This window comes from Pezoporus wallicus, unplaced genomic scaffold (genome assembly GCF_028554395.1).
Source record: "Pezoporus wallicus isolate ANWC-B61680 ecotype Strahan unplaced genomic scaffold, APGP_CSIRO_Pwel_v1 contig_2492, whole genome shotgun sequence".
Taxonomy (NCBI): Eukaryota; Metazoa; Chordata; class Aves; order Psittaciformes; family Psittacidae; genus Pezoporus; species Pezoporus wallicus.
This window is the reverse complement of record NW_026637796.1, coordinates 1,227,372-1,299,200: the sequence shown is the minus strand read 5'-3', so window position 1 is coordinate 1,299,200 and position 71,829 is coordinate 1,227,372. Positions and strand designations below refer to the sequence as shown.

Genomic DNA, 71,829 nt, shown 5'->3' with positions numbered 1-71,829 from the left:
AAAGACCTTGCATAATAGCATTTTTGAAGCTGGCAGTGTGGTGAGGGTGGTTTGTGTAGAACTATTTCTACAAAAGATCTTACTATATTTGCTTGTAGTGTATAAAGGAGCTCTGTGGTTCTGAGGTAGACTACCTATTGTTCATGTTAGCAACATTATATGAGTCAAGTATCAGAGAACACTTGAAGCTATGATTTGTTTCTGTTCAAAGTTGGAGGCAGGCTTTCAGTTTATTGCAGAAGGGAAGAATGTTCAGTGTATGCAAATATTAGGATATCAACTTCTGTGGGGTTGTTTTTTTTTCTTTTAATGTAGCAATTTCTGATGGCTAACAAGTTGGATACAGCAATGTGGATTTCCCGCTTGTTCACAGTTTACTGCTCAGCTTTATTTGTCCTGCCTCTTCTAGGGTATGTATTGTAATGTTATAAAATTGCATTAATAATTTACGAAGTAACTGCACCTCCTTTTTATAGAGTTATTTTTAATGTAAGGGTAAATTTCTATTGTTCAGCTTACTTGGATACTTTTTGTCAGAGTTTATATTGGTTTAAACCACTTTTAGATGCGTTTGGAAAATGTGTTGATCAGCTGTAAAGTAGTGAGTGGCAAATGGATGTCTTCATGTGTAATGATGAAGTAATATATTGAATTGTTTTACCTGTGGCACTTACAGTAAGTCAGTGTTATCAGTTTTTGAGTTGTATTTTGGTAACAGTGCTTATATACAATAATAGAAATACTTCAGGTATTATGCGATTGTGATGCAATTCTCAAGAGTGGAAGACTTCTGAGCTGGGGCTTGGTTTATATGGTAACATCTCCTCTGATGATTTGCAGGTTGCATGAAGCAGCAAGCTTTTATCAGCGTGCCTTGCTGGCAAATGCTCTCACTAGTGCCCTCCGACTACACCAAAGGCTACCCCATTTTCAGCTTAGCAGGGCGTTTCTGGCCCAGGCTTTGCTGGAGGACAGCTGCCACTACCTGTTGTACTCTCTTATCTTTGTGAATTCCTACCCTGTTACAAGTATCCTTTGTGTCATCCTGGTAATGTTTTTAAACATCTTAAACTTGATTCTCTTCATTACTTGTGCCATGATTTGAAAAACTAGTTTGAACTAGAATGTGTTTGCTATTCATAGAACATACTCTATGTAAAATGGGAGAGGCTTATGTTAATTGATCCATGTTCAGATTAATCACCTCTAACTAGTGCAATGCAGTCTCTGGCTACTTAGGTATTTTTTTTTTTTCCTGAGACTTCAATTTGGTGGATTTTATGACCAGCCTCAAGTGATACTTTGAGAAGTTGGCAACTTTATCTTTTATTACCAGTACAGGGTTTATGCACGATTCCTCGGTGTAAGTAGGACATGCATTATGTAGAGAGGAATTATTAAGCAGTAGTTTTTTCAGATAAGTTATTAAACAGGGTCTGCAAAAAAGGATTCTGTGGCTTGTCAAAGGTCATATGCAAAAACTGATTTTTCTTTGTGCCACTCTTAAAAATGTCCTACTTTTAATGTCTCTGGCAGAGGAATGTCTGTGTTCTTGCTCTCTATAATCTGGATGTCTGTCAACTGCATTTTCTTTGGTAAAGAAATGCATTTCTTAATAATACTATGACAACTTGTATTTGTTAGATTTTAAGTAATAACCTCCTTTGTGTCTTTCATGCAGAAAGAATGCATTTCAGTAGAAATGCGCTCGTGTATGTTGTACTTTCGCATACACACATGTTTTGAAGTTAATAAAGTGTAGCTAAGAGGTGTAAGAAGCAAAAGGGAAGAGTTATAAATAATAGGTATTAGACACATGCATGTCTTAACACAGTATAGGTCATTCCAGCCAACCTGTTGTGAAGGGCCATCAAGATACGGCTTGTGTGTTAGCATAATGTGACAGAGAAATTAAGTGCTTGTGCAGCCTATAATTTTCCTTATTGCTTGCTTCAGTGAGTATTTTTCCAGTTCTGCTGTTCTCTTTGCTTCATGCTGCTACATATACAAAGAAGGTTCTTGATGTAAGTATGATATAATGTATGATACAATTCATACTGCTGATACTCTTGGGGTTTAAAAGTGGGTTTGAGTTGCAGCTGTCGTTTCCTTTAGCTACACTAGGGGAGTTAGAGTGAGACTGTAGTATGGAATCTCAGCACAGAGAATCTGAGAAATCTTTTCTGTTGCCCTTCCTACCCCCTCCTTCTGTTACAACTCAGTGATATGTTGACACTAATTATTTTTTTCAAATGCTGTTCTTTGAAGGGAACAGAAGCAGTTTAACAGTTAAGTTGAAACTTAAGACATGTCTTTTCGAGCTAAAACATAGTCTGTGAAATTTAATGTTCTATTTCAGTAGTAAAATAACAAACTGCAGGGTGAGGATAGCAAGCAAAGTACTTGCCAGTTGGCCTTTCTGCTGAATGAACTGCTTTGTGCAGTTAATGTAACTCCCAGCTTCTTGTGTTCCTAGCTAGGCTATCTTGCTACCATAGGTACTTCCTCCTGGTGGGCAGAGCAAGGCTCGTGGCCTTCTCTATGCAGTTAAATCTAAAATGGGTGGGTGAGGGAATTGCAACACCTCATGTTTTTCATTGAACTCTATATAATTATGGGGCTCCAAGTTTATGGTAGTTTTCTTTGGGATACTAATCTCAATACCTTTAAAGGATCTAGTCTTAAACTGTTGAAATGAGTTGTAAATTATAATTGTTAATATTTTGATTTCTTTGTGCTAGAGTAGATAGATGTAACTTGTGTGTTTTCTGGCATTAATTTTTTTTTGTCTTTAAAGGCACGAAGTTCAAGCAGCCTGCCCTTTCTGAGAAATATTTTGGAGAAACTGAATGCTAATCAACAGAATATTCTGAAATTCATTGCTTGCAATGAAATTTTCCTAATGCCAGCTACAGTTTTTATGCTGTTCAGGTAAGAATGACCATAAATATTGTCAGGATTAGAAACTTTCTACACGTGATTACTTTTTGAAGTTGAGTTTTCTGTGGGTCACAGATCTCCATTTGTATGGTTCTGGCTGACCGAAGCTTGAATTTAAGTTGTTTGATTCCTAGACTTTTCAAGTTGGTGAATCATGAAATCAAAAGTGTTCACTCTGATATAACTCGGCACCAAAAAAACCATTTCCTTTCATAGCCTGGGTGACATTGTTGTGTCAAATCGGAGTTTTTCAGGCCTGTAACTTGTGTTCTTCTGCATTGTTTGGTAAGTTTAATTTTGGTCAGTGTAATGGAATATTAAGATCTTCAATAAAAGTGAAGTCTTAATTTTGACTATCAGATTCTAGAAATTTAAGTGGCATGGTATTTAATTCTGCTAAAAGTGTGCAAGCAAGAGTAGGTTATGTCCTTTCCTGTGTTACTTCTGACCAGTGAACCTTGTTTCTATTTTTGATTCCATTTGGTTTTACCCGCTCTGCAGCATGTTGAATTCATTTTGGGGATCTTGAGCATATGCGTGTTGGAATCCTTCTGAAGTCATATAGGCATAATGATCTGTCTTTTAATATTTGGAAGGGGAGTATGCTTCTTGGAAGTTGATAGAATGCGTAATTTGTCTTTATCTTTTGATAAGTCTGCTGAACACTTCAATGCTTCAGCCTGGAAGTACTCAATTTCATTTAAGGTCACTTAACTGAAAGATACACTTTGTATCCAGTGTCTGAAACTTTCAAGTGCTTTAAGCTTCTCTTTAGGAGCACATTTTTTTATTCCCTCCCTCGCTCTCTGGAGAATTTAGTATGTGAAGTATTACTACTTGATAGGTCATCTAGTAGATACTGAAGCTTATAAAAGATCATATACCAAATTTGAAGATCATAAAATCGTTAAATGCAGCTATTGTGAGAATTTGTTCTTTAAACTGGTTTAACATAGTAAATTGCTTGTAGATACTCTACAGGTGCAGTATTTCCTTTCTCCCCTCGTGTAGCTGGCTTCTGTTACTTTTTTTTTCCCCCTGGTTAAAGACACTGCTCATACTTGAAGGAGCTCTAGTTACTTGAACTGTCATGTTCAACTTCATAGCTTTTTATACTGTATTATGTAAAGAAACTTCGGTCATTAAAATTAAACTCACGGTACTTTTGTGCTTTGCTGTGTATGATTTGTATGCTACTATTTTACAGCACTGTCACATGAAACAGCAGCTTTGTGAAATACCAAAACCTAATTTCAGTGCAGCTGAAGTAGTCGGGTATCAGCTTGCCATTAATGTCTCAGTACATCTGTAATAGTCTCCTGCCTGTTCTGAGATGTTCTGCAAAAGATACTACAAATATGGTTCAGATATTCAAAGCACTATGAATAGAGCTGACAAAAGTTGCTGTAACTGTACTATTTATGTCCACCAGTTTCTATCCTTGACCAGCAAGCTTTTCTTAATACTTAACAGTCACCACACTTCTGTAATCCTTTGCCCACTGCCAGAAATGAAACATATACAAAACTTCTTAAATGTAAAATCCATACAAGAACAGCACTTTTTTAAACTGCTTCTTTGAGCAGTTTTATTCTATAATGTAAGTTTCTGTCTTTGTAAGTGTATGGTTACGTGCTTTTTCTTGTCAGTTACATGTAACCTGAACCAATGTGACTCAATCTAGCTAAAGCCCTGTTTTGTTTGTTGTTGCGTTTGTTTTTTTTTTTGTTGTTGGGTTGGTTTTGTTTGTTTGTTTTTTTTTTTTTTGGTCAGTATTAAGCTCTACTTCTGTATTCTCTTTCAGTGGGCAAGGGAGTCTGCTCCAGCCATTCATTTACTACAGATTTCTTACATTACGCTACTCTTCTCGGCGAAATCCATACTGTCGGTAAGCACTAAACTGATTTTGGAAGTTCATGTTTAACTGCATAGTGTTTAGGCATTCAGAAATTTTTAATTCTAAAATGAATGCATACTTCATAATACTAAGTCTCTACAATTACAGTGTGGAATACACCTGGATGCTGGTTCAGGGTTCCATTTATTTTGTGTAACTGAACGTTTTTCCCATCCTTGAATGGGAGCTTACAGAACATGCTTGTGTAATTAAAACTATGCTTTGGAGAACAAAATCTTTCAGTTGTTCTGCAGCCATTTACCAGAAAGATATCCTTATTTTTAGATGGCAGGCCTATCTAAGGGTTAGTCTATACATTGACAGGAACTTAAGAACTTGTGTTACATTGACAGGAAAAAAACCACCAAACTGTGGATGATCTTAAACAGGTTCATTACCTCCTTTAGGTAATGAACATAATTCATTAGTAACCTTAATTGTAAGGTAATTCATGAGTCAGGTTTACTGTGCTTGAAATAGAGCCTTATTGATTTTGTTTGAAAGTTGGTCAGGCCAATACTATTGCTTTGAACTCTGAAACCATATATATTTCTATGAGGATTTACTCAAGTTAGTGCTTTCTTGGAATCTTTCTTATTACAAGTGTTGCATAGCATAAAGTTTTGTGAACATACTTTCCGGTCTGATCACTATTCTATTAGAAAATGGTTTGCTACAGTAACCAATAAAGTGTTTTCTGCTGCCATGGTATGCAAAGACGGGTCTGAGAATCATAAACTTCATCACCTCCTATTCCCTACTGTTTTGTAAGAAACTATTTGTTCCATCTTGGTTCATGTATTCTTTTTAACAACAACAAAAAAATCTATAAGGGTGCTTTATTACTTCGGTATCTAAAAATAATTTAAATTGTACAATAATAGAACTAGCTTTCAATAGAGCTAGTTTACCCAAAATTCTGCTGGCATTTATGTAGTTTTAAGGGGAACTGGTGTTGTGGATTGTATATCTCATGTCTGTCTTCTAATGCTTTTAGAGTGCAGAGTTCTTGCATTTTGGCAACAAGCAGCACAAACACACAATCACCTCCCAGCTCCTTACACTCTTTTTGATAAAGCATTACCCTATTTTTTTTTTTTTTTTTTAATAATATGAGGGGGGTGGTGTGCCTTGTGTGCTTTTTGTTGGGTTTTTTTTTTTTTTTTGGTTGGTTGGCTGGTTTTTTTTTCCTTGAAGGTGGAACTTTTCTGTTTCTTTGTAAGCAGCTGGAAGCCAATGAACTAAAGTTAATTAAAATGTTAATGTTTAAAGGACAGTAATTCTGAAGCTCTTGCAAGATACAGTAACACTTGAGTTGATCTGAAGAACTTGCTAACTAGAGTGTGTGTTGGGGTTGAGAAAAGAAGTGAATTAAAGATTTAAATGACACTTACTTCTGATAAATTCTGTAGGATTTTTAAAACTCTTTAAATCTGATTTTTCAGGACTCTCTTCACCGAGCTGAGGATTGTTGTTGAACACTTAATAATGAAGCCCTCGTGCCCTGTTTTTGTAAGAAGACTATGCCTCAGCAGCATTTCCTTCATAAGCAGATTGGCACCAACTGTTGCATAGCCAAATTTCAGGCACTTGTGTCTTGTGAACATTATGAGCAGCTAGCACTTCTGCTGATGATTAAAAATTCCTGGTTTTACACTGATCTCACTCCAGGCTGTATAAAAATGTGTATATGCTTTTCTGGAGATAATATGAAATTTAGCATATCAAAAGCAAGTAATGGAAACTTAAAATTACTGTGCTGTATTGCTAATTGGTGAAAAAAGTAGCTGCATCCTATCTAAAACATGCCCAGTCATACAGAATTAGTTTTTTTTTAGGAATCGACAGTTGTTTGAGGCTGATTAAATCTTTAAGGTCTGTACTCAGTAGGTTTATATTAGTTGGAACTATAGCTGCTATAGGATGTCTCCAGTGGATAGCAGTTGGTATACATAACTATGCAGTACATTTTGGACAGTATTCTTCCGCTTCCTAAATTTATCTGTAGAACCATTTCATCTAAATTACTATACTCAGTGTAAATTTATGACCCACTTTGAATTTAACAAAAAGGATTAAAATCTATGAAGCTGACATAGTTAATACCTTTTCTGAAGGAGAGGTTATTTTTATTAATACTACTTAGAACTTTTCCAAGTTTCTACCTTGTGACATAGTCTTACATTATGTTGTTGGAAGAAGTCTCAAGACTGATCACAGAAAACTCTGCAGTTGTCTTGTCATAACAAAATGTTTTACCAAGCCAAATTGCTGACCTGTAGGCTTTTCAGACAAAGATGCAATGCTTAAACTTTTAGCCATCTCTTACATGTACTAATCAATGTAAACGAAGTAACTTTTGAAGAATCATTGCATATTTGTCCTTGTGTCTACACAAATGTGAGACTGCAGTAATTCGAGCATGTCAGCTTTTTAGAAAATTAATCTGTAGCTAGCTCTATATAAATGGTTATTCCAGTTTCTGAGACTCTCATTGTGATGGGAAATTTGCATAAAGGATTGCACCTGTTTAGGCAGCTTCTGAAACAAATGAGTGTAGGATTTCTTGGCATAAATCCATCCGATGACTGATCCTAAGCCAGTGTCATGACTACAGACGTGAATATTAACTTGAGTGCTGATTATGCATTCATCCAGCAGCTGAAAGGTAGGTAGTGGGGTGGGGGTGGGGGGGGAATAAAATCTATCTGACCACAACTTCTTTCCATAAATTCAGGGCAAAGCATTTGCTGACTCTTGTGTAGTTAATGTAGTATTCTAATTGCATAAAATTAAATGGGTTTCATTGGCCTTTTGTAAACTTCTAGAGCACTGTACTTAACTACTCTTCCTTGTTCAGAGAAGTTTTATGTAAAACAGTTTTGAAAACAGGCAAAGTATTTTTCTGTAACTATTGAATTATCTTGTTTTTGCTGTGGTTATTATTCAGACTTTCCAGTTGTATTAGTTTGTTAGATCAGAGCCATGCATTTATAGACTTCTTTGGTTTTTGCTCAACCTCTTGGTACTGACAAAACAGTTGGTAATTGAATGTGATATTCTTTGACTACTTGTCTTGCTCTCTGAACATGATTAGCTATTTGTAGAACACTTGCACACTGCAGAAGCAACTGCATGCAGTAATGCTCTACGGCTGCTAAAGACTTGCAATGAGATTCACTATATGTATATCCTGTAATTTGAGAATTTTATAAAAACTAAAATTTCTACTGCAATAAAAGGAGTGTTAAATGTAATTTGTCAAGCTCTTCAAGCTTATTTTCTCTCTAACAGAATATACTGATGCTTGAACCTGGAAGTTGAGCAGAATGCTGTCCTGTGTGTATGTGTGCATGTTCTTATGTTCCCACTGCTGCTTCTGTATTGGGACACAATGTCTTGTGCATTTTAAAATTATTTTATAGGGAATTTTGCCTTCTAAAGTGCAAAAATTTGTGACCTTTTCCTTCAAAATTTAACTGGAGAATAAGCACAGCAACAATGGTGTCTAGTCAGAGCAGAAATCTAGACCTACTTAATACTTTCAATTCTTCAGCACTTTCTAGACCTTCTTTGTGTTACACAGTAGATTTTTTTTGAGTGGTGATGTCAGACTGTTCAGTTTTTTTGCACCACTGTGATTTAAAAATTAATTTGATCATCTAAATTGGTCCCCTCTACTGGGAGTGGAAGGCAAATAAATACTTCTGTAATGAAAGCAAATCATGTTATTTCTGAGCAAATTTTTGTGGTCTAAGACTGCTGTTAAGGATACAGTCAACTGTTTCTTTAATTGTATGCTGTTATTAAATGAGAGGAGTCTAAATTGGATCTGATGTATTGCAACTGTAACTGAAGGATGCTAAGTCTGAGATCCAACTCTATGAATTCACAAGGAGGATTAAAAGGAATATGTGAATGAGATTTCAGTAAGTAGAGAGTTGGAAGACAGTGCCATGAAGTAAAACTTGCATGTGGATACTGAATTTCTTGCTAACTCTTTCTATTAAGTCTTAAAAATGGGTCAAGTGGAGAAAGTGAGATTTGATTTGACTACTAGTGTATTTTTGGCTTTGCATGGAGTTCCTTGACAAATAAGGCCTGGATTTTACTTGTGGCCTCGTAAAACTTAACTCTCATGTGCCAAGAAAACATGGAACAAAGGGATAAGAGTAACTTCCAAGCAAAATAAATAGGGCAACTGACCTGCACTCTTCATCAGCTTTGATTTTTACTGCAGCCTTTAGGCTGCCTAAGTGATAACACCAAGTTTTATCAGTGCTGGCAAAAACATTCTGTCCTTGTGCCTGCTTTCTTACCACAGTTTGACTGTTTCTGTACTAACAAATCAAACACCTGAAATTCTGTTTGTGTCCTGATAACTTGAGATTTTTCTGGGGAAAAGAACTGTATATATGTTCATGCTGCTGTGCTGTCAACACCTAACAGTGATGCAGAGGCTGTAACAGAAGTCTCTGGTAGTAGAGATACTTGGCAACTGACCAGAAAATGCCTCCCAACCCCAAATGTGAAGCAGAAGAGTTTTTGTCCTACTGAAAGATTACCTACCCAATGTGGCAACTGTTTCCAGTTGGTAATTGTTTTTTGTCTAAGTTTTCTTAGGTTAAAGTGCTTTTGCAGAGATCCTGTGGGTAGACCTACCCTTTGCTGTGCACAAGCTTGCCATAGGAGTGATGCTTCAGTGTAAGACTTGTCTGTTCTCCCTTGCAGATAAATAAAGTATCAGGACCCACTGGGGTTGTTGGAGCAGCTAATGCCAGTTGGGATTGCTTACACACAAAGCAATTCGCTAATGCATCCATCCTTTATTGCCTTTTATTTAATTTTATACTTCTGTTGTCATTTTTATGCTGTCAGTTTTATGTTTTGCTCCCTTTGATGGGTGTTCAAGGGGAGCACTGTCCACTAATGTTTTAATTTGCATGTTTTAAGGATTTTTAATATATTATAATCATGAGCCACTATGTCTTCCAACAGTTTCTGAGCTGCTAACTATATATGTGATAGTATTATCCAAACAAATGCAGCTGTTTATTTTGTACAATCTGCATTGAACCTTTTTGTTGTTAGGCACCTGTATTGCAACATTTGTTGTACAGACCCCTTGTTAACTAAGGAAGTACAGTTCTTGCCCGTTTTACAGGCTGGAACTGAGACATGGAAGGGAAGAGCATAGCTGGAGGTGCTGCAAGAGCTCTGGCAGAGCAGGAAATCAAAAGGAGTTGGACAAGCATCTGGGGGAACTGTGATTTGTTTTTACACCATGTAGGACTTCCTGGTTCTGTTTCCAAAAATTATACTAACTGCTCCTTAAATAGTTTCATAAAGTACTGTACCTTATAGTGCTAAGATTAATGGTAGCAAAGACCATTAAGCTAGAATAGCATGTTCTGTTAAAGCTGTGTCAAAATTTGATTTCCATGTGCAAAAGTAGGTATGGCCCCTAGTGTCATCATCTTCCTGGTGAGGAGAAATAACACCATAAAGCAAGATCGCAAGCCCTTACGTGCTTGATGTTAGTAGGTTACGCTGATCTGTGATAATTGTCTGTAACTTTTAACTGCTGAGGTGCAAGTATTGGTGGTTAAACTATATATACTGAAATTGGTTAGTGTATCTTTGTAGTGTAACGTCTATTGTGCTATATTTTTCTTAAAATCACAGGGAGAGTCAGGCCTTGCTGGTTTATATTGCCTTTTAAGGATAGAAACTTAAGAAGTCCATTATTTAAAAAATTAATTATCAATATGATAATAAAATGATTCTAGTATTCTAATATGATTCTATGATTCTAATTGAGTAATAGAATTGAATTTAAATGTGGATTCAAAAATACTTTTTTCATAAAATGTCAGCATTACTTATTTTCTGCAGAAGCTAGCTCTGTGATAATAGCAGATACTGTGCAGGTAAGGAAGTTTCATTGCTTGGTTCTGTGCCATCCAGATGGTACAAACTTCTAAAATAAATTGAAAAATTCATCTTTTACTTGTATTCAAGGACTGAGGCACAAAATGCTAATGTAAGGGCTCAGAGGGGAAATACAGTTCTCCTACATATTTGAGAAAATGTGAAGCCCTTTCAGGAAAATCTAATAAACATAATCACAGGCTGCTGACACTAAGGAAAAAGCACCTCATTCGCTCTTTCTTTTATGTAGCAATTTAGTGGTCCCTACTGATTTTTAAATTGGATCACTGCAGTAAATTATCCGTACCAGTACCTGTGAAAGAAAGCTCTGGGATCCATATTTGTTTAGTGCTGTGCTTAAATCAGCAAGAATGATAAATTTGATGCCATGAAATTGGGAATATCAAGGGCTTTTCTCGGTGAATGAGCAAGTATCTCCATTTGTAATTTACTGTGACCCTTTTTCACTGTATGTGCTTTGTATGTCAGATATTTATTTTGAAACAAATTAAATTGTTTTCTGTATTGATACAGCTATGGTTTTGTTGGTGTTCTTGAAATCGAATTGCATAGTTTTTTCTGGATTTAAAATATTACCAATGTTGTGTTGCAAAACAGCACTTGTTTAAGTTCTAATCTTTGAGTTACTGACTTCCCATGCTAACTGGTATAGGCTTTTCGTTTTGGTTTGTTTTGTGTGTTTAAGAATAGTGCAGGATGCAGTAAGCTGCTGTGGCTTCTCATTTGTTTTTTCTTGAGAAATAGGAAGATTAAGCTGTATATCAAACAGAAAAAAAAAAAGCTGTCTTTACTGGAGCTGTTCTGCTTGGTAACACAAAGTCCTTTGAAAAAAGTTACCTACCTGCTCAGTTTACTGGCATATTTTCAGTGCAGGTGTTAATAGAGGAAAGTTGACTGTACATCTGTGTTTTGGCAGGAGTCCTGTCCCTTTAATTTTAAAATAGGTTACTTTGTGACTATGATTACATCCTACTACCTAAGTACCACTGCTGAACTGAAAATGAGTCACAGTGCTTGATCATTTGGAATTTCTATCAGTATAATAATGATTTGTTTTGCAAATAGTAGGCAAAATTGTGAAGCAGTGTTAGCATGTGACCCTGTGTTACCCTCTTCTTGTGGGTTAAACTTGGCTCATTTGTGACGGCATGTTAAATGGCTGACTTCTATTCAGCCCCAGTGCTAACCAGATGGGCTTTATTCTACACAGCTGGCTACCACCATACAGCTGTGGCTTTGTAGAAGCAGTAGTATGGATTGTATTCTGAGGAACTATGACAGACTTTGCTCTTGAGTTGAGTTCATCTCTCTTTATCCTTGTTTCCATGTGCCTGACTGTGGTACCTTGCTTATGAGGGAAATGAAGTGTTGCAGCAGTCCAGACTACTGCCTGGGGTGAGGAAACCGGTTTCCTGAGATCAAGTGCAGATCATAGTATTCTCATTTGCTGTGTGTGTTCCTACAAATGTTCACTCATGCGCCTCTGCCAAGGTGAAGAGCAAGAATTTCTTGGATAAAGATGGTGCATCAGCTAATTAAGGCATTTCACAGAAAAATTAACCTGAAAATCAAACTGTAAAGGTGCAGGTCTAGATTTTCTGCAAGGGTTATAGCAATGTCAACTGCAGTTTTGACAAAGGTAGAAATGTAATAGAAGGAGAAGGAAGAAGAATGAGGGGAAAAACAGAATGCAGAATGCTCAGATAAAAAGAGGTCTGAAAATCCTATGGGGTACTGTGTTGCTTTCACAAACTCCTATTTTCCATTCATGGTTTTATACCATCGGCACCCTCTGGATAGTACTTCAGTTTTCTGGCTGTAAATTATTTCTAATTTAGCCTCTATTAAAATACTATTGGGATAGTGTGTTCAGATGCTGCCTCATTGTACAAGAGCAGACAGACTGATTTTGGTTTACTTAAAATGGAAAACTGCTGCAGTGGAATTATGTGTTCTTATCCATTATGTTTGAAGCTCCTGTAGTGGAAAAGTAGAAAAATAAACACTTACTATGGTTTATGTTGCTAATAGGCTTCTTGGCTGCTTTTTATTACTATTTTTTAAGCATTTCTCTGTCCATATTGCTTTACTATAGTTTTATATTGGAAATCTAGGGGAAGATGCAGTATGTGCTGCTATGCGGTGTTTTGTCCTGATGTATGTTTGCTTCTGTGGGCAAAGACATGTAGAATGTGATCATTTTAGCATTTTTTTCATTTAATTTTTTTTTAATCTAGAAAATCTGACCAAACTGTTTTGAGATGACACATATTTGCCTATTACAATTCCTTTCAACATACTTCCTGCTATAGTAACTTCAGTTAGGTTCTGACTAAAGCACAACAAAAAAATTGTGAATCCTTTCAGTTATATAAAGCCCTTTATTATCAAGTCTTTTTGTAACGGCAGATGGAAATCTGAAGTTGACTTTCTGAATTCGCATCAGCATGTGTTTATTGAGCATCCAGTGGTTTTATTCACATTTTTAATTCTCTCAATTTTTTTATCACTCTGGGGCAGAGGTAAGCAAGACATTTGGTAAGCAAGACATATGCATGAGTGCATATGTGCTGTGGATCAGTGGTGTGTATGTATACTTACAGCAGCAGATAAATGACTAAGAACAGATTATATTTTGAGGAGTTTTTGCCAGTTGGATATGTTAATACACTTTTTTATGATTAAAAAAGCCTCTTCCTGCACTCTGCCAGCCTTTTTTCTTTGCAGAGTTTTACATATTTGGAAGGGAAATAATTTTTAAAAAAGATTCTTGTACTGCAGAGGTGCTTCTAATATCCTGCCTTTATACACTTCCAAAGTACAAGGCAAGTTTATTTCACATTCTTAAAAATCAAGCTGCTTTTAAGCTGGTCCTTGCTTTGTTTGTGTAAAAGATTGGTGGAGTAGCTGGAGACTGGATGATGTGGGAAGCTTCCTGCAGTCCTGTGTGCTGATGCATGCCTCCATATTACTCAAGAGTGTAAGAATGGTTGTTTCAATATATCATGTATTATGTACCTAGTATTGTTTTTAAGTATTTTAAGCTAGATTTCTGCTACAGGAGGAAGAAAACTGCTGCTAACCTTAAGAATTCTTTCTCCTTACTCAAAAGCTAGAAATTATATTTGACAACATAATTTGGTCATTTGAAATGGAATTTTTGTTACATGTGCTAATTTTATTCCAAACCACTGACCTCTAGTGGCTGGTTTGCAGCTATGAAGCAAAACATTTTAGTAATTCAGTCTGCTCCTCCTGTGTCTATTGGCTACAGGAGAGTAGGAGAATAATGTGGTTCCATGGTTTATTGTACTTTGGCTTCACAAGTACCTATCTGCCTTACGCATTAGAAAGGAGATAAAAGAAAACCAGATTTATAGTTAAGGTTTCTTCAAAGAAGTAACTACTCACAAGCCCAAATGTTTGTTGTGATTGTTGGGAAGATAAAAAATCCTATGATCTGCGAGAGCATCCCAGTAATAAAGGTCTTAAAACATACATTGTAAAATCCTTGTAGTAGTAGCAGAATCCTGATTCTTTTTTGCTCAGGATGTTGCTGCTTTACAATTGTAGTCTTTCTTACATGGGTGGGTGTGGGATTATTGGTCCAGGAACTAATATTTTCATCTTTTGCCTGCATAACCATGAAGTGCATATTTCTGGATATACGTTGTATAAATCTTTCCCTTTTCCCCAGTTTGACTGTAGCTGCATATGTCCCAGTATAACTCCCACTGATTTTTATTATGATGCTTTCTGTCCTCACAGCTTTTCCCTTCTTTACCTGTCCTATCTCATTCTGTTGTCTGCTCTTGTGAAACCCTTTCTGTTTTCTGGAATTACCTCTTCCCACTTCAACTGATTCTGCAGTAGTGATCTCAGCTCTGCCTCCCAGATCTAGTGTGAGTCACCAGGTTCCCAGGGAAAAGGATGTGGTTGCCAGTCTGTGCTGCGAGGACTGTGAGCTGCTGCAGCAGCAGGTCATTAGCTGCTGGGGTCAAAAGGGCTGGCCAAGCACTGCTGCACACAGTTCCAGAAACTGAAGATGACTTTGCTGGTGTTGGGGTGAATGAACTGCATGTTAATAATTGAAAACACATATCCACATGTTGGAAATGAAAGGTATTTGCTTCTAGTTTATCTCTGACCCAGCGACCAGGATATAACTTAACAGACCTATGTGACTCAGTGGTGTTACATGGACTTCTGAAGATACAACATTTTGTGTTTCAGAAGAGTCATACCCCTCATGTACCTGCTTGTCACAAAATAGTTTTTCTGTTTAAATATTTTACCTGGAAAGCTTAAAGGCTGTTTGGGATCACTGAATACTTTATATGTATTCATACTTTTATTTTTTTAACTATCAGTATGAATTTTCTTGCTGTCAACAATATATCTGTAGAATCATAAAAGGTACAAAATCATACAGCTATGCTGTATGAAAGACATAAGGCTGGATATTATGGGATTCTCAGAGTAACTTAAACTATATTAAGTCCTTACCTCAGCTCTTGCTGCTGATCTGGGGACATTGCAAGTCTCTGCTGTATGAATTTGAAATCTTTAATGAATTTCAGATTATAAAATATTTAAATTAGCTTTACATCACATAATTTTTTGTACAAGGAACACTAAAATCCTTCACCATATATTAGCCTTTATGTATCACAGATTTCTTGCAAGGCAGTAACATTAAAGAATTCCATCATGATGTACTGTTTGTAGCTCAAGTAATCCAGTCAGTTACTTGTTTCTTTTAAAAAAACAGGAACGAGGAATAAAGTCTCCAAAGATCTATGTTTCAATCCAGCTGCCTGTCTTTCTTGATCTGTAAGTAGTTTTAAGCAAACTTTCCAAGTGTCTCTGTAAAACAGGTTCTAAATCTTAAAAGGCTGCACCTACACAGTCCCTGTTTTTCCTGAAGACCTGGTAAAGCAACTGAATCTTCTAAGTTTTTACTGGCTAATATGCTTTTGTCTTGGTTTAAGGTTCTCGAGCTTTTTGCAAAAGGCTGCCTGAGGAAATGACCCTGATATGGTAGACAGCCTCCCTCTTCTTGTGAGCAATATATGCAGATTTTCACATGATAGGTATACAAGCAACCTCCCTCCCCCAGCCAGAGGTACAAATAGCACAGAAATCACTGTACAAGCATGGTGTATATAAATATTTTTTTTAATTGGCTAAGAGCTTGGCAACTTGATTGTGAATGCGGTTTTATTGTATTATTTTCTTTAAACTGTCTTGATTTTGTGCAATATGGCCTTAAAATAGCTGTTAAGTAACAATTATTCACAATTAAACCTTAGGGTGCAACTCCCAACTATATTAAATGAAAATGTTGTCATTCAATGAGCACCACAATCTCCCCTATTCACTATGGCTATATAATACAGCAGTCTTTGCCATAGGCAAAAAGTTGTTTAATATAGTTTGGATATGCTGAAATACGTAAACAGGTCCCTACCATTTAGTGCATTTCTCCATTCACTGCTAGTGATTGATAACTAATGGTTGTGATGCTTCATAAATAAGGTTTTGAGAATTTTGTCTTAAAATGCTACAGCTACATGCCATGAGGCATGGTAATTCACTATCAATTGCTTCACATGCCTAGCTTTCCCACACTGAATAGGTTGTTACTGATGCTCTTTTGCTTGTTTCTTTGTCTTCTTTCCCAAATTTCAGAGTTTATCATTAAAAAGGTTTATGCAGAGCCCTTGGTCATGTAGATCCTGGTTGATCACCACAATGGTAGTATCTATTAAATCTGTTTATGCTATTCCAGCTTTATTATTTTACTTCCTGTTTCAGATTTACAGCAACAAAACCAGACAAGGCAAATTCAGTTACTCAGATGGATAAAAGAATATGAAATAGTTTAGTAAATCCATTTGGTTTGGGTAGGAAATTATAAACCTAAGTATTTTTAGAAGTACTGCAACAGTTAGCATCTCTTCTAGCATATAGCAGAGGTTCTTCAGGAATTACAAATGTTTCAAGAATTTATACATTCTTTCAAACCTCTTTACTAAATAAAAAGGAAAAGAAAGGAAACTCCACTAACTTCATGTTTCTTTTTACTGTTAGGCTCTTGCCAGAATAACAAGCAGCCTGCAAACCATGCATCAGCTGCATGCTAGACCCCAACTAAAACTGGTGAATTGACCTCACATTTGCCACTTTACAGCTTGCAGTGAATTTAGTGTTTAACTCCCTTGCTGTACATCTGGTACTAATGACACAGCATCTGCTGCAATACTCCCAATTCACTTGATATGGCTGCAATTGCACTACTGGGAAGACGGGTGTTAATTATTTTATGCAAGTATTTTACTTCAATCTGCCTCCACCAGGCTTCTAGGAAAACTCCTATTGTCAATGCTAATCACTAGCTGGCTGGTAAAGAAGTTATGTGCCAGCAAGCCTTGCTCAAGATCTAATTGGGTACATTAAAGACAGTTACTGTACTAATTCTCCTTGCTGATCAAATGCTTTGTGGATCATCAGGTGCATTAATTATCCACATTCCCTGCCAAGCTAACTTCTGGTGAGCTCCCATGTTCCTCCCAGTACGCAGATGAAGACAAGGAAGCCAAAGACATTTTGTCAGTCATGTAAACTAGTATCAAAGCTATTCTGGAAAAGCTTTTTTTATAACAAAGGTCTGTAATCTGCTCCCAGTGGGGCTAATTACATGCACGGTCCTGAGCCAGACTGTGGGTGAGAAAGGCCAGGGTGAGTACAAGAAAAGATCACAACCCTCTGACTGCAGAATCAAGCGCAGGGCACTCGCTCGCTGGAGAAAGAAGTCTTCCCGTGTTGGATCTTCTGTCATGGTTTAAGCCCAGCCGGTAACTCGGAACCACGCCACCGCTCACTCACTTTCCCCTTTACCCCCTCACCTGCCTCCCGGAGGGATGGGGAGGAGAATCGAAAGAATGTCACTCCCACGGGTTGGGAGAACAGTCCAGTAACTAAGGTATAACACAAATCACTGCTGCTACCACTAATAATAATGGTAAGGGAAATAACAAGGGGAGAGAAACCCAGACATCCGGTTTTATCAGCACTGACCCGGGAAGCACGTTTTAGCGTATGGGAGCGCACACATAAAAATCTTGCAAACAGATTTGGCATACGAGTCTTATTACTGCCCGTGCTAGCAAATCTAGCACACACACGCACACACGTTACCTGCTCTTTACGAGCAGCAACTGAGTGGTTCCCGACCAGGAGGCGCTCTCGATGCGCATTTCAGATGCAGACCCGCTGCAGGCGAGGCGGGGGCGCTGAGGACCGAGCCGATCTTAACCGCCAGCCCGATACCGTCTAGTCCGGGACGGGACTCAGGGTCAGACGAGCACCGCCCAGCACCACCGCGAGCACGACCCTGAGGTAAGGCCGACTGAAGCGAAGCGACTGCTCCGCACATGCGCAGCGCGAGGAGCGGGTGAGTCAGCGGCGGCCCAGTGGCCGTCGCGTCAGCCCGGCGGCCCGAGGTCCCTTCGCACATCCGGGTGCCCTAGCACCGCCCACCGCTGGCCTCCCAGCTGCCATCGCCGCTCGGGGTCTCCTGGAGCTCCGCTGCAGCCGCGCCGGGCTTCTCCGATGCGAATCGCCGCCCGCTCGCCGCCCGCTGGCATACGGCGGCGGCGAGCGGTCGGGCTCCGCGCGCGATCTCCACCATGATGCCGGCCCTGGCCGCTCAGCGGCGGGGCTGCCGCGGCCTCTACCGCCTGTACCTGCGCTGCCGGACGGTGCCGCTCCCGCGCGCTTGCCACGGTGAGTCCCTCAGGGCCCGGCCCGCTGCTCTGCGCCGGCGGACTGCCGGGACGCTCCCCGGGGAGAGCAGGGCCGGCGGACCCTCGCCTTCCTCGGTGAAGTCTCGTAAAAAAGCTGTAATCAAGCTGGGTGCTTGTGCGGGGAACAACGAGTGCCCGGGCTTGTGGGCGGCTGGTGGCAGCCGGCTTCGGGCGCCGGCAGGGCCGCAAGGGATTCCTACGGGCATCTCCAAGCCGTCGGGAGCACAGCCCGCGTGGTGGGTATCAGTGTTTAAAAGGGCGATGTTCAGATCGTAACTGCCTCGGTAGGCGAGGCGTGCCCTGACGAGGGTAACACCGCATCGCGGGTGTTTTTACGGCCGCTGTAGGCCGCTTGCCCTATCGGCTGCCGTCTGGAGTAAAACCCATACGTCAAGTCCGAGTTGGGGCTGAAGTTTGCTGTAATTGTATAAAATAAAGCGCAGCGTTACAGGGTTTGTGTTGGTCTGAGGAATGAGCCCAGGCTTTTTCTTTAGGCCGCAGGTCCTATGGAGTTTAAATTCCGACCTGTTTTGGCCCTCTCCGTATAATCACCTATGCTTAAATTACAACAGTACCCGTTTTCTTTAATGATTCCTTGTGTGTCTGTGGGTTAGTAGGAAGAACGTCCTCTAAACATGCCGACTTAAGTTTCCCTTTTTCAGTTGGCCTAGTATCACCAAAGCTTAGGAAACAACACTGCTCATCTCATGCCATGTATTTATTGTAGCGTTATGTAAAGCGACAGTAAGTTCACTGGGCTGTATTGATTCTTCTGGGCTTTTGTCACATCAGCAGCATCTAATAATTGGAGTTTATCTGAATTTTTTTTTTAGTGAAATTGTTTTTCTGTAAGGTTCAAATTAGTCTATGCACACGTGCAGATGCTTCAGTACCATAGAGGATTAAAATGAAATGAAAACTGTTGAGACTTTTTGATGGAATAAAGTTTTATAAAATATTTATAAAATATTGCCATTTTGTGGGAGGTGCATTGTTCATATATGATTAGTCATACTTTGCATGACTCGAGTTACTAGCACTGCTTACTTTTTTTTTTTTACTCTATTCTTTTAATGAGTGCTTTCCAGAGCAGCCAGTTTGCCTGTTGCATTTCTTGTTGGAGGAGTCATTTGCTCTCTCAGTAGAAGTATTTGTGCTGCCTAAAAGAAACTCATTGCTAATACAGGTTGGCCTGTACTACATACAGTTCTCCTTCTGGCTAGTCTTTTGAAATCAAAGATTGCCTTCCCAGGGTGATTTCTCAGTGGGGATCTTGCATGTTTATCTTGTAATATGTCTGTTGCAACTGTTGGAGAACTTTAAATTCTTCTACGTAAATGTTTTCTGCAGTGCTGTGTGCTTTTCTACGTAATTTCTATACCAAGTTGCTTTTAATGTGTAATGCACGCAGTTCAATTTTTCTTAATTGTTAAGGTGTGGTTTATACACAGTGTACACAGGGTGAAATGAAATGGCAACACTAGCTGGTAGTTCTGAAGTGCTCTGTATTTGCTTTTGTATCAATATTTGTTTTTTAAAAAACTTGAGGCAGTAGGACTAGAACAGGGCTTAATTTATCAACCAGTCTTACCAAATAGCTTTGTATCTTTTAAAAAGCCTCTAATGCTAGAATGAACTTTAAAAGTGGGTGCTTGAAGGGAGGCAGTGAAAACATGCTGTCTGCTGCTGTTTGATATTCCTAACCGTGGGTAAAAGAAGCGCAAATTTTAAAAGTTAAATTCCTGTAACTTAGGCGGGTATAGCTGTACCACCTTCCCTTCTTTTCCCTTACAAAATGGTTGCCTGAAATACCTTTTTTTCCCTCCTCCTGTTAGGATGGCAAGCTCCAGTGAAAAGTGGGAGTCTGTCTTGTTTTCTGCCATGCCATCGTCTGCCTGTGCAGTTGATGAGTCAAGTGAGAGTTTATACCTCCAATGGTCAAAAAAAAGATCTTGGATCAGAAGATACAAAAGGGTCAATCCCTGAAGAAACCCTGCATAAAGCTGGAACAGGTAGTACTAAGCTAAAATAAAGAGTATTTCTATAAGTGTAAAAAACTGTAGGTATTTAATGATTAATTTTTTTTTCCCCAGTTGTGTGATGTTAGGGTTGCAGAATTCTTAGTATTTTTTGCTTATGGGCATCTGTATATAAACTTCAAATGCATAAACAGGGAGGAATGCTGAAATTTATGTCTTTGTCAGTCTGGTATTTAAAGGATTTAAGTTTAGAGTAATCAGATTTAAAAGTGGTGATGATAAAGCGTGGATGTCAGAAGGGATTAAGTAATCTAAGAGATAAGAAATGGGATGTATTGGTTACTTTTCACGATTTTGCTTGCTTACTTTAATTCTTTTTGTAGTATTTCAGGTTGTGTGAAATTTACTAGTGATAAAGATTGAATGAGTAAGAATACCAGCCACTGTGACTTCTCCACATCAGGCTATAGGTGACTTGTAAAGAAGGTTGAGCTGTTTCATCTGCTGCAGCTTTCTAATCTGATGGTTGTCAGAACTGCAGCATGCATGTTTAAAGTGATAACATGAACATAACCTGACCCTCCTTCCCGTTCAGTTTGATTCTCAATCTTGTGCTAGTTAGGTGCTTGTAAACTTCAGATCTGTCCTGTCCTTGCTCCATCATAGCGTCCTCTATTTTTGCCTCTTGTTAAGTGGGAGACTGCTGTTTCCCAAAGAGATACAAATGCTTTTTAAAAAGAAAGCTCTCTTTGTGCTTTTTTCTAAAACTAGGTGATCTACTAAGGAAAATTTCCTTTCTTTATTGTCAGGTTACTAGGTATTCATTCTTTCTTTAGTAACTTGTAAATTCCTGAGGCTTGCAGCAGTCTTTAAAAATTAGTAGCTTGAGCCAGCTAAAGTATTAATTTTCTGATGCTTGGATAATGTAAGTGGCTCTTATATATTGTTCTAAGTGTAACAATTTGGTACTATTTCTTAAGTCTGTGATTGGATTTTAGAAGAGGATAATATTTAAGACCGTTTATGTTTCTTGGAAAGTCTTGAGTTGAAGGTGGTTGCTAGAGGGTGAGATCCTTGCAGAAGAATGCCTGAATACAATGAAAGATTGTAGAGCCAGTTATAGTTGTTGGTATTTTCTGGGTTCCTAATGTGAGGTTACCGGTGTTAAAAATCAGACGTGAAAATAGCCTAGCACTATTGCTTTCATATTGTTCACTATCATCAGAAGGGATGTTCCCACCATCTTCCACCGCTGTCTGATTAGTCCCCCTTTTGTGCTGGCATTAATTGACGTTTAGGCCTGTTTTGTGAAAAATTGCTTTCTTGTTTTGCAGAGCTAGGGTACAGGTAGGATCAGTAACCTGATCCTGTTCATTGTCTCTAAAACGGCTGTGGAGGTGCAGCCCTTTAGTGGCAGCACAGCCCTGAGCCGTGTAAACGTCTAGTGTAACTGTGTCGCATGGGCACCGTGAGGCTTGCTTTTTGTTGAGAATGGGGGCTGACATGTGCAGCCTAGAGATATTGTGCACAGTCACTCTGGAGTTTATTCTGGAATGCATATTGCTATCTGCATGCTTCATATAAGGGGTGTTTTCTGGGGTCTAGGGGATAGAAAGTTTTAACGTTTTTTAATGGCATCACAGACATATTAGTACTGTTTATTTTAAAAATGCATGATAGTTTGATAAAATTCTGAAAAGTAATATACTATTTGTAAAGATTTCTACACTTTTCCAGTAATTTATGCGTTTAGCAAATAATGGATCTCTTTTGCACCTCCATTCCTTTATCAGTAAACTTGGGAAATGCTTTTTCTGTTAATGTGATATTTAGAATATTAATGTAGTCATCTTGAAAGTTCTATGAACCTCTGCTTGTCTGAAAAATAGTAATTGCAAATTGAAGCAAAATCTTATAACCCAATCTTCTGTTAAGTAGTGGCAGTGATATTTCTTTTAGTGACATAAATGGTTGCACGCAATTTTAGAAAAGAAGCTACTACTCAGTTTTTGTTAAGCAATCTTAGCTGAAGTGTTTTATCGTGAATACTGATAGATCAGCTGCCTGGTTTTTGAAATGAGGTAAGAAAAAAAAGCAACAGCAAAGGGTTTTTTGCTTTTGTTTTCAGGTTAAACAATAACTGATGGGGTGATTGTATTAGGAATGCTAGCTATATATGGTCCAGCCTTTTTTGTTGTGTAGTAAAATCAGTTTCATGAATTTACGTTATTATTTTTCAAAGAAAGTGTACTATCATTAGCCTTAGTCCTCAGTTGCTGTTAGGGCAATAAGTAATTACCTCATGGAAAGATAGTTACGTAGTCCAAACTTCAAGAAAATCTGACCTTTCAGTAATTTGAGTAGCATGTTAAGCTAGGATCATCTCATTAATTAACACAAACGTGCTTGAGAATTCTCTTTTTTTTTTTTTTTGGTCTATCACTTTCAATAATGTAAGTTTTAATTTTGTTAATGACTGTGGATGTGTAGCAAACCTAGCAAACCTGCAGTGTTAGGGCACAAAAGAGTGGTTTGACGTGTTAGAATCATAAGGTTTTTGTTCTGAAAGTTATGTCAAGATGTATCAGACAAGGATGCAGTATTTGTATTGTCAAGTAGAACTTCTGATTTCTAAGTAGAAATCTCACTGATATTAATGGAATTTATTATTTTCCAAATATTAAGTTTCACTTTACTGTAAATTATATTTCACTGGCTTTTTATTGAGCATATCCTCAAATTTCAAAGCCAGTGGAACACTTTGTCCAGTTTATGACCCAGGAGTTGGGGGTTTTAATTTAAAAGTTGTGTATTTTAAGGAGCGAGCTTTTTTTAAGGGAAAAAGCTTCAGTTGCTTAAAACTGAATTGCAGCTTGGAAGCTTTGTGAGACTCTAGTAATCCGCAGCCATAAACTGTATCAAATTAACTATATCTACTGGTCTAAAACTCTGCATGAAACTTGTCCCAGACTAAACGTATACTGTTAAAATGCTTTTCAGAATTTCAGGATACTTTCTGAAGTATTGTTGCAACTTGGTGCTCTTCTGCAAGCTGCTGGGAGTTTATTGATCAATGTCTTATTTTGTTATTTATTTTTTTTACTGTTGCTGTGTTTTTATGTTGAGAGTTTTAAATCTTAGAAATCTAGCAAAAATGTTTTTTAGTTGTCAGGGTGGAAAGCAATATTAAGAGACATTCCTGTTTTATGTCAACTAAACTCTTTACTAAAAGGTAGGCACTTCCATGCTTACAGTGAGCTTTGTCTTTATTTCACAGGACAAGATAAGACCAATGCAGGCCAAAAGCAGTCTGTCCTTAAAGAGCCAATCCAAGTAAAAGGTAAAGAAGTACTTGTATTAAAACTTTGCTGCTGTCTGTGAGTAGTTAAAAAGAGTGTAAGGAAACCATGGTTCCTCTTCAATTGTGTAACAAGTTTATGTGAATAACATTTTAAAACACACTTGTATGTCAGCTTTGTTTGGTACCCAGTTGTTTGAAATTGACTCCTGGAAAATCAAATACAGCAGTATGCCTTCTAACTACTCACTGTTCTGTGCAGTTTTTAATGGTTTTATTTGAGCTGATGAGTTTGTCAGGAAAAGACTTAGTTGTTTTCTTACCTGTTATCACAGTCTCTCCTCCTTTCATGTTTTTAGGCATGTCCATTCACCATTGCAGACCTAATGTGGCTAAGCTGAATGCTTGATCTTCCTCTGTTCCTTCTTATTGCTAAGTTAATCTAATCAGTGTTGCTTCTAAATATATTTTGACCACATGAAGTACCTAATCTGAGTCATGTAATGTTCCCAGTTGTGTCTGTAGTAATGTAGTGAGTTGACCTGGCTGGATACCTGGTGCCCACCGATTCTTCTCTATCACTCCCCTTCCTCATCTAAACACAGGAGAGAAAATCTAATGAAAGGCTTGTGGGTCAAGATCAGGACAGCAATTACTGTCACAGTCAAAACAGACTCGACTTGGGGAAAATGAGTTTTATTTATTACCAATCAAATCAGAATAGGGTAATGAGAAACAAAAAAATAAATCTTAAAACACTTTCCCTTCTTCCTGGATTTAAATTTGCACCCAGTTTTCTCAACCTCCTCCCCTTGCTGGAGAGCAGTAGTTGTGGTCAGTTCTCTTGTGCTCCTTCCTCCTCGGGGTACGACTTCTCACACTCTTCTGCTCCAGTGTTGGGAACAGGTGAAGGCGTGTCTCTCATGGCAGATAGTCCTTCATGAACTTCTCCAACATGGGCCCTTCCCATAGGATGCCATTTTTCACAAAGTTCTCCAGTGCGAGTCCCTTCCATGGAATGCAGTCCTTCAGGAGCAGACTGCTTCAGCGTGGGTCCCCTGGGGGGTCGCAAGTCCTATAGCAAACCTGCTCCAGCATGGGCTTCTCTCTGTACAAGGCCACAGATCCTGCCAGGAGCCTGTTGCAGTGCAGGATTCCCGTGGGGTCACAGCCTCCTTTGGGCATCTCCTTGCTCTGGCATGGGGTCCTCCATGGGCTGCAGGTGTATTTCTGCTCCACTGTGGACATTCGTGGGCTGCAGGGGCACCATGACTCACCATGGTCTGTACCACAAGGTTCAGGGGAATCTGTTCCAGTGCCTGGAACACATCCTCGCTTCCCTCTGCACTGACCTTGGTGACTGTAGAGCTGTTCCTCTCACACATTCTCACTCCGTTCTTTGGCTGAGGTTGCTCCTGAGCAGTAACCTTTTCCCCATCTTAAATACATTATCCCAGAGGTGCTACCACTGTGGCTGATGGGCTCAGCCTTGGCCAGTGGTGGGTCTGTCTTAGAGCTGGCTGACATTGGCTCTGTTTGACATGAGGGAAGCTTCTAGCAGCATCTCACAGAAGCCACCACTGTAGCCCCTCTGCTACCAAAACCTTGCCATGTAAACTCCATACAAGTAAATACATGCTTTTGTCATTAGTTACATTATTTAAAAACGGAAGTAGATAAAATAAGTGCTTAACTTTCTCTTATGATTTCATGTTCTTAATTTATCATAAGCTGTTTTCACTCCATCTTCACTCTGATAGTTTCTGTGATGCTATTGTGAGAATTATGCTATTAAAAACTCCTGTGCTTTTGATCACTTCTGGCCTTCTCTGTATGGAAAGAACTTTATCAAAATAGAAATTGCCATTTCTCTTTAAACTCTCTAAAAAAAAATATCTCTGGAGTGAAAGTGACTCAGCAGACCATAAACTCTATGAAAATGTCTTCATGTCTTTTCCCAAATTTAAAGAAACATGAAATTGTAATACTTGTTGGTAACAAGGTGAGATCAGGATCTCTGGATGTATGCTTTCTGCAAGCTTTTGTCTACATCTTTTATGTCAGTTTCTTCGGGTCTGTTGTCATTTAGTGTATGCCTGCATGGGGAGCATGCAAGGTAGATAGGAGAAATAAGAGAGACTGAGAAATAATTGTAAAAAGAGATGTATCTCTCAGTGGAAAGAGTTTTGCTTCTAGATTATAGGCAAGCAAGACTGTTAAAGATTTTGATAGTGTTTAGAAAGTGGAATTCTAGCCTTCAGATGCTATTGCAACTTAGAAACTTACTGATACAAGTGTTACTAAGACAATAACATTTTAAAAGGATCACTGATCTTAACAATTTTTTGCAATTTAAAGTGTTTTATTTACATCATCTATTATTTGGCTTTATCTTGGAAATATCGAATTGGTTTTTCCCCCTCTGTATTTATCGCCTATTTTGTACAGTTAATTGAACTAGGGGTAGGCTCATTGAGATATTCTGCGGTGTACAATTGGTTATAGTATTTTCTTTTAGTGAAATTTATCTGTGCTTCTGGAAGATGGATTAGTAAGTATTTGATAAATCCATGACTCATTTTTTACTAAGATTAATATGCTTTGAATATATATGTGGAGAAAAGATGGCATTCTTCTTGTTTAAAAATATTTGCCCTGTTCTAACCTTAGTAAATGGTGGACTGTTTTTTGGAGTTTTTTTTTTTTTTTTTAAATTTGTCACCTTTGCTCAGGAGCACTGTGGGATGAATGTGAGTGCTCAAGTACTTAAAAAATTGTGTAAGATCAAACTGGATGACAGAAATCTGATTATTATGATAAATATTGTTACCTGTATTGTTAGTGCATTGCTGAGTGTCAAGCAATGTATTTTGCCTTCAGGATTTCAAAACTCAGAAATAAGACAGTGTAGAACTTTGGGAAGTAGTAGCTTTCTGCAAGTATCCTATGACTTAAGGAGTAGTTCTGGACTAACTTCAGAAATCTTATAGTCAATCTTGTGACGCACAGGAAATTTATGTGTGCTCGTAAGTCTTCTCACCTGCAGAATTTGAGCTTTTTGTTTTCAGTTGTGTTCTTTAATGTTATATCCTTCAGCAATTGTTGACATTTCTTCCAGTAAATATAATGTTTGTAATGGAAATGAACATATAGTGACTTCCATTTGAAAGTAAGTTGAAGTTATGTATGTATATAGAAGCAGGAAATAATGGTATAAATTTAAAATTCCATTTATCCTTTTTCTGAATATTTTTCCTTGTGCATGAAAATCTGATGTGGTAAGAGTACATCTTCTAGACAGAAAGCATTATAAAATTATATTTTTAATTGCTATTAATGCCTAATATTAAGTATGCTAATTTTGAAAATAATAGTTGAGAAAAATGACATACACAGTCTTAGTTCTCTGCAAGCTCCGCAGAAGCTCTTGTACTCTGTAAGCTCTTACCTGCAGAAGGTGGAATTGCTTGAATACTGGAAAAAATCAACTGGATCTCTGTGTGGCTGTTTCATTTGCTAAAGCAAGTGTTTCTGAATTGCCATATTTGAATGCTATCCTAGTAGTCAAATACTATCTCTGACATGAAAGTTGGAGAGGTAGCTGGCAGTGGCAGTTCAGTGGATGTTTGAGAGCCCTGAACTACAATTTAGCATGTAGGTAAATTGTAATTTTTGGAGGTAAATTATTCTACTGTATGCATTTCCACAATGAAGAATGTTCCTTTCTCTTCACTGTAAGTTTTTGATCTTGCTGATAAAGCATTGTTTTCAGGTCTGTACTTAGAGGTATTGTGATATGACACTAGATTGAACTCTGAATTTTGAAATATCTGCTGTAGTCTCCATGAGTGACTTAACTTGCTTATCTGTTTCTGTTTTGAAGTGAAAGCAGTCCTTAAAAAAAGAGAGTATGGACCAAAATACACAAAGAATAACTTCATCACTGGAGTAAGAGCAATAAATGAATTTTGTCTTAAATCCAGGTATGATGGGGCTGAGTTGAGATTTAAATTGTAAATATTTGTTTGTTCATATGTGATTCAAATATAATTACAGTTTTAGGGTGATTTTTGTATAGCAACTTTCTAAATGCTGTTGTGGTTTATGTAATTATAAGTGGCTGAGGTTAGTTCTTGTTTACATAGTGTAGGAACTTGCACTTAGTTTGTATGTTTACGTAGCTGCTGCTTAAAGGAATTTATTTGTACTGATATGACCCTAAATCTACTTGGGGGGTGTTTTGGAGTCAGCAGCTAGTTATAAGGGGGAATGGCAAATAATTCTTCAGCGTTTTGGGTCGTGATGGTTTGATGTTAACATCTGTGAAAGATGAGTGAAAACTTCATAATGTGAGTTCTATTATTTGGAATAAAATATAATCTGGTTAATTGCAATTTTAACTGTTGTTACTTGATTCATATTTACTACCTTTTACTGTGTGCTGTGCCAGCAGGTCTTACTAAGTATTGCTGTAGTTGAGGTGTCTGTTGGATTTTATGCATTATGTGTGTGCCCCATATTAAATCTAAAGGCTTAACAGCTTTGTTTATAACTTTTTATGCTGTCACTGTTGCTCCCTAGTTTTTTTCATATAGTATATGTCACCAGAATATAGAGAATCCAGTGGCAAATTATTTTTAGTCCTCAGCTTTATTTTTGTCATAACTACCTTGTTGTGCAGAGAAATACCTAGCTCAAGTTTTGCTGGATTGACCAAAAGGGGTAGCAGGGGAAATGAAAATAGGACTAGATAACTGATTGGGCTAAAAATGAAATGTTCTGTTGTATTAAAAAAAATAAAAAAAATATAAATCCCTGATGCGTCTCAATGTAGATGCTCCAATATGTAGCTCAGCACAGTACATTTATCTGTTTCCCCAAGTAACTTTGTTATCTCTAACCTTTTGCAGCTTGTGCTGGGTGTGTAGGTTTTGAGGTTACATTTCTTAACTTTTCATGTCATTTCACTTACGATTTCCATTTCAAGATGTTAAGCCATGAGCCCCCTTGTTTGACACTGGTACACATTATCAGTTACATGCAGATTCATTGGATGTCATAGTATACAATGTTTTATTACTTTCTTTCATGTATAGTATTTCATAGTTTGAGGACATGATTTGAACTTTTGAGTGTGGAGGAAAACACAGTTGTTTTCAGTAGTATCCTAGAGATTGGTTGCTTCATGTTTTGTATCTGTTCTGTTTGGTGCAAGTAAACAGCTTCAGGTTTTTGGTCTGCAAAATAATAACATCAAAGTTGAGGAAGATCACCCAAGCATAAAAGTAAAAGTAAAATAATATGAACTTTTTCTTGTACTGAACTGTTTGTCCACTTTCCTTAGTGATTTAGACCAGCTGAGGAAAATTAAACGACGAAGCCCCCATGATGATACTGAGACTTTCACTGTGTATCTGAGATCGGATGTAGAGGCAAAGTAAGAACATTTGTATGAAAAAAATGTTTGCATCATTTAAAATGTATTATATGAGAGAGGACCCCTCCCCACCTTTTTTTAGAAGTCAGGTTTACAATGTGAAAGGGCAATAATATTTTCCATTTTCTATCGGAACACATTTTATACCCTTATTATTGCAATAATTACATGGGTATATACAGTTGGAGTGTCTGTTTCATGTGTCTAAAGATGAAGTGCTTGTCCTCAGCCCCTTCTTGCCCCTTACTGAGTAGTCTGCATGGCTTCCTATGAGAAAGAATGATACGATGATCTGCTTTTAGGAAAGGCATTTGTAATGTAGCCAAACAGAAAAGAAGTTGCATAATAGAACCATTGCTAAGTTACTTTCACTCTGTGCAGGTCTCTTGAAGTTTGGGGTAGTCCAGAGGCTCTTGCAAGAGAAAGAAAACGGCGTAAAGAGGCAGAGATCAAATACAGAGAAAGTGAGTACAGAGTGTTCAAATAACTTAAAATGAAAACAACAAAGTACGATTTTTTTTAATTTTTTTTTTTTTAGAAATCATCTCACTGAGAACATACACATGTGGAATGAGCAATTGCTGATACGATTTCATAGCATAATGTAGAGTAACACATTAGTATCTAAGCGGAAGTAGTCTGTTACTATCTTGCAATTTGCTTGTCGTACGCCAAGGAATGCATTCAGTTGATACCTATAGCTATGCTTCATCTTTTTAGGAGGGGCTTTCAATTTTTATCTAGTATTACCAGACACTTTGACACACTTTGTCACGGATCTGAAATCACTGTGTCACAGATCCGAAATCAGTGAATGGAGTCATCACACCAAAGGGTTTAGAGCCACACGTACTTTATGTGGACATATGAACACCTTATTAAAGGGGGATCCCCAGGAGTTGAGTGAACAATTATGGTAGTTTGCGACTAGTGACTACTGTGATTTTTTTTTTTTTTTTTTTTTTAGATTAGAATATTCAAAAATTTTGTTGGTTTTTTTTTTGTTTTGTTTGGGTTTTTTTGTGTTTTTTTTTTTTTAATTTTTAAAAGACTTAAACCCAGTCCAAATCTTTATACCGTACCGTTACTCATATATGTTTCTTCTGAAATGAATTCAGCTTACCTTTGTGCTTCAGAAGGTGGGGAAAACACCCCCGCATCATTGTTTAAAATAATTGTCATCCTTGCTGGTATTGTCAGTAACAGATAAGATATTGTCAGATAAGTAGTTTGTAATGGATTTTGATTTATCTAGCCACTTAAAGTCACAGAAGAGGCAATATTGCTTCAAGGTACTTAATTATGCACCTTAAAGTTAGTGGTCTTGTAAATTACTATTATTAGTTTTTTTAAACAGTTTTGCCATTGGAACACCCTTGTAGTAAAAAGGCTAGAGCTGCAGGCACTTGTTAAGGCACCTGTAAGCGTTTGTACGGAGCGTGCAGCTTGTACTCTACTGGCTGTTTTAGGCTATTTAAGTTATTCTGTATAATGTACTTTGGATAGCTCTATAGGGAAGAATCTAGCACTACAGCTTCTAGACACTGTAATATACTAATGTTTATTTTCAAGTTACATCATTAGTGGATGCAAAAATACTGATGTTAAAAGACTTAGCTTGTAACATCTTTTTCCTTCTCTTCTGTGGTTAAAGGGTGAGAAGGGGGTGCTAGAAGGTCTGGATGTGGTGCAGTGTATTTGGAGTTTTCTGCCTCTGTGTATCGTCCTTTGTTGGTAGAAATGGCAACAGTGTATAGGATAATAGGTTGTATTTGGCATTTTGCATGTGTATATAACAATAGGTTTCTGATTAGCAATACCAGGAGAGGAGTTTATCACAAGGAAAGATAGACCATGTAGCCCTTTCTAGGAGGAGATACCTGCAGCATAAAAAAAATCCAGAAAATACTGGTTCCTATTATGTATTTGTGGTGGTAATTTTGTATTGCAGAACTATTTCGAAACCAAAGGCTGTTGTGGGAATACAAGGAGTTCTTTGGCAATACTAAGGTAAGAGATGTTTTAAAGATTTTTTTTTTTTTTTTTTTGTCTGGAAAAGTGCTATGAGCTGTACTATGACACCTTTAGAAGAGAACAGTTGTTAAATGGTTGCATAAGCTTAACTAGCTGAATGTTATTGGAACATTTATTTGCACCATAATGTACAAGATCTGTCTCTGGTTGTAGTGCAGTGGTAAATATTATGATGCCGGTTTAAATGAGTTCCTATTGTGGCAGTGTAATCCACTTAATTACACTTAAGTGTAATGTTATTGTGGCCAGTAAGGTGTTCTGTTTACTCAGTTGTTGTCTTATTCACAAATACAGCTGCAATTTTATTTCATGTATAGAAGCAAAGTATGCTTCTTAATGAAAAAAACCCAAAACATTAACACTTTGCTCTATACCCTACTGACCCTTCCTCTCTGTTTAAGCCAACCCATTCCCTAGATCCAGGTGCTCTTCTATGGTAGAATGATGTCTTAATCTTTCTGCTGTGCAGCTGGCTCCTGTCCTTATGTTTGCAGTGTCTCCTGCTGGAGGCTTTGTTGGTGATTCATCGTTTTTATAGCCATCCGTTTGTAGAAATGTGTAAGGCTCAAATGCAGTTTGGGTGAGCATTAAGGCTTCAAGGCCTGTAGCTTCACTCTCGCAAAGCAGGGCAATGCAAAGTTTTTATTAAATAATCTGTATGGTAGGACCTTCATGACGTAAAGATTTGGTGATTTTATTTTAATAATCTCTTATTTCTTTATTTAGCCACGCTCCAGTGCAGCAGCTATGTTTTTCAAGGGACCAGGGAAGGTGGTAATGGTAGCTATTTGCATGTAAGTTAAAAAAGTTTTGTTTAAGCAAGAGAAAATTATTTATTTTTATTATCCTGGAAATGAGAACAGTCTGTATTCAAGTTAAAGATACCTGTGTCTCTGTAACTGATGTTAATAATTTGTTTATTTGTTGGTGGTGGGACAGAGTTTCGGTAAATACATTCACCAATATATAGTGATCAGGGTTAAAATATATCTGTGATCAGAGAAGAGCAAATTTTTTGATCAGACTAAACGATTTATTAAAGCAAAACCTAAAATTTTGAAGGACATGGAGAGGCAGGCATTTAAAGTTGTCCTTTTTTCTTGCTTCCCCTTCATGAGAGGAGCTTCATATATTTTAAATAATCTTCCAACAGAAAAGAATTAACTTCTTTCTGCTGTTATTCAGGGATATTTTAGGTGGTTTTTGCCTTTCACATATAAGTTTGAATGAAACAAAACTAACTATACCAATTTAAAGCAAACAAATACAGATATTATCTGGCATGAAATACACAGAAGTATGTTACATTTCTGTTGGGAGAAAGCAACATTTTGAGCAGAAAATAGCTCTGAGTTTACCTACAAAACTATATGCTTTTTGCTGGGGAAAGGGGGAGAGCGTCAAACAATGTTTGACTGAAAACCTCCCTCTTTAATGTTCTACTAGTAATTATTCAGGGCTTTCTAAATAAAAATGTGTAAGAACTGTTAGTATGGGTGTTCATAATGGAAAAAAAAATAATGGGGAGGGGCCCAAATGATCACTTTTACCCGCTTCACTTTCTTGCAGTCTAGAGAAAACAGACCTTTCCTCCTCCTTTGTAAACAGGGCATTGCTATAAACATTGCACTCTGCACTTCATAAGTACCTTTTGAATGATTAGGTAATTTCATAGATGAATGCGTGGCAGCTAGGCCAGCAGAAGCTTGTAGAGCCTATTGTATTGCTCATTCATCTCGATGTGGAACTTTTTAGAAGTGGCACTCAAATACCTGATGGCTTTTCAGAGATATTAGTCAAGACTGCTATCAGTGCTTCCTTGTTTGTGGCCCTGATCTTCTTGACACCAGCATGATTTTTAGTGGCTTCTGGTTTGGGGTCAAGAAAGGCCAATCTGTCTTAACTTCTCAGTTTTGATAATTTGATAGGCTTCTCAAAAACTTCAGGCTTCCATAGTGAGGATAAAATGTGGTTCAGTCAAAGGCAGAGTTCTGACTAGCTTCAAAGGGAGACTAGCTGCATTGGCACCCTCCGTGTAGTTAATAGAATTGCTATGTGCAAGGAAAAGCTTTGAAGCTGTGGTAAGAAAACACAGGAAGGTAATGCTTTTAACAAAAAAGGAACAATATCTTTTTAGCAAAACATCCTTCAGAGTCTGGCATTGTTGCAGTGATTTCATTGTCATGCTAATGCTTTACCTTTTAAACAATACAAAGTTTGCATGGCATATAAGATTTATTAAAAACTACAAGTGGTCCAGGGTGTTAGTAATGTTACTGTTTCTCTAGAAATAGATGTGATGAAATGTGGTTAGTTCTCAAATGATACCTCAAGCCTAAATAGACTATTTTTCCCCATAGATTCATAATGGATCTAAATATTTAATATTTCCAGTTTGATTATTTTGACTTTTTAAAGTAAATAAGACCAGGTCCTTCTAGACCATTGCTTATGTGGTAAGGTAGAGTATGAAAAATGGGCAGTCCCATCGCAGTGCAATTTCCTGTATGTATTTTTCAGTTCCTCATAGTTTCTGTTCCCCATATACATCTTGGGGTTTTGTTGTGGTTATCCTTGAAAACAAATTTGGAATGATAAATTTGTAAGAAGTGCCCTTTAATTTTTTTCAAGTTCAGTCAGCATAGATTTGAGTTTGTTTTAACTGTAATTTAAGTTAGGAAAACCGTGTTTTGAGTAATTGATGTTGATCTACTTTTGCGCTTGTGGTAGTGTTTTTTTTCTTTTGTCCAGAGAAAGGCTGATTCTCTTCATTAATCAGTACATTTTAAAGTTACCAATTAAGTTTAGACTTTACATTAAAATTGACAGGGTTTCTGACAGCAAGGAGGATGTGTATCTGTTTCAACACTTCTTCCTCCTTTCCCCCAGTTTTCTTGGTGAATGTTTGCCTCCTCCGTGGACTTTGGAATACCGTTACAAACAGTTGTGTTGAATGAAATTGCTCGTTTTCTATGTGCAGAAGAGAGGCTTATTAGAAAATTCTGTATAGTAGTAGTTTTAGTAAGAACAGTAATAGAATTGTACCTAGTGAAACATGGTGGGCATTGGGCATTATTTCTTGGCATGATGTCCGAAACGTTACAATAAATCTTTTTCAGACTTTACCTATCTTTGGTTTAAGTTCTGTTAAGATTTCCTACTGTTTCAGGTCCATGTGGATAAAAGTGAGATAGCTAAATCAGTTAGTCTGGTTCATTTCGGTAAAATAGAGAATACAATTTCTGATTTGGTGGTCACTTACGTAACAGATAATTTTGTTTCAAACTGATTGAGGTACTGAGTATCTGTTTTCTCAGAATCTGCTGTTTTTTTTCTGCTGTTAGTAGTTGTATCTTCAATAGAATTTAGGCTTTCATAGGGATTAGTATTTTCAAATGCAGTGGTGAATTTGTTTTTTAAAGCAGAACATATTTTACTTGCAGTAAAAGCCTGACTTTGTTTTTTCTTTTCCTCCAAAATGACTTTTATCTTATTATCTTACATTGATGCAAACATCTAGTCAGAAAGGAAATGCTAAATAGCCTTGATGGCTCTATAGACTCATGGCTTTTGTAATCATAGAATCATAGAATAGTTAGGGTTGGAAAGGACCTCAAGATCATCTAGTTCCAACCCCCCTGCCATGGGCAGGGACACCTCACACTAAGCCATGTTATCCAAGGCTCTGTCCAGCCTGGCCTTGAACACCGCCAGGGATGGAGCCTTCACAACTTCCTTGGGCAACCCATTCCAGTGCTTCACCACCCTTACAGTAAAGAACTTCTTCCTTATATCCAATCTAAACTTCCCCTGTTTAAGTTTTAACCCATTACCCCTTGTCCTATCACTACTAATAATTTCCTGCATAGCACTCTTTCTATCCTGTGTCTCCAACTTCTTGGACATCATTAATAGATTAATAGATTGGGCCTCACATTTGGAAATCTTAGTATGGCTTCTTTTCAGATTTCTAGGATGCCATGTTTCCCCACAAATTCATAATTGGTAGGGGTGAAATAGTATCATCGAAGTGCCTACTGTGTCATCTGAACAGGTGGGGGCCCCACAACTGAAATGTACGTTCAGATAAGCTGTCAACTCCATTAACACAACACAGAGAAAAATAAAAGAGACTGTGCGCATGAATCTCACTGTAATTTATTTCATTTCCTTTCTGTGCTGAAGATGCACTATGCTGTGAATTGGAGGAACTTATAGTTAACACAGGGAGTTTAAATTGTGGTTTAATGACACAACAGCCTTCTGTTCTTCTTGGAATATCCACTAACGTGTGCATTTTCTACTTTCCACCTATAAATTATGGTGATGATTCACCATATCATGAGGCAATGAGAAAAAATTGGCCCTTGTATTGAAGCAGTTATAGAAAACACTGCTAAAGAAAAATGTATTTTCACAGAAATTCTTTGAGGATGACCTTGGAAATGAATCTGATATAATCAATTACATAATTTGGTGTATGGCAAGGGGCTGGACTTTGTGCTTCCTGTAACTTAAATATATTTTTTTTGGCATCTGGTTGTTCAAGAATGCCACTGTAATATGTTGTTAATATTTACTTATAACAATTTCATTGGAATACTTAAAAAAATTGCTAACAAGATAAACTGAAATATATTTAAAAAAGAGGAGAATGTTAATAGCCCTCTAGTCTAATTTTCTTTGCAATATGATTGTAACAATTACTCTACTGATTCTGATAATGAATGTTTGAAGTGAGAATATAAACTTGGATTTTAGTGTTGACAGCTACCTTTCTCAGAACAGCATAACACGATGCTTACTCCAGGGAGCCTGTAACCTAAGAAGGCTTGACAGGTCACACTGGGCATCTTAATAGAAAAGTTCCGTAGATAATTTTTACAGTGTAATCTGATGAGAGCCTTGCCTTCCTGTTTGCTGTCTTATGTTTCTATCTTACTTGGAATTGCCCATGCTGAGATTAAAGTTGGGAACCTTGGACTCCACTGTTAGGAGGGGGTAGCAAAGGACTGAAAAGCAAAAATTAAAAACGACTGAAAAAAAAGGAAAGAAGGAGCTGAAAGAGAAAAGGAAATCATTAAGACTTATTTTCCCACTGGTAAGGCCATTAGTTGTTCTAAGTAGCGAATGTGATAGTAGTTTTCATGAAGTGTAACTGCTTAGAAGTTACTGATTTTTGAAAAATAAAAAAAATGTTCGCATATGAAGTTAGCTGAAAGGGTATTTTAACAGTAACCATACAGAAAATCTGTATGCCTTACCTGCCTGTATAGGTCTGTAATGATTAAACTGATACGTGGTTTCGCCACTTGTTGGCAGGTAATGCATCGTTATAGGGCACTTGTGGTTTTGTTGAAAATATTAAAGACCAGATATTCTGTTGTTCTTTAGCTTATTTCTTCTCTTTGTTTTCAGAAATGGGTTGAATTTTTTCTTTAAGCTACTTGCTTGGGTTTACACGGGTTCTGCAAGTATGTTTTCAGAAGCCATACATTCTTTAGCAGACACATGTAACCAGGTGAGTATTTTTCCTATTCTGCTTAAGTTAGCACTTATAATAATTTTTCAGGAATAAAGGTAGATACTTACAGTAGTTGTATCATACTTGAAAGCAATAATTTAATCTGCTAGTGCTCCTTAGTTGCCTATGCTGTCTAAACAGGAAGCATCAGAGAAATTGAAGCAGTATTTTATTTAGGAGGACTAGAATGCATAGCAGAATACCTTTTTCTTTATAAAGTTTGCTCATAGATAACACTGGCATTGTAGATAAGCCTAGAATTTCCAAGTGTGTTAGTCAGAACTTTAAAAATGACTCTCAGGTTTTGCTGTGGTGTGTCTTTACAGTGCTCTTGCTGTTCAATATCCATGATAATGTACTGTTTTGTATGATTTACATGCTCTCTAGAATTATTAGTAATATATTCTAGGAGGTAAAAAAGCTAATACTTAATCTAATGACCATTTAAATAATCTGGAGGCAAAACAGTCTTAAAGATGTTTTTAAGTAAGCAGTTTCTTCTGGGAGAGGGTATTTTTGTGTTTTATTATTAAGTAATTTCTGGCTTCAGTCATGGTGATTACAAAGCCTGCCCAGAGTCTGACAAGCTCTCTATGCATGCAGTGGGAAGAAGATGCAGTTTTTTCTGTATGCCTGTAGCATACACATACTTTTTTTAGCTTCCCAGAGACACAAACCAATGTTATTGCTATATACAGTTTTTATCAAACTGTAGGCAGATGAAGGCATATTTTGTCAGAAATTCACATTACTTCAGAAAAGTTGCTAAGCTCAAAGCTCTTTCTTTTGTTTCCTGATCTGAGTGCAAAGCTGTTGTTACTCAGTTGCAGATTTACTTGCCAAAACTGGTGGTTTCAGAAGGTTTATTTAGCTACATTTTATTCCTCTTTTTTAATTTGATGCCAGTGATCTGATGGAGGGTTTATAAGCTAACAGTAAAATAACTGACCTAGTCTAGAAGCCTTAAATGCAGAAGGAAACTAGAAAGAGTTGCTGGTAATGATCAAGTTTGGACTAGTATTTCTGTTAATATAATACTGTTTATAATACATCTACATTATTTCAAACCACCTGCCCCAATTACTTCTGTTCTTTAGTAAAATACTGGGTTTGCATTGTTCTGTACTTCAGTTGCAATTTATTTTCCCTGTAAGTATCAAGATTTGAAAGTGCACCAGAAAAGGGTAAATGGGTTATATTATTAGAAATATATATAAACATTAGCAGATAAGTCCCAGGATAGGCTTAATTTTGTTACAATGGTATGTGTAATGTGACCAGTCTTATCTTTAGGACATGGTGTCAGAACAAAATCTTGGTAATTTGGGTTGCATGCTTCTTCTGCTCTGCCTTGTTCCTCCTGGACAACAGTGATGTATCTGTCAGTTATCTTGAAGTACTATTGAGTGCCTGTCCAGATTATAATAAAAGAAAAAAAAAAGGGTGTGTTTTAATTTGTATTAATGTAAAAATGAGACATGTCAGTGTAGGTTCTGAAGTTTTTTCAGAAATCAGTTGAAATTTGAGAGGAGTTGTAGTAAGCAGAACTATACTGAGCTACTTTATGGATTGTAAGTAGGACTAGAAAGTAAGAGGAAGTACATAGTATGCTTCTTTCTTGTTCTGGTTAAATGTTAACTTGAAATACTTTTCCTGTCACTGTAATAGAATGACAGGCTTTGTTGCTTAGTCATCTTGTAGTAGAATAATGATGAGAATTTGTGCATCTCTCTTTCTATTTGTAGGCTGCCTTAGCAGCCTCTCACAGCCCAAGTAGCCATGTACTTGGCACATTTACGTTGATAGTTGATGTGGCAAAGTCGGAGCTGGGCACATAATATAGTATGCAGAGACAAAATTAATGTTGTGTCTCACTATTTTCTTTAGTATGCTTGAGGCATTCATTATGAGATGCTGAAATTTTCCCTTCTTCCACCGTTGAAGGAATTCTTCTTGTTGCTGTTTTTGATACCAGTAAGGCTTTGGAAACAAAATAAGTACCTCAAGATGAGTGGTTGACACCCTCCTGCAGCTCAAGCAAGAGAAATCCTTGGATAGCTTTTGACACATACAAAATGCAACAGTGCTCCTCCACATTTGAGGAATGTATGAAATCTTGGAGCAGACTTAATATCCTAAAATGCATTTTAACAAAATTTTGGCTACCTTTTTGCTTTGGTTGAACCTAGTATGTTTCTGTGTCCAGAAAGACTGAGTTGAAGACTTGCATTTTGCTTGCTATTTTTCAATAAACGTTTTCACACAACCTTTCAGCTGTTCCAGCTCTGAAGTGAAGACAGGGGCACTACTAACCTAGCTCATAATACTTAAAAGAAAATTATGGGGAGGCAGCCTTCAGGTGTGTGATTTTCAGTTGGCCAACTGTGTCAGTTTATAGGTGAACCAAGTTTGATTGTGGTATTATCTACCACTTTATATGTAGAAAAGCTATTCTGTTAACTGTGAAAGTTAATACTTCATTGTGGTTTTGGGAAAAACACAGGAGAAAACTTGCTGCCTCAAAGCAGTTTGCTGCTGTGAATACTGAAGTGTCTAAATTTTAATACTGGTTATTATGCTTCAGTAATTCAGACTTGTAAAACAAAGCACGTGCTTTGCAAAATCGAGATCTAGATTTATAACTTACTGTATCAAGTTTAACACATGCCTAAATAAATATATCCCAAATGGGCCATTTAGATATCGAGAGGTTTTTATTTCTTCCTTCAAAATATTTTTCTTCAGTTTGGAATATTTCTGTAATGATGGAAGCTGCAGTATAAAATTATTGCTTTAAATGTAGTGTGCCATCACCACACTCTTTGTATAATTTCTCTTCAAGAGGGATTTATTTAAATAGCTTTGTTCCCTGAACAACTTCATTCCTTCACGTTGAAGTAGAGCAACAACACTTATGATTGTACATAATGTTCACTTTCAGTTGCAATTATAGAATTATAATTAATATTAATTATATATATACACACTATGTATATAGTTCTATATAGTATATATATGGGAGTAATTTTTGGGGGGGCAGTAGGTGTAGATGACAGATTTTGAGGATTGTATTTCAGTTCTTGTACAATATCAGTAACAAAGTATGTGTGCAGATTGGCAAATTGCATCTGCCTTTATCATTCAAGTTCTGTTGATACAGAATGTTTCTAAATGTTTTCATATTTTAATAAAGTTTTGCTTCCTTTCATCCTGAATAGGCATTGCTAGCTTTGGGCATCAGTCAGTCTGCAAGGACGCCGGACCCTAGTCATCCGTAAGCTTTTTGAGTAAATAATGATTTTGTAATTTTATATAGGAGTGAGATCAGTTCTTGTTTTTGCAGCAACTTGTTCTTAATCTCTTGTTTCATATAATTTCTGAAATGCATTGTTTATGATTTTGAAAGAGAGAAAACTGCAGATTTTTTCAAACTGCAGAAGTTACAGCTTCAGTGGTTTGATACAAGCTATACTTTTTTTGTGGTATGCTTTTTGATGTGTATTATTTTAATTGACATTACTTCTTTATGTTATTTTGGGCTCTTCTGCCTCTTTGAATGGATAGCTTTACTTTGTTTTTTAATGATGTTCACATGAATAAGTTTTTTTTAAAAGTAAAAAATACTTATTTAAAACAAAGCTCTTTTCTGCAGGGCAGCTACTTGTATCATAGAGATGTGTTTGACTCAAACTGCTGTTTGTTTTTGTCTGAGTAATAGGGATGTTACTGGTTAGCTGTTACAGCTTCATGAAAGTCAGAGGCTATATGCTCTGTGATATTTTCTTGGTGTTGACCTGCTTTACACTTCACATTATTGGTCAGATCATTCATATTGTAAGCACTAGTTGAAAATACATCTCATTTAAAGAATTGTTTCTTTCTTTCTTAAAATTCATTAAGAGCATCAGGTAATTTGAAAAATATTTCAATCTTAAATTTGTCTAAATATTTGTTTTATCTCCTTCCCCCATTTCACTTTTTCCTTTCTTTCTAAATATAGTCTTTGTACTATTGTTTTTTAGATTTTGCTAAAGAAATGTACCATTTGTAGTAGCAGTCAATAGTAAAAAAACAAAGGTACACTTTCAATATTGGTTTAGTTGCTCTTAAAAGCTGAAAATATTGAATGTCTGCAGTTAGTTGAACTACGAAAAGATGTCACAAATTTTATTTCCTTTAAATTAGCATTATAAAATAGGTAGGCTGGCTGCCTATAAGGCTGAAGTTTTCATTTAGAAGTAGCATTTCTGTAAAATGTTAAAGTATGTTTTTTTTTCTGTTAGTAAAATCCTCAGTATCTGCATAAAAATCAATATAGCTGCATAAATAACTTATTTAAAAAAGAATTAGAAAAATATCTATGCTTAATGTCATTGTGTGTACTAGCTATGTTTTTCCAGGTGTCATCTTTTTCCTTGGATTAGGTTGAATTTAACAGCTTTATCTTAAATGGATGCCTAGTCATATGATGATGATTTAAGACATGTAAAACTGAATGGAAAAAACATGTAGATGTGCTTGCAGATATATAGAATCTTATTTTCCTAAATCACTTTCTTTTTTTTCATGTAGGTATGGTTTCACAAACATGCGCTATATTGCCTCCCTGATTAGCGGAGTGGGCATTTTCATGATGGGTGCGGGACTGTCTTGGTATCATGGGATCATAGGTTTACTCAACCCTCACCCTATAGAATCTCTTCTCTGGGTAAGCTAATGTTGTTTGATATTGCATCTAATGTTGGTGACTTAATAGAAAGTAAAGGCACGGTCTGAAATTCACTTCCTGAGTGTTTGAATCCCAACACAATTAGCTCAAACCATCCTGAATGAAAATGTGTTTTAAGAAAAAAATCATGTTAAACTAGCTGATCTTATAGCAAAATGAGCTATTCTTTAAACTTTGTGTTTTCCCTTCACACATCCCAAGAGGTCCTCCTTTCCTATTTTGCAATATATTGCATGATTCAAATATTGGCTACCTTGGGTTTAGGGAGAGCTACATAGCACAGTGGGTAATGAGGTTCTGAAATGCTGTGTTTGGATAGTTAGTGGTGAAGGGATCTGTATAAATACACATATAATAACACTTTTTTTTTTCATACAGGCATACTGCATTTTAGCAGGGTCATTGGTATCTGAAGGAGGTAATTTCAAGAATTGTTTCTATTTAATTATTCATAATCTCTAAGAATACAATGTAATTGCAGTAATAATTGGTCTTTGCTTTCATAGTAAAGTTTTGAGCTCTGCTGCAAATATTTGTGTTATAAGCAAACAAAAAAATGTGGTAAAACTTTTATTATCTCTCTACATAATAAGAAGCTGAATAACATAATTTGAAAAGTGTACATGGAATGTCTTTGAGGTATTAAACTATCAGTGAATGTAACAGTTCCAATTTCTATGGGAGACATGCATGTAGAGAAGAAGGTAATTCAGGTTTTTTTAGTGATTCAGTGTATCACTAATCAGAGATTTTTTGATCTCTTGCTATTTATAAAGAAAAGTTCACTCTTCAAAATGCAAGCAAGTCTTTGCCTCTAACCATTTTAAGCAACTACTTTGGTGTTGTTTCAGCTACCCTTCTTGTTGCTATAAATGAAATTCGCAGGAGTGCTCGAGCCAAGGGTCTGTCATTTTATCAATATGGTATGTGTCATTATAGCAGTAAGGTATGCCGTTATTTAAAACAGAATCTATTTACCACAATTTGCATAATGATAGAAACAATTTTCACTGTATTCCTTTTCCCTTGCTTTATTGATCTCTTTTCTATTCTAGTAACAAATACATTTTACAAATTGGGTGAAAACCTGTTGGTTAACACTACTTAAATACTTTTACTAAACTACTTGCGTTTTTCAGGATAAATACCCCTTTAAGTTTTTCAGACATTATGGAGAAGCTTCAGTAATTGGCACAGGGCTTTTTCTGTGCATTTATGAATGCTTTCAGGGGTGTATGCCTATGCAAAAATTCAGTTTACACCTATATACTTAAGGAAATTTTTCTTTTAAGTTGCTGATGTTAGCATAGTTTAAGTACTATGCATAATGTAGTAAAGGTAAGCATTTCAAAGCAATGTGTGTTTTGTTTTTTTTTTTTTTGTTGTTGTATACGCAGTTGTACAGAGTCATGATCCTAGTACAAATGTGGTGTTACTGGAGGATGCTGCAGCAGTTCTAAGTGTGGCCATAGCTGCTACGTGTATGGGTCTGACTTCTTTAACAGGTAAAATTGTGCCTCAGGCTGAGGCAGTCAGGATGTGAATTTACCCCTGTGCATGGTATGAACGCAGAGCATTTAGTTTATATTGGTTAACTTAAATGCATCTCTACTCTCTTTTTGATGCTTGTACTGTGAAAGGTTCTGGAGGTTTAGACTCTTCTCTGGTCAGATTTCTAGTAGTCTGAGTTGGAAAATATTTCAGCTTTTTTTTTTTAATATGTCAAAAGGGTTAAGCTTGAAAGAGTACATGTAGGTGGGTCTAACTTCCTTCTGAGCTACTTTGCATACAAATGAAGTTATTTTTTACTAAAGGTATGTTTATTGTAATCAGTTATGTATATCACTGTGATGTGGTGGGATTACGTATCTTGATTTTCCTTATTCAGTGATGTGCATGGGTTTGTGGGGAGGACTTAAGGAAGCAGTTCCTTCCTCTGGTTTGTTATGTAGTGGTATTGGTGTTATCTTCAGATTACAATAGCTACTCCTAAACAATGTAGCAAACCTAAGTCATGCAGGTGGGATGATCTGTGTGGCAATTGATTCAAAGTATGTCTTTGCCTGCACAGTTAAGATTTATGAAGAGGGAATTTGTTTATTTGTCCTGTTTTAAGTATTGGCTTTTCAATATTTTTAAAAAATAAATATGTAATTTTCTTTGTGGCTGCTAATGAATTAATTGCAAGTTTCACTTTTTTATATAGAAGCCAGTTTTTTTAATTCCATTTCTAGTTTCTTTGATTAAAAAAACCCATTATACATTACTGTTTCTATAAGTATGAATATGAAAACTTATAAAAGTACAGTATTCCAGCAATGGTTAATACGTGCAAGTTTTTGAGTTCCTGGTAAAAGAACACAAACTTTTATGCTACTACCTGAGTTTAGGTGTATATAATTTTATATTAATATAAGGTAAATCTATACACAGAAGCCTAAGTAGCTTACAATAGTTTACTCTGTTTATTAGTCCTTAAGGAGACAGGAGTGGCTAAGGGACAGGAGGGACTCGAGACTTTATCTTAAAATAACTTTTTTTTTTTTTTCCAGCTTCACTTTGTTCCTTAGTAGGAAGGAATTGCCAGTGCACTAAAAACAAACAAGGGAACAAAAGCACACTACAAAATCTAAAACAAATCCCACCAAAAAACAAAACCAACCAATCAAAAAAACCCCCTCAAACTATGTACTCTCTTTCATGTGATATTTGAATTATCTGCTATGTTTTAGAAATGCTCTGTGAAATTAATTTGACATTATATTGTTTAGGAAACCCATATTATGACAGTGTGGGGTCTCTAGGTGTTGGAACCTTGTTAGGAAGTGTGTCAGCATTTCTGATCTACACTAACACTGAAGCCCTGCTAGGACGATCCATTCAACCTGAACGACTGCAGCGACTCACTGAGTTACTGGAAAGTGATGCTGTAGTAAGGTAAGAGTCTTTACAGCTGCATCAATACTAAGAACAACAAAAAGCAAGAAAATTACATTGGAAAAAGTAGTTCAAGCACTTTAAATGAATCTGGTGAGATTGATTATTTTAGGGTGGATTCTTCTGTACTGAGATTTTAGAATCTTAATTATTACTAGCTTCTATTTCTGTGAAATTTCTTTCTAAAAATTTCACTAAGTAAATACTCATGCCCCTCAGATATTCCACAGCTGAAATAAAATTGCAAAAAATGTCCTAAGTTACATAAGTACAGGAGCTGACAGTGACTTAATGAGAAAGCCATCACAAACTTTAAACTGTTTTCAAATGCTGAAATGCAAGCAGATAAGTTATACTGTACTGTTGCTTTTATAGTTTATGAGAACTTAAATCTTTAAATTCTGTTAATGTTAATATTCAGTATCTGGAATTCCATAACACTTGGCAGTGGAGTACTGCAGTAGTATTACACTGTAATAGATGCTTTATGTTAGATACTTACAGAATTAACTCAATGTTAATTTTTCTTCTTTGGAAATCCAAAGTTTGTAGTACAATAAACTTACAGCTCACTGTAATTCTGAAATCTTGTTTAAATGCTTTCTAGGGAGCTATTTTAGCTTTAATCCTCTTAACCTTGATTTAGAAGCAAAACCCTTTTTGTTTTCTTCTTGATCATTATTCAGGAATATATTTCTGTGTAAATCAGATGGAATATTTTAGGTTTTTTATTTTTATTCATAGTCATTACTGAGCTCTGGAGACAAAAATCCAAGCCCATTAGTTAACACAAGAATACTTGAAAGAAACTTAAGTGCTGCATCATCTCAGTTGCAAGCAACAGGTCTGAATGACATGTCTTTCGTTCCAGAAGCTAAACAAGATTCTTATTTTGGAATAGAATTGTGTTAGAATTTTCACATGTCAGTAACTAAACTCTGTGGTGGCCCTGGATTAGTCTGAATGGTGGAGCATGTGTCAACAGTGCTGTGTTAGAGTAGGTGAGTTAACATGTTTTTTTGTACGCGACTTCTGTAGTTCTTTTTTTCCCCAAAGTGCACAGGTGGCTTTTGCTTGTCTCCAGCTGGAATCGTGAAATTGCTTCTATCCAAGCACCAGTTTATATTATATTTCATTTTGTTGATGGCTATAACTTCTCAAGAGAGCAATCGTAGTTTATCTCCTTCTTGCTGTAGACTTTTTTTAAACAAGAAGTAACTTAATTTTTAAAAGGAACACAGAGTAAAAGAAATAAAGACTTGGTAAGAAACTGTGTTTTTCTGGAGGTTAGAAGCTGAAATGTGTAGGTACTCCTTACAATGCTGTTTGCAGGACGTTCTCTATGCACTTTGTCTTGACTGATCTCTTTCTTAGTTCCATTAGATTATCTGCTTTGATTTCTTTTAGCACACGCTTTGTCTTTGACCACAATCTTCTTGTAACAAACCTAATATTTTGAGCTTGGTTAACTTACACCTACTAAGAAGACACCTGGTCTTGATATCTCTGAGATGTTAAAGTGTATTACCCTTGCTTGTAATGAGGAATAATATGGGGAAAAATTTTCCTTTTTTTTTCTTTCCTTATTCCAGTCTTGGTTAGATAGCTTGTTTTGGTTTGTTTTCAGCTTTTTCTTGTGAAACTAAGGAGTCTTTTACCATTAAGTATGTCTTCAAACCGCTACTTGTAGTTTTTCATTCAACACAGCTTTGGGCTTATAAGAGTTTCAGCATTTTCTTGAACATTCAAACTTTACTTAAATGGAGGTGTGTACTGGTCTGTCCTACTCTTAGATTTTTTTCCTACCAATACCAAGTGTAAAAGTTCCCGAGTACTGGCCTGCTTCTAAAGCTGTGACTATTTGCTCTTTTTATTTCAATGTTTCAGGGTTTTCAGCTGTCTCACTGTTTATGAGATCTTACTGCAATCCTTTTTTGCAGTTGCTGCTTCCCAAAACAGGTCTTCCTTGTTCATTCATGGAGAGTTTGCATTCTTCACTTTTAGGTGTGTTTTCCAACATGAAGGGAATATATTAGGGAATCATTCCGTATTCATCAGAAGATACTTAGTTCCAAATTGACCAAAGGATACAGAGGCTCTGATTTCCGCCCTCTCCTGTCCCCATCAGCAACACCACCACTTAACTTGTTCAGGCAAGCCACTGTTGGAATACTGTCATGTTCCACTGCTAATTACAAAGTATTTAATAGGCAATATTAGCTGCTGTTGGTTTATGTAGTTGTTTGAAAATATCTGCATTCGCTAAAACCTTAGTGACTGGAATTAATGCTCATAATGTATAGTTTTTCCCCCACCCTTTTCACTGTTTTCCCTTGGGTTATGAGATGAAGTTGTCTTTAATTACATGGGTTGCCTCATTTATGGTTCTTAAATTTTGGCACAGTGTTTTTAATCTACACTTTGTTAAAAAAACTATCATTATTGCAGGATGAAAAGTTATTTGCCTTCACAGTTATTCTTGGTTTTTTTTACTCTTGAATAATAGTTACGGAGCCTGCTGAATTATTAGCATTTTTTTCCTTTCAAATATGCAGTATGCTTCTGGGCCACTAATAGGGAAATGCTTTGCTGTACTAATACTTTGTTTTTCCTTTTTGGTCAAGGAAACAATGATTATTGCATGTTTCTGTCTATGCAGTAATAACTACCATTTCCATCTAGTAGCAGGCTTGTTTCCAGGTTAATCTTTAGTTTTGCTATACTTACAAACCAACTTTTTTTTTTAATCACACACAATTCCTTTCTTTTATGCTTCTATAATTTTGCTGGATTTCTTCTTTAGGCTTTTGGCTTGGTAATTTCTACTTTTAGGCCTTATTTAATTTGTCATCCAGAATGGGCTTTTAGTTAGAGTTGTTCTCAGCTGGAAAATTTCTTGATTTTGGTTTTTGTTACACAAACATTCCATTCTTAACTCTCATTGAAACCTTTGTTACCTAAATCTTTCCTGTGTTCAGCTTAACTGAAGTGTAGGAGATGAGGCTTTCAGGACTGTGAAATAAAATACATGATGTGGTACAGACTGTCCTGATTCTGTTCTTATGCAATGTAATGGTGGATCTCTAGGCGTAAACTGTTCTTAGTTTCATCTTTAACTTTTACTTCATTGTAACAGCTGTTGGGTAATTGTGCTACTGTTGTGCTGGAAAATCTGTCATTCTGGTTTGGAGGAGTGAAAAAAAAAATAGTTACAACTGATGGCTCAAACCCAGTACCTTGGTGTCCTCTGACAAATTTTTCTTTCATTTGAAACTTTCTCTTTTCCCTAGTTTGAATTGATGGTGTCTGGTAGCCATCCAGAAGCTTCCAGAAGCAAGCTTTGTAGCACATGCATTTGTGTTCTTGAATTATTTGTGATTTTTTTTTTTTTTTTTTTTCTCCTCCTGACTCACTGTCTTGTCTTTCCTGGATGCATTATATGCAGTAAGGTAGACTTTTTTCTTCACATTTACAGAACATGCGTCATTCCACTGAATTCTGTCAGGTTGCTGCTTAATGAGACTCTTGGATATCTTGTTGCTTAGCTCTGATAGGCCCTTGATATATCTTCAACATTTTTTGAATCACATGAATTCACATTCTCTTCATATAGCCCTCATTGAAGCACATCTGCTATCTTAAATACCCTCTTGTGTGAGGAGGTAGTTTGATTCCAGTTAGGTTATTCCAGTTAATACTGTTTTGATTTGGTAACTTCCCACAGGAATAGCTGTGTAAATTTGATTGGAGGTGGAAATTCTTTATTGCTATCAGTAAGCTGTAGCAGTTCTTTTAATCTGCTTAAATGTTTGCTAAGATGTATTTTTTTTGTGTGTGTCTCTATATTTAGGTCATGTTCTATTTTTTTTTCTAATGTGCTTACCCCTCCTCCAGCTTTAGTATTGCCAGAAATATTCCATAAATGTTTCCTCTGGCTATTCATCTGAAATATCTGCCTCCTGTTCTTTGTCAGCAATTCATTCTAGCAGGCTACTTCCAAAATCTGTGCATTCCGCTTTCTTCCTGCACTGCCTGTGAACTTAGTTCTGATTTATAAACATTCAGATGAGTTGGTAAGAATAAGTTTGCTTAAGACAAAGGGCATACTAAATTTAAAAGGATGCTGTGGAATTGCGCAACTTAGTGAAATGAATGGGGGTGGGGTGGGGAGGGGAAGCTTAGTACTTTCCATTAAATGAGCTTTATTGCTGATTCTAAATTTTTTGTTAAAATTTTTAAAATTGCAATGATTGCATTTTTCTGGTAATAAACCCAAAGTCTTTGGGATATTTTATAGTTGACCCCACATACTTATTTTGCCATGGAAATGGCTGAAGGAAGAATTAAAAAAAAATAGAAACTTCTTTGTGATTTATATTCCATGGTTTAGTGTCCACTTTTTTCTGGCCTTGATGGAAAAAGGAAACTTATTCTGCAGTGGCAATTTTAAATTCTACTTGGCTTTAAAGATAAACTTAAGTTTGTGTTAATCTAATTAGAAAAAAAAAGAGATGGTATTTTATGATTTTTATTTTATTTTTATTCCAGTGTTAAAGTTCATCATAATAATCTGGGTCCTGAGTTTGCTTCATGTCTTACTGAAAATTGGAGCATGCTTTGTTTATTACCTATATTCATACCTCATAGAGTTTATCTAACAAACTGGAACAAAACTGTGCTGTAAGGAAACAGAAGTTTTCAAAGGACCAAAATATAAACATGCTGCAACATCCATGTTCTAGTTATCTATTAGGAACCTTTAAATATACATTTTCAGCCTGTACTAACAGTTGTCTTGTGATTAGTCATGATCAGTAATTCAGTATGAACAAAAGTGATTTCCAATCACAATAACCATACCTTATATCAAATACAACTTTGCATAGAAAATTCTCCAAAAGGCCATGCCTTCACAAATTGTAGTTGTCCAAAAAAACGTACTTCCATAATTGCAGTGTGTGCTTTCAGTAGCTGACAGTATTGTCCCTTACCTCAAAAGTGAGGGTACTTGAGGATTGTTAAATACGTGTATGCACAAAAACTGCTGTGCAGCAGTGAGTAAGTTGAGTAGGAAGGGTATCACTTTCTGTTGTGGGATATTTTTATAACACCATTAGTCTAGTTCTGAATCTGTGATGCATTTTTGTAGTATGTCTTTTATTGCAGCGAGCCATTTATACATGTGTTGGTATAGCAGACATCTGTGAAAGTTGTATAAGCAATTAAATATAAGTCAGTATTTAATATAAATGTGTGGTGGCAAAATGAGGATGTGTTAGTCACAGGCAGTGGCCTTTTAAAATTACAGAATCGTACTGTGACAATGTTGTTAACATCAGAAGTCAAACTACTTAGCTGTTTGTTTTATGTTCTTCTACATTTTCTTCAAAATTTATGTGTTTCAGAGCAATTCATGATGTTAAAGCCACAGACCTGGGAATGAGCAAAGTGAGATTCAAGGCAGAAGTAGACTTTGATGGACGGGTTGTTACTCGTTCTTACTTGGAAAAACAAGACATTGAACAGCTGCTACAAGTATGTTTTAAATAATCTTTCTGTAACTTCTAGTATTTGATATTTATTTTCTAATTTCAAATATGTCTAAACCCTAGATTTTCAAGTAGGTGAGAGATATTCCACTAATTCTTTTTGACGGATTGCAGGTGATTTTACTTGGTGTTAGCGTGCTAGATATCTCTGTGTGGAATTGTATTATGTGCTGCTGAAATAGAGCCATTTGTGGGCTGAGTAGGGCCTGGGTTGGAAGAGGACAGATATTTTTGTCCACAATAAGAATGTATTTATTCCAATAAATTTTTGTTGAATTACAAGATCTTTAGTTAAAACTGGAAGCATGTCACCTGAGAATAAGCATCTGTTTTGGCAGAGCCATTTGTCTTGGGTGCTGAAGATGTAGTCTTAAGGTTTACAGATCCTGCCAGTCAGACTAGACTTGAATATGGATTACTTGCATCACATCGCTTAGCATTTTGACAGTGTTTAATAAGTAACCTGTCTTCAGCATCTGTCTCCGATTTCAGTGTTGTTCAGAGTAGCTTTTCTTAATTCTTCAATATAGAAATGAAAAACTATTCTCAGATGGATTCTGCATGGCAAAGCGATGAAATATGAAGTGAAGAATAATTTATCTAAATTACAAGATTTTTAAGTGAGCAAAATGTTTTGCTTGCTTACCCATTTTCACCAGTAACATGCTTGCATACCTACAAGATTTCTTTCTTTGCTACCCTTTCAAAATGAAAAGCAGGTATCTGCATTTTATGTCTGTCCATTAGGTACAACTTAGAAGTTATCTGAGTTTACATTTAAATTAACAGTTTTTTTAAAACATTAGTCAGTGTCTGAGTTCTTAAAATGTACTACTCTTTAATGTCAAAATAAGAATGTATATATATTATATATACAGTGCAGTAAGTGATCTGTTCGTGTGTTGGATTTCAGTTTAATACATTTTGAGAGGAAGAGTGCTGTCAGCTTTGTACAGCTGAGGCACTGCAGGTTTGCTTGGTTTTATATTGCCAAACCTCAGATTCTTTGTTGCAGCTGGTTAGTGCACTACTTTTCAAAGACTTTGTTAGCTCTTGTTCTTTACCTGCTGTTCCCTTTGGTGCTTGCATACAATGGTCGCTTGTTCTTCCAACTAGTATTGTTGGGAAAGTTCTTCCTGATTGTTTCTAGGTTGACAACTGTTTCTTACACAGGTCATCGTAGTTTCAAGTAGTAACCTTGTGTCAGCTATAAAATCATTGTTGAAGGTAGCTGTTTTCAGCAGGATTTTGCCCCTACCTGAAGGGTAGACATAATGCTTGCCTTTTGATCTGTAGTTTTTCAAATAACTAGCTCATTCAACTGGCATTGCTACCAACATTACTCTTTCTGAAGTTGTGAAATCATTGAAATGCTAGCATTCAAATTGCTCTCATTTCTTTTTCTTGTTAGACTTGCTGTGATTTTAGTCACAGGGTATTGGAGATGGGGTATCTTTTAAGCTCACTCAGTTACATTATTCCTCTTCAGTTTCAGAGTAATAGGGAAGGTGAAAGACACTGATGTTGTGTTGTAGTTACAGACACATAAAAAAAAGAATTAGTTATTTAATAATTACTTTGCCCATTAGCAATAACCTATTTGTCCTAAACATACTGCAGTTGTATTGCCTAAACTGTGTCTGAGATACAAGTCAAATGGCTTCTGGCCAGCATCATGTGAGACCTCTAAGGAAAGCTCATGACAGTGCTGTAATACCTGCTTTGGTGCTTATGATGTCTGTGGTTTTTTGGAGGGAAGAGCATAGCATCCTGTCTTCCTTAACCTTGTTCTTTCAGTCACATACAATATGGGCCTCCTGAGGAGGAATTTCGTAGGTATTTGCATGGATTTTCAGATGAGTTGGTAATGTGATAGCCAGAGTAAGTAGTGTAATAAAATAGCAAGAATGTATGAAAACGAGGAAAGAATGCACAGGGGTACCCTGCTCTGCCTTGCTGTGAATAAGGGATACCTCAAACTCCTAGAAAAATAATAAAATTCTCAAACTTATTTGGAAAATAAAGGAGGGAATCTGTTAAACATAGAAGGTTCTATATCAAGTACAGGTGTAATAGTAAGCCAGCTATTTTCATTGAATAGATACTACTCTTCTGTGTCTTTGAGACATAAGAACAGATGATGCTTTAAAAGGAAATGGGAAAAGCTGAAGTGTTTGGGGTTCTCTTTGTGTGTGTCATCCTCCTCCTCCCAAAATATGTCAGAACGCTCTGTAGTGTTATTCCTTTTTTTCCCTCATCTCAACCTTTTAAATCGGATTTCTTCCTAGGAAATCCAACAAGTGAAAAACCTTGAAGAATTGGAAGCCTTCATGCTTAAGCATGGTGAAAATATCATTGACACACTGGGAGCTGAAGTAGACAGACTTGAGAAGGACCTGAAGGTGAAACTTAGCTGCTTATTAGGGAGTGATTGTTCTGTGACTGTATTTTAGACAATATCATTGCATTGACTTTGGGGATTTTGTTTGTAAATATATGAGGGAAGAGGTTGATAATCCTAATGTAGATTCTCTCGCTATAGTATCATTAACTAAGTTTGGACCAGCAGTAAACCCTTACTTTGCCGTTGATCCATTTGTTACATATTTTGTTCAGTTTTGTACCACTGTAGAATAGTATTTTTGTGATATAAGACCTGGTTGTTTCTTTGTTACTGTACTTGCAGAATACCAGGTTATTTACAGGCTGTTAAATTTTGCTTTGGTTGTAAAGAAGCAAATTTCAGTTTTATTTTTAATTTTTTATCTGTTACTTAGCATTCTGTCAAGTGTATCAGTGTGTAATGAGGGCTTTATTGAACAGTTTTTGCTCCTTTTGAAGCAGTTTAAAACTTTCTTAAAGTGAGACTATATATATCTTTATTTGGATGGCGTTATATAAAATCTAACCGCCTTTTTTAAAATCAGGAGAGCCACTTCATACTTTATAAAGTGTGAGAACTAATTTATCTGTGATGTTGAATGGTATTTGTCACATGAAAAGCTGTCTTAACCTTCAAAAAGTTGCTTTATAGTATGGGCAGTTGCTTTGTAGTATTTGTTGAAGCTGTTCTTCATTTTAAGATAGTCCCCATGTTGCCAGAAAAGGGAATTCGTTAACCAGTTGCCAGTGTCATACCAAGAGTACATTATTTGTATCCATGTGCAAAAATGTGTTTTAATATTCTCTATTTACTTCTTTTTCTAAAAATAATTTTATTTCAGCAACGAAATCCTGATGTTCGTCATGTGGATTTGGAGATACTATAGGCATGGCAGAAGAAATCTTCATGTTGCTACCATTTTGGAAAGAAGTCGTGTAAAGGGCTGAAAAGCTTCCGAAACTGCAGTGACCTCAGCGCCATACCTCGCTTACTTTTGCTGTAGGCTTCCTGGACTGTTAGAACTGCTTCTGTTTCTGGAAGAGCACTAGACCCGCAGACAAAAATTTCCATGGCAAAATCAATTTAAAAAAAGCTATTTGACTTAAATTCCACGGGAGAGTCTGTCAGAGTATATTTACTGCAACTCAGAACTTAACAACTTGAGGTTTAGTTAGGCAAATATAGCTGCCTGAAGATACACAACACACTTAGTTTTTCCATTTGCGTCCCTTTGCAGTCAGTTTGCACTTCTTTAGTTTCTTTCAAGATACCACTAAAGGTTCTTGGGAGATATTAAGATTAGCTAGGAAGAGTTTGTTCCAGTGGAACCTGCCAACCTTAAACTAATTGTAATATTTCAACTGTGTGATTGTTTCACAGTTTTTCTTTTCTATGAGATCAATTCTTTCAAACAGGCACTGGCTTTTTCTCAAGTACCATGACCTGTAAACCTGCTTTTTCCCACTCTTGTGAGTACTAACTGCACTTCACAAAAATAAGATTTTTCTTCTCAGTGGAGTCAGCTGTATGTGGTTATCCAGAGTATGTTAAGTTACTGTGAAGAAATTAGAGATTTTGGTGAACTTGCTCTGTTTAAATTTTGTTATTTTCTCCCCCTGCTTTGACACTTGTTCTCTTATTTGTAAGTATCTTCAGATGTGATCTGGGAGATATATACATGGTAGTGCTTATTAAATGTTACCTGGCATTTTTTGCTTTCCTTATAGGCAGCATTGCCAGATACGGTCTTTGATAGAATGTGTGAGAGATGTAATTGGAAGTTACAGTAGTAAAAAATGTATTAGAATTATTTATAATTAAACAAATGAATACATTGTATTTTTAATTTATTTACCTCTAGACTTAATCTGAATTCTAAATTGATTGTGGGGTTTTTTTTTTTTTTTTTTTTTTTTTTTTTTTTGTTAAGAATTGGCCTTGCTTTTTTTGGAAAGTAAAGTAAATCTATCAGTAGTTCTCAACAATCCTGAGATAAATGCTTAGAGTTTATAACTTTGAAATGTGCAATTTTAGCATTGTATATATGAGCCTCAAGGTTTTCTGCAGTAGGCACCCAAGTTGTACCAGATGCTTTGATTTGAGACCCAGTCTTTATTAATAAGGGCATGAGTACTTATCATGCAAATTGAAATATAAGTGAAGTTACTGCATATAAATAACTCTGAAGAAAATCCTTTATGCACTTTAACATATTTCAGTAAAATGAAAATTGCTCATGGGTAAGAGGTGTTAATAAGAACCTCCTAGTGACTCATTTGCTAAGTAATGACTGACTTGCTGAAAGGAGAAATGTTGGTATGAAACACAAGTCTCAAAAATCAGTTAAGATTAAATTATAAATATTGCAGCAGATAATAATTGTGAAGACCAGTACATCTAGATTTGGCTAAAAGCTTTTGAAAATGTTTTTTAGGTTTGTTTTTTTTTTCATACTAAGTCTCACCAATGAACTGTGAGAATTTAAAATAGCGTACCTTTCGACAACTGCAAAACATTCCGGAGTTTAGTTACAGATGGGACTTCACATACAGTAATTGTGGGTCTCTTTAGTACCCTCATCCATAATCCCTATTCACCAGTGGCTTCTGTATAGCTTATTAGCTATATTATTATGGGTAATCCAGAAGAATCATAGAATAGTTAGGGTTGGAAAGGACCTTAAGATCATCTAGTTCCAAACCCCCTGCCATGGGCAGGGACACCTCACTTTATCTGGTTTTCTCCTATTGTAAAACTACTTAGTATATTTCAGACTGATGATTGGAAATGCAGTTTAAAGAAAATTTGGAAGTGTGCTATGCCAAGAAAATAAGACATCCTTAGCACATTATAAATCGTCTACCTTTCTCCTCACCTTTCCACGTAAACTTCATCTCATTATGCATTCTGCTGATGTTAGTCTTATTCATGAAGACCACTGGAATCTGATAACGCATAATCTCTTTCCTTGTTCCTAGAATATTTATATGGATTTTGAATTTGAATAAACAGTTTAAGATTTCTGGAATAATGGGTTTATTAAAAACTGGGAAAATGCTCTTACTGGGGCGTTAGTGGAGACAGCCAATGTGATCCAGGTGGTTTGTATGCTGGAGTTACTGATGAATGAGCAGTGTTAGTGTGCACTAACAGAAATTTCACTGAAAGTTTAGTAAATGTTACCCCACTACTGAAGCGTTCCCGTATCTCGTTTAAGAGAGGGCATGAGTTTATATTCTTACACAGCACCTGCTCCAGAAGCCCATAAAAATGTTTTCTTGTTCATCAGAGATGTAATTTATATGAATTCTGATCTTAATTTCCTTATTTGAGTCAGAAGTACACCCATCCACATACCACTTGTTTGTATTCCAAGATAACATTCAAATCCTTGTCTCCCAGTTATGTTCCTGATTATAGCATAACGATATGTTAAATTTAAGAAGCCAGAGCTTGAATGTTTTTGGGTACATAACAGTTGCATAGTTTGAGGACCCAGTTCCATATTTTAAAAATGACCTGGATGGTGATGTACCACAAAAATCTAGGCAGTCTGGTTTTGGCAGTACCTCTTGAGTTTACATGTCATGCAGTTGGGTGAAAATATTGATTCATTGAACCTGTCAGTTTGGAAAGGAAAAGGAATTCTAAGCTGTTAAATTTTTAATGCATAGATTGTTTTTAACAGTTTTGACGTTTTTACTGCCTTTTTTTCTTCTTTTTTTTTCTTTTTTTTTTTTTTATATATTTATCTCTCTTTATGGTCTAACACTTGAAGTGATATGGGTCCAGTACTTAGTTTACTTTTGTTTTAGTGTTTTTGGGAAAACTGTTTAGCTACTACACTTCCGTGATAGAACCCTCAGAATTAAAGAAAACTTGCAAAGTGTGGAGGAGTGTGGAGAGATTTTTTTTCTTTGTCACAAATGCAATTACGTGATATTCCTTTTTTGTTTTAAGAAAGTGAGGAATTAGCTAACAAAGTTACATTCTAGGTTTTTTTCAATTAAGTTGTGGCCTTTTAAAATAATCTGTCTTGTAGACTCTCCTTGCATGTTCTGTTTTTTCAGATTATGTTCAAAGTACAGCTGCCCTCTGCTTTGTGAAAGGTTGCTTACGTATTGTAGAATGTTTCTTAAGTCTGTAAAACTTGCAGTGTTTGAAAAAATTGTCTTAATGTTCCAATATACTGAGCGATCTTAATGCATTTTAAGTCAGAGTTGGCCAGACACTAACAATATGCATTTTCCTATAGAATTTGTTTTTCTATAAACGATAAAATTGTGAAGTGATTTTCTTCCCCAAGAATCAATTTCAAGTCTAAATTGTCTCCTTTATACACTGTGGAAGTAAGTTTTTGAGTGGCACCCCTCTACTTCTCCACTTTCTAAAGCATTTATTAAGCATACTGTAGTAGTAAATATTTTGGTGTATTACAAAGACTTTTTGCTGTGTGTTCTGGTTGAGAAGTAGAAGGGACTGGGGAAACAGGAGAACATATTTTTTAAGGTCAAGTTGCATTCTTTATACTCTGTGACTCATGCTCAAGCTGAAGAGTTTATAGCCTCTGCTTTTCTCCTTCATTGAATTCCAACACAGGTTTTATTATTTTTTTATTTGCCAACCCATGGAGGTAGAAGCCGTTATGAGCATCTCGCGTTTTTAAGGCTAGATGCTACTTTGGTCTCTGTACTTTATCAATGAACAAGTACAGTTGACAATAATGATTGCTGTTCTGTTTTGAAAGCTACAAACCATGTAAGCCAAAACTACCAAAGCTTTCTGATTCTGGCGGGTGCAGTTTTTTCAGCTGTATCTGGAGACTCAGTTTTTGTTGAGAGATTTTTCACTGGCCCCTCTGATACGGGGGAGTATGGAGAAGAGTTTTGGGTATGTTTTGTCTAGGTAATACACTGAAATTCTGTGTTCTCATTATCATTTCAGCTGATTTATTTTTTTTCTGTAACAAAGGAAAAATTACGCATTATGGAAGTACATCTGCCAATGAGTGCATCAAATACAGGCTTCCTGCAAAGAGTTTTTAGGCATGGCTGTTTTTGAAAGTTCTTAATTAAGTAATCCTTTTTCTAAAGTTGATGTAGACGTGTTTCCTACAAAAGAATTCACGGAAGCATATTGTTTAACATCTAAAAGGAGAGTATTTCAGTTTGTGTTCTTACGTTCTTAAGGCATTTTGGCTTGGTGCAGTAGAATAATTGTCTAACTCCTGTACAAAACCTGAACTTCTGTGCATGCCAGCGGCTTACATTGCAGAAATGAGTATAAAATGACAATTTTTTTTTTAATTCCAGTTTAAGCATTGTGCTGCTTCTATTCTGATTGTTAACTCTGAATAGAGAGTACAACTGATGTCTCTTGCAGTTTACCTCCTTAATGTAAATGAGAAGTCAAGGTGTACCATAAAGATTTTACGTTTTGTAGAGGGGTTACATAGCTTAAATAAGTAATTTTTCTGTTTCTGCTTAGTGAGGCACAAATAGTTAAGATCAAAGTAGACTATATATTACATATAAAAAGAAATAGGAAACCAGGCTTTAAAGCACAATAGTCAGATTTTGAAATGCAAGTCCTTTGAGGAAAATAAAATATGCCAGAAGCTATAAGTGGTTGTACGGACTATAGGAACTGCAGTCAATCAGGCTTTGCTGAGGCAAAAGAAAAGAAACTATCACAAAGTGTATGGTAAAAAGAATACATACAAGGACGGAACAAAACTATGGTGTTGAGCACGTGGGAACAGAAAGAGATGAATACAATATAAAAAAATGTGGCCATCAATGAGAAATGATGATTGAAGAACAGTAAAAAAAAAGTAAGAAATTATATTTGATTAGTATGCATAAAACTGTGTAGTACAACACTCTCTTTTAGCGATACTCAGTTGGGTGATTCCTCCCTCCCAATCCCAGCAAAACTTTTTTTTTTTCTCTTTCTTCCCTGTAATGAAAATCAGTGTCTCTGTTTAACTGTTTTCTCATACAGTATTTGGTCTTGCAGGTATAAGACCATTTGCCCTCTTAAAACCTACGTATTGCTCAAGGTGATAGTGTAATCTGAGTCTGAAGCTTTGGTGGGGTGTGTATGTGGTGAGTGGAGTGTGAGTAATTTCAGTTATGGAAACAGGAGGAAGAGTGAATTCAAGAGAAAATTAATTGATTTTTTTTTTTTTTTTTTCAGCCCCAAAACACTTGGAGCACCATACTGTGTCACATGGTAAAAAAAAAAAAAAGAAAAGTGCAGTGTTTTAAAGTCTGTGGAATTTTTACATTGGTGAATATGTTAGTCCATATTTTTCAAGTTGCTTAAATATATGTGGATAAGCAAGATTTCTAGTTAAAGCATCACATTCTGAAAGGGAGTTAAAGATAACATTCAGAATGTAATGTGAATTACATTTTACACACTTTAAATACCACAGACAGATACAATAACAGATTATAGTAGGTAGGCAGAAAATTGTTGTTCTCGCCTGTATTACATGAGGCTTTTGAAGACAATTTCCTTTTTCTGTGTAAGTCAAAGCCACCAATTAGAATAAAAGGTCTTGGTTTTTTGTTTGGGGTTTTTTTTTTGTTTTCTTAGGTACAACACCAACAGAAAGCTTGGTCAAATTTTTGTGTTGCCAGCATTCATATTGCTGTTTACAGGGAGAAAGTATCTGTTAAAATGATGGAATATAGCTCCACAATCTAGGATACATTTGATTTTTGTAATCTAAATTTGGAGTGTATTTAAAATTCTCCAGGTTCTGATCGATCAGCTGCTTCGAATCTGAAGACAGAAGAAAAAAAATGCTATGTTGTGTAAATGTTGTAATATAAAGGAGGTTTTTGTAGGTTTCTCTTAAAGGTGCTGAAGAACTACGTGAGAAGAAGAGTTTGAAAAATGCCGAAAGCATTTGGAAAGTGTTTTGGCAATTGCCGTAATCGTATAAAATCTGAAAGTCACAGTGAGGCTTGTCACTGGTGGTAGAATTTTCAAAGGGCAATCTCAAAGTTGAAACATGTTTTTCTACACAGCCTTTTAATCAAATGCCACTCACCCACCCCACAGTCCCCCATGCATTTTGGTGTCTTGGCTTCTTCATTCTGTGTCTTGGTTACTTCGTATTAGTATGAAAGTCATTTTGATTTGCGAGGTGTAGACATTTAAATATTTCCCTGCATATGTTCTTTATTTTGTAATTATGCTTGAATTCAGTACATCCTGTAAAATGTCTGGAAGTTGTAATTACTCAGTAAAATGCTACACAGCTGTTGAAGGTTGTGTTCTGTTAATTTAAGCAATTTTATATATATATAGTAAAGGTAAGCAATAACGCTGGCTTTAGGCAGATGATCTGCTGTTTCTGAATTCACAATACATATAACGGTATTTTATAGATGCAAAACAAAGGTTATATCCATCTATTTGTAGCAGTTACTCAATTTGCCTTTGGAATTTTGATCATTACTGTTAAATAGTGTACACTAGGTATATACAGCCAAGCTGTATGTATTAATACTCTGAACTTCACTGGCAGCTGTGCCTTGTCTTGGTCACCTCACCTCACCCCACAGAGTACAATTCGTTCCCCGGTACAGTGTAAGCTCTTTTTGTCTAGCTCAGAGGCCCTACTGGTGCTGTCACCAGTTTGGACTGCTGGTCCTGATCCAGGGTTAAGGGTGATGTGAAGAAAGGTAGTAAGACAGGTGCATTGCATGTCTGTGCATAGTCTAGGGTGTGGAGAGTTTCTTGAAGAGACTGGGTTTATGTATTAGGCTCACGTAGTAGCTGTAGTTGACAATCCCAGTGATGCTGTCCAAGCCTCTTAAGGAAAAGCTAGGTATCATTCACTTGAAATTAGTCAGCTTAGAAAGGATTTCACATACTGCCTGGCTTATTAAAGTCCTTTTTATCATTAATGCTGATGAAAACTGGTGAATTATCTAGTTACAAAAAGAACTAATTGGACTAAAAAAGTAAGTCTGTATGTGGTTGGAAAGAAGAGGCAAAAATGCAAGAAGCCTGGGCAATAAAGTGGAGAAACTTGAAAAAATTGATTTTTTTTTTTTTTTTTTTTTTTTTTTTTTTTGTGGCTGTGTAGAAACAGATTATCAGAAATAAGGTGGTCAAGCTACATATTTCAGGAAAGATTTTGGATATGCGGCATATGTCTTGATGGCTAAACGTTTCATTTCGCAGTTAGAAGTCTCCCTTTCTCGGGATTTTCTTGTAGGGACACTGAACAGTAATGTGTGGTGCTCAGATTGCAAAAGGCTGCAAGTCACAAACTCGTCTTCTGTGTTCAGCAACATTGTTCTGGGTGGTGGTATCATTGCCAACAGCTAGTTAGTTATTTAAAATAAACCAAATGACACAAAATCTGCCTGAGCAGGGAGGTGACAGACCTTGGGGCCTTGCCTGTTTGAGGTCAAGTCCAGCTATTGGACTGACTTTGGGACTGTCTGAATAACCAGGCAGATGGTCTCAGTCACTTTCAAAGAGGGCGAGAGCTCTGTTTTTTGCATAATGTAGCCTGGAGTCTTAAAATCCTTCCTTTACTTGCTGTTTATGGCATTTGTTGAAGGGTGATTCTTAAATATAATTGTTTTAAATGGTTGAAGTGGGACCTTGCAATCAGGTGGGTGGAGGTGATCTTGACAGTTCTGTTCCAGACTTAATTTTGTCTCATTCCTAATGTTATAGGAGACTTCATTGAAAATCATGGAAATTAAACCTTCCTTTACCCTTTGAATTAAACTTCTTGAAAACCTTAGTAAAGGGACATAATTTCCACTGTCACAGAAGCTGTGCCAACTCAGCCTCTTGTAAATTAGCTGTATTGTTTTACCCAAGTTCTGTAATGATACTCTCTTTTTTTCCCCCTGATTTAGACTTCCTCCTGGTCTGTCAGCGCCAGTTCTGGTGCTGAATTGGCGCTTTGTAGGATCTCTGCTAGGCCCTCATTCCTACAAACGAGGTGGCTTAAATGTTACTCGGTGTAAACTGATGTTCAGTGTGTTAGAGATTTCGTTAAAAATTTACGTCTTTCCCCGACCACCTTGCCCCCCGAAATATTGAATAGCAGTTTACCATTGATAAACCAGGCCTCTCTGGATACACAGAACATTAAGTTTGGGGTTGAAATGTGTGTTTTCCAGAGCAAACTGCAGTCATAAAGAAAATCCATCTTGCATTTGATGTCCATACAAATACATTCATTTGTGAACTTGTGTCTTTGCGTATTACAATGGTATGAAGGTATCTTTGGTTGTAGATTTGTAGCTCACTGATTGTGTTTCTCATGAAAGAGAACAGATACACTGGCAAAAATAGAAAAATACTGTGGATGAAGGTTGTAGTGAATTTGGACAATTTGGAAACCTTGATGGAAGGAAGATATTTAAGTGAGGCTGTCTGTGGCTTTGAAAAGACCAAGCTTGTGGTGGTCTGTGTTTTGCCCTGTTTTCATTTGGCTGCCATCAGGGACAGCATGGAGAGATTTGACAGACCCATGATTGTGCCCTGTGTGGCTGCTCTCATGTCTTTAGCCACTCAGACTGCCTGACAGTAGAGGAAGAAGGTAGGGAAAATGGAGCAATGAAACAGCTGATTTCACAAGTATATTAAGCAAGGCACCTTACAAGGGGATGCCTGAGCTACATCATCCTGTGTTACAGTGCAAGCTAAAGAAGTTAACAGAAATGGAAGGGGTATTTGCTCTTTACAACACGGAGCAGCTCCAAGTTTTATGACAAAGTTTATTGCTTTGATATCCTCAGTCTTTGAAGTACATAAACAATTTTCAATTGACTTGAATAGAAATATATAATTACACCCACTCCGCTCCCCCTCCTCCCTGGTATTCTCTGCCTTTGCTTGCTAGGGATGCATAATTTTGACCTTCTGTTGTGCTAAATTAAAGGTATGTCAGTGCTAACGCTTTCCAAAGGCTGGTAAGGATCCTTTCTAAGCAAGAAGGGCTGAACGCGGATTAATTCCTCAGTGGGAGAATACTTTTGGCAACTCTCAGTTTCTCCTGACAGTCCATTTTTTACCCCTGCTCTACCTGGAGAAGGGATGAAAATGGTGTATTCCCAGCAGAATTAAAGTGAGCAGAGAACAATGAAAATAGTATATCTCCCTCTTACATGGTCTTCTTTCAGCCCTAGCATTAGACTTAGATTGAGGAACTGGCAAGACAGGCTCGCAGGCCCTTGTTCTCATGGGTGACTTCAACCACCCTGACATCTGTTGGAAGGACGGTACGGCCCAGCACAAGGAATACCAGGAGGTTCCTCGATTGTGTAGAAGACATCTTCCTTCTGCAAGTAATGGAGGAGCCGACAAGGAGAGGTGCCATGCTTGACCTCGTGCTCACCAACAGGGAAGGGCTTGTTGGAAATGTGACTCTCCAGGGCAGCCTTGGATGCAGTGATCATGAGATGGTCGAATTTGAGATCCTCAGGACACTGAGAAGAGCGTGCAGCAAGCTCACTGCCCTGGACTTCAAAAGAGCGGACTTTGGCCTCTTCAGGAACCTGCTCAGTAAGGTTCCATGGGATACAGCCCTAGAGGGCAGGGGGCCCCAAGACTCTTGGTTAATATTCAAGGATCACCTGCTGCAAGCTCAGGAGTGTTGCATCCCAACTAGAAGGAAGTGCAGCAGGAGGGCCAGGAGACCTCCTTGGGTGGATATGGAGCTCCTGAGGAAAATTCAAAGGAAAAAAGAGGCTTATAAAAGGTGGAAGCAAGGACAGGCGGCCTGGGAAGAATACAGGGATGTTGTCTGGGAAGCTAGGGACCAGGTTAGGAAAGCTAAGGCCCAGTTAGAATTAAACTTGGCTAGGGATGTTAAGGATAACAGGAAGGGATTCTATAGGTATGTAGTGAATAAAAAAAACAGACTAGGGAGAACATAGCCCCCCTCAGGAAGCTCTCAGGAGAACTGGCTACACAGGATTTGGAGAAGGCTGAGGTTCTGAATGACTTCTTTGCCTCAATCTTCACTGGCAAAGGCTCTGACCAAACCACCCAAGTCTTGAAAGGCAGACACAGGGACTGTAAGAATGAAGACCTTGGGCCCACTGTAGGAGAGGATCTGGTTCGAGGCCATCTTAAAAATCTGAATGTGCACAAGTCCATGGGTCCTGATGAGATCCATCCGCGGATCCTGAAGGAGCTGGCGAATGAAGTTGCAAAGCCACTGTCCATCATATTTGAGAAATCATGGCAGTCAGGTGAAGTTCGCGATGACTGGAAAAAGGGAAATATAACCCCCATTTTCAAGAAGGGGAAAATGGATGACCTGGGGAATTACAGACCAGTCAGTCTCACCTCTGTGCCTGGCAAAATCTTGGAGCAGATTCTCCTGGAAGGCATGCTAAGGCACATGAAAATCAACAAGGTGCTTGGTGACAGCCAGCATGGCTTCACTAAGGGGAAATCCTGCCTGACCAATTTGGTGGCCTTCTATGAGGGGGCTACAGAACTGATGGACAGGGGTAGAGCAGTTGATGTCATATACCTGGACTGTGCAAAGTGTTCGACACTGTCCCACATGACATCCTCAGTGGATGAAGAACTGTCTGGATGGCCGCACGCAAAGAGTTGTTGTCAATGGCTCAATGTCCAACTGGAGACCAGTAATGAGTGGTGTCCCTCAGGGATCGGTGTTGGGACCGGTCTTGTTCAGCATCTTTATCTCTTGACATGGACAGTGGGATTGAGTGCACCCTCAGCAAGTTTGCCGATGACACCAAGCTGTGTGGTTCAGTTGATACGCTGGAGGGAAGGAATGCCATCCAGAGGGACCTTGACACACTTGTGAGGTGGGCTGATGCCAGCCTCATGAAGTGTAACCATGACAAGTGCACGGTCCTCCACCTGGGTCGGAGCAATCCCAGGCACAGCTACAGGTTGGGCAGAGAAGAGATTCAGAGCAGCCCTGTGGAGAAGGACTTGGGGTTGTTGGTTGATGAGAAAATGAACATGAGCAGGCAGTGTGTGCTTGCAGCCCAGAGAGCCAACTGTATCCTGGGCTGCCTCAAAAGGAGCGTGACCAGGAGGTCGAAGGAGGTGATCCTGCCCCGCTACTCTGCTCTTGTGAGACCTCACTTGGAGTATTGTGTGCAGTTCTGGTGTCCTCAACATAAAAAGGACATGGAACTGTTGGAACAAGTCCAGAGGAGGGCCACGAGGATGATCAGGGGACTGGAGCACCTCTTGTATGAAGATAGGATGAGGAAGTTGGGGCTGTTCAGCCTGGAGAAGAGAAGGCTACATGGAGACCTCATAGCAGCCTTCCAGTATCTGAAGGGGGCCTATAGGGATGCTGGGGAGGGACTCTTCATTAGGGACTGTAGTAACAGGACAAGGGGTAATGGGTTAAAACTTAAACAGGGGAAGTTTAGATTGGATATAAGGAGGAAATTCTTTCCTGTTAGGGTGGTGAGGCACTGGAATGGGTTGCCCAGGGAAGTTGTGAATGCTCCATCCCTGGCAGTGTTCAAGGTCAGGTTGGCCGAGGCCTTGGGTGAGATGGTTTAGTGTGAGGTGTCCCTGCCCATGGAGGGGGGGGTTGGAACTTGATCTTAAGGTCCCTTCCAACCCTAACTGGTCTATGATTCTATGTCAGAACTTTTGATACAGGTAATTAATCTGCTGGTGTGCTTTTTCATTTTTACTCAATGCCATACATCTGTGCTAGAAGCTGCTTTTATATGTCAGATGTCAAAGAGCCTTTGGAGGAGGGGTTTTATATTCACAGGGCAAGGCCAAATACAGAGAGCTGCCAGATATTCAAAGGGACTCCATGCTGCAGTAGGAAGGATTTATTCCCGGAGAGCTGTTCATGTATGAACTTGCTAGGAAATAAACAAGGCAAAGCCTTTGATTTAACTAGTCTCCACTAAAATCACATCAGTGGTATTGGTTTGCTGTGTGAGTAACTAAGATTAATATGACTGTCACCTGGAGGTATATTCATGCGTTCTTCCTGCTGAAGCACCTGGGGACCATTTGTAGTCACCCATGGTGCAAATAACCATGAGTGTCAGGTAAGGAAATATGGATTCTCTTTTCCTTTTTTTTTTTAGATATTATCTGTGTGCACGTTTACAAACCAAAGCTAAACTTTGCAATTCAGTACTCATGTTTTTGGCCATGCTCATACCTGCCACTTTTCACAGTATCACAGTATCACAGTATGCTAGAGATTGGAAGGGACCTCGAAAGATCATCTAGTCCAATCCCCCTGCCGGAGCAGGAACACCTAGATAGTGTTACACAGGAATGTGTCCAGGGAAGGAGACTCCACAACCTCCCTGGGCAGCCTGTTCCAGTGTTCCGTCACCCTCACTGAGAAGAAGTTTCTTCTCAAGTTTAAGTGGAACCTCTTGTGTTCCAGTTTGTACCCATTACCCCTTGTCCTATCATTGTTTGCCACTGAGTAGAGCCTGGCTCCGTCCTCGTGACACTCCCCCTTTATATATTTATAGACACTTAAAAGGTCACCCCTCAGTCTCCTCCAAACTATAGAGACCCAGCTCCCTCAGTCTTTCCTCATAAGGGAGATGTTCCACTCCCTTAATCATCTTCGTTGCCCTGCACTGGACTCTCTCCAGCAGCTCCCTGTCCTTCTTGAACTGAGGGGCCCAGAACTGGACACAATATTCCAGATGCGGTCTCACCAGGGCAGAGTAGAGGGGAAGGAGGACCTCTCTCGACCTACTAACCACCGCCCTTCTAATACACCCCAGGATGCCATCGGCCTTCTTAGCCACAAGGGCACAGTGTTGGCTCATGGTCATCCTGTCGTCCACTAGGACCCCCAGGTCCCTCTCCCCTACACTGCTCTCTAACAGGTCGTTCCCCAACTTATACTGGAACCTGGGGTTGTTCCTGCCCAGATGCAGGACTCTACACTTTCCCTTGTTATATTTCATCAAGTTATTCCCTGCCCAACTCTCCAGCCTGTCCAGGTCTCGCTGGATGGCAGCACAGCCTTCTGGCGTGTCAGCCACTCCTCCCAGCTTAGCGTCATCAGCAAACTTGCTGATAGTACACTCAATTCCCTCATCTAAATCGTTGATGAATATTAAATAATACCGGTCCCAGTACTGACCCTTGAGGCACTCCACTAGTTACAGGCCTCCAACTAGACTCTGCCCCATAGACTACAACTCTCTGGCTTCTCTCCTTCAGCCAGTTCGCAGTCCACCTCACTACCTGATCATCCAGACCACACTTCCTCAATTTAGCTGTGAGGATGCTGTGGGAGACTGTGTCAAATGCTTTGCTGAAGTCAAGGTAGACCACATCCACCGCTCTGCCATCATCCATCCACCGTGTTATTTCCTCATAAAAGGCTAAGAGATTGGTCAAACATGATTTCCCCCTGGTGAAGCCATGTTGACTGCCCCTCATAACCCTCTTATCCTTGATATGCCTTAAGATGGCACCAAGGATAAGGTGTTCCATCACTTTCCCAGGGATGGAGGTGAGGCTGACCGGTCTATAGTTACCCGGGTCCTCCTTCTTGCCCTTTTTGAAGACTGGAGTGACATTTGCTTTCCTCCAGTCCTCAGGCACCTCTCCCGTTTCCCAAGACTTGGTAAAGATGATGGAGAGTGGTCTAGCAATGACTTCCACCAGTTCCCTCAGCACCCGCGGGTGCATCCCATCTGGACCCATGGATTTATGGATGTCCAGATTGCTCAACTGATCTCTAACCCATTCCTCATCGACTAAGGCAAACCGCTCCGTCGACCTGACTTCATCTAAGGTCTCCGGGGTACAGGGCTCTTCAGGACTGCCTGCAGCAGAGTAGACAGAGACAAAGAAGGCATTCAGTAACTCTGCCATCTCTGTATCTTCTGTCACCAGGGCACCCATCCTGTTCATCAGTGGGCCTACATTGCCTCTGGTGTTAGTTTTATCTGCCATGTATTTGAAAAAGCTCTTTTTGCTGTCCTTGACCCTTCTTGCCAGGTTTAATTCTAAGGAGGCCTTAGTCATCCTAGCTGTCTTCCTACATCCTCTAGCAGCAGCCTTATATTCCTCCCAAGTGGCCAGCCCCTCCTTCCATGACCTGTAAACTCTCCTCTTCCACTTGAGCATACCCAGCAATTCCCTATTTAGCCACGCAGGTCTCCTGGCCCTCTTCCTTGACTTCCTCCGTGTCGGGATGCTCCGATCTTGAGCACGGAAAAAGCAGTCCTTGAATGTCAACCAACTATCTTGGGCCCCTTTACCTTCAAACAGCCTTGCCCATGGCATTACCCCTAGCAATTGCTTGAAAAGGCCAAAGTTTGCCCTGCTAAAGTCCAGGGTTGCAATTCTACTTGGTATTCTCCTAGTCCTACCACACAAGATCCTGAACTCCACCATCTCGTGGTCGCTGCAACCAAGGCAGCCCTCAACCCTTACTGCTTCAACCAGATCCTCGTTAGTGAGGATGACATCCAGCAGTGCTCCTCTCCTGGTCGGCTCATCCACCATTTGTAGGAGGAAGTTATCATCCATACACTGGAGGAACCTCCTGGACTGTGGTTGGGTTGCCAAGTGGTCCTTCCAGCAAACATCAGGGAAGTTAAAATCCCCCACGACGACCACGGCCTGTGACTGTGAGGCCGCTCTCAGCTGCCTGTAGAAGGCCTCGTCAACTTCCTCACCCTGATCTGGTGGTCTGTAACAGACACCCACAACAGTATCCCCCCTGCCAGCCTGCCCCTTAATTCTCACCCACAGACTCTCAACTCGCTCGTCATCTGTCCCTGGACAGAACTCTGTGCACTGTAGTTCCTCCCGCACATAAAGAGCAACCCCACCACCCCGCCTGGCTGGCCTGTCTTTCCTGAAAAGGACATAGCCCTCCATGACTATATTCCAGTCATGTGAGCTGTCCCACCACGTCTCTGTCATTGCCACCAGATCATAGTCTCCTGACTTAACACAGGTTTTCAACTCCTCCTGCTTATTTCCCATGCTGCGCGCATTGGTGTACAGACATTCCAGGGAGCGAGCTGAGCACACCGATTTCACCCTAGGATTACAGGAGGCCTCCCAGTCTTCATTAATTCTGGAGCGCTGCCCCACTGGGGCAAGCCCAGCTACAACCCCATCCCCCTTCAAATCTAGTTTAAAGCTTTTCCCTTGCTGGTTTCCTGCATATACTGCCTCATCACCCTGTCCATTTCCCCATAACCCATCCCTGTCCATTTCTGCCTCTGGATTTCCCCTCTGACATTTCAAGTCACTGCCCAAGAGTATGGGAATTCCGAGCTTTCCAAAGAGAAGCTATTTACATTTATTTTCAGAGGGATTAACATGGGATTTTTACCCACATTTCTCAAAATAGCCTGAAATTATTTTGGTGAGGTTTTTACTAAAAAGGACGTTAATAAATAAAGGTTTTTATAAAATAAAGGTTTTCGCTAATGAGGTGTCCTGGGTTCAGCAGTAACAGTCATTTTTCTCCTTCTTGGTAGCTGGTGCAGCGGTGTGTTTTGACCTTGGGCCTGGGAACAGATCTGATAACAATGATGTTTTGGTTTGGCCAAGGACTTTGTGAGCCTCATGCTCTACCAGGGAGGAGGGAAAGCCAGGAGGAAGCAGAGACAGGACACCTGACCCAAACTGACCAAAGAGGTATTCCATACCACAGCATGTCATGCCCAGGAGGTACCTGGGAGTTAGTCGGAAGGGCTGGGACTGCGTGGTTGGACAAGGGATCAGTTGGTGCTTGGTCAGGTTGGGGGGGGCAAGTTATTGGTCAGCTGGTGCTGAGGTGTTGTATTCTCTTCCCTTGTTATTTCCTTTATCATTATTATCATTGGTGGTAGCAGTAGTGATCTGTGTTATACCTTAGTTACTAAACTGTTCTTATCTCAACCCGTGGGAGTTGCATTCTTTTCGATTCTCCTCTCCATCCCTCTGGGAGTAGGGGGAGGGCAAGAAGGGGGGGAGTGAGTGAATGAGTTGTCTAGCTGTGTTTAAACCATGACATGAGGATTTTGACAAAAAATACAGTAGGCTAAGGCCCTGGATCTAGAAAATACCAGCCCAACCCCAGCTAGTTTTGCAACATGCATGACAGGCATCTGAAAGCATTATTATATAATGGGAATATTTGGCAACTGTTCCTCATGAGTGACACCAGCCTGTGCTCAGGTCCGTCTTGCTTCACAGCCCAGCAGAAGGGGTTTGTGTGGTGAATGTTTGTCACCATAATTCCTCTAGGAATTATTTGGAGTTGGGATTTTCTAAAGCATTTAAGAGAACATGAGCCATTCAGCTATCACTGAATTTTGAATTAAAATGGGATTTAAACTTCACCGCTTGAAAATCCAGGTCTTAAGATTGCAGATGGGTACTTCCTCTGAGCAGTTTTTCTGTCTAACCAGCACACAAATACATATGGTTATATTTTGAGGTGAAAATTATTTCTATTATATTCATACTTGAATCCTTCATTATCTTTCACTGTGCTTGCTGGTGCTTCATACCAAACACTTAATGCAAAAGACAACCCTTTAGCCTTTTTACATAAACCTAAAACTTTTAATACGTATTTATAATGAGAACCAGTTGTGACAGCTGTCATGCTGACACAATGATGCCTACAGAGAGGGAGAGACTGGTTGACCAGAGACTAACTTTTATTGTGCATTTTTATACAACAGAACAAATGGAACTGGAGGTATGTAGTAATAAAACCAATACTCAAATTAGAATTAACACCTGAAATAGTAAACTTTAAGTAACAAATGTCTTTATAATTAAAAAATATTGACTGTTTAAAAAATCTCTAAGATTTTATATTCTTTAAAAGAAATGTATATTGCCACATAGAAAACAATTCACACATCCTATAGAAATTGTCACAAAAACCTTACTAATCTATATTACACTATGCACTTTTTTTTTTGTACAATATCTGGTAAAGGTCTATCCCTAACCTGTACTTACTCTACACAGTACAATCATCATAGAAAGTATTCATAGAATTAACTACACCATAACAATAAAAATATCAGGATTAATGGTTTTTTAATCACAGTTTCTCCACAAATATTTGTCATAGAAAATATAGCGAAGGCATATTGGCACAGATGGGCGTGCAGTACTGCTACACAAAGTTAGAGAGAAGGCAGATACATAAATGACAGTAAGATTAAAGAGTATGGAAGAGTAAGACAAGAATCACAATTCTCCTGGGACTTTCTGGAGTGACATGATAGATAGCAGTTTCCTTCTGTCACAAGCCTGCTGCCTATATCCAGAGCTGGGAAAGCATGTGCTGACTTTCAAAGCACGCTGCTTAAATATGGGCATCTTGCTGTGCAAGGGCTTATTTGCTATCTATTATTTCAGGTCCCATACTATTGTACCTAACCTCTTGTGGATATTTAGACACTTCAATGTCTATGAATTTATAATGCCTCATGAACAAGTGAATTGGAGTAAGCTGTTGTGAAAGGTTTGGGTTTTATTTTTGTTTAAATGAAATGGATGGGTCAAGAGTCAAGTGGCCATGATGGCAATTAAAACCAGACAGACAACTAAGGAAAGTTGTTGTACTCTGTGATTTTAAACTCAAATGTGAACAAAAAAAGATGAGCTAGTGCCTGTTAATGCCTGTCTGTGACTATGATTCATGTCACTGGCCAGTGCACACAAGCAACTGAGGGCAAAATTTTGTCTGTAAAGAAAGGTCTAAATCTGCAAAGCCATCCCTAGTGCCAAAGTGGCTTTCAAGATGAAACTATACATTTGGTTATTTTGTACAGTATGAAAGTAGAGGATTGTGAGAGGTTCCAGGATGCTGGCTACACGTTTTATGCTTAAAATAAAGGTAGACTTACTAGTTATGTCAGCATATCTTTAGGTTATTAAGTGAGAGGTCTGTCCAGCCCAGTAATTCTGTGACTGTTAAAAATGAAGCATCCGTATTTTTAATCCCATATGATTAAACATTTGAAAGGAAACCATCACAATGTTTACAAAAATACAGCATGATACATATCGCTGTGCACAAATTTACAGTAGAATGTTGACTCACACGTTCCGACATGTTTTACCGAGTAGTTCTGGCAAGTCACCACATTAAACATAGACCAGCAACTTACACCATCGGAGCAATGTAACATCTTCTATTATAGTTCTTTTAAAAAAAGTGTAAGTTCAACACTGAAAAGCTACTATAGGGTATCTGTACTGTGACATTTCTATACACTGAGTTTCTCCTCCAGGGGCCACCATGTACTGTTGACTGCTCAAAGAAAGTCACCTCCTGCCTGTAGTGAGGGATGCTGTCTCAGACCCCTTGGCCTGGTGAAGTCCAGTATGACTAAACTG

General features: G+C 37.8%; 2 protein-coding genes across 6 annotated transcripts in view; both read left to right on the top strand.

Annotated features, from left to right (window-relative positions):
* TMEM33 (transmembrane protein 33) overlaps positions 1 to 7,521 on the top strand; it is an 8,577-nt gene extending 1,056 nt beyond the window's left edge. The window contains exons 3-8 of the mRNA XM_057407532.1: positions 316 to 410; positions 841 to 1,028; positions 1,957 to 2,024; positions 2,798 to 2,931; positions 4,745 to 4,828; positions 6,283 to 7,521. Coding sequence (XP_057263515.1) covers positions 316 to 410; positions 841 to 1,028; positions 1,957 to 2,024; positions 2,798 to 2,931; positions 4,745 to 4,828; positions 6,283 to 6,412 — 699 coding nt within the window. The 3' untranslated portion in view covers positions 6,413 to 7,521. The remainder of the gene's footprint in view (positions 1 to 315; positions 411 to 840; positions 1,029 to 1,956; positions 2,025 to 2,797; positions 2,932 to 4,744; positions 4,829 to 6,282) is intronic.
* Positions 7,522 to 18,290: 10,769 nt separating this feature from the next.
* On the top strand, positions 18,291 to 54,313 carry SLC30A9 (solute carrier family 30 member 9). Of its 5 annotated transcripts, none has more exons than XM_057407523.1 (18): positions 18,294 to 18,577; positions 20,433 to 20,609; positions 23,854 to 23,916; positions 27,758 to 27,857; positions 29,219 to 29,311; positions 29,693 to 29,775; positions 31,263 to 31,321; positions 32,072 to 32,139; positions 36,764 to 36,866; positions 40,088 to 40,143; positions 41,442 to 41,577; positions 41,977 to 42,016; positions 42,450 to 42,521; positions 42,996 to 43,103; positions 44,370 to 44,535; positions 49,941 to 50,070; positions 52,373 to 52,486; positions 53,309 to 54,313. In XM_057407523.1, exons 1-18 carry the CDS (start codon positions 18,481 to 18,483, stop codon positions 53,351 to 53,353), a joined length of 1,710 nt encoding a protein of 569 aa, XP_057263506.1. In that variant the 5' UTR covers positions 18,294 to 18,480; the 3' UTR covers positions 53,354 to 54,313. The 5 variants fall into 5 exon arrangements, 4 of the variants coding, with proteins under 4 accessions (XP_057263507.1, XP_057263510.1, XP_057263506.1 ...); XM_057407525.1 differs by lacking the exon at positions 18,294 to 18,577 and adding an exon at positions 19,661 to 19,783; XM_057407524.1 differs by lacking the exon at positions 29,219 to 29,311 and having other exon boundaries at positions 18,291 to 18,577.
* The last annotated feature ends 17,516 nt before the right edge of the window (positions 54,314 to 71,829 follow it).

What these genes read in the sequence shown, in the direction of transcription:
- SLC30A9 (XM_057407523.1), top strand. Translation starts at nt 18,481, where the DNA reads ATGATGCCGGCCCTGGCCGCTCAGCGGCGGGGCTGCCGCGGCCTCTAC. An exon ending in AGAGATCAAATACAGAGAAA is followed by an intron (nt 29,776 to 31,262) that starts GTGAGTACAGAG and finishes TTTGTATTGCAG; the next exon opens with AACTATTTCGAAACCAAAGG. An exon ending in GGGTCTGACTTCTTTAACAG is followed by an intron (nt 43,104 to 44,369) that starts GTAAAATTGTGC and finishes TATATTGTTTAG; the next exon opens with GAAACCCATATTATGACAGT.